Source organism: Triticum urartu, chromosome 7A, assembly GCF_056163025.1.
Source record: "Triticum urartu cultivar PI428250 chromosome 7A, HENAU_Tu73, whole genome shotgun sequence".
Lineage (NCBI taxonomy): Eukaryota > Viridiplantae > Streptophyta > Magnoliopsida > Poales > Poaceae > Triticum > Triticum urartu.
This window is the reverse complement of record NC_141879.1, coordinates 342,132,807-342,204,895: the sequence shown is the minus strand read 5'-3', so window position 1 is coordinate 342,204,895 and position 72,089 is coordinate 342,132,807. Positions and strand designations below refer to the sequence as shown.

At 42.8% G+C, this 72,089-nt stretch overlaps 2 protein-coding genes and 1 long non-coding RNA gene across 5 annotated transcripts; 1 reads left to right on the top strand and 2 right to left on the bottom strand.

Moving 5' to 3' along the window:
• Positions 1–23,973: 23,973 nt before the first annotated feature.
• LOC125524777 (uncharacterized) lies at positions 23,974–26,422 on the bottom strand. 3 transcript variants are annotated; one of them, XR_007290950.2, is made up of 3 exons: positions 26,029–26,384; positions 25,717–25,854; positions 23,974–24,495 (listed from the first exon to the last, which is right to left on the bottom strand). It is a non-coding gene; the product is annotated as an uncharacterized LOC125524777 (long non-coding RNA). The 3 variants fall into 3 exon arrangements; XR_007290951.2 differs by having other exon boundaries at positions 26,037–26,383; XR_007290949.2 differs by having other exon boundaries at positions 25,717–26,422.
• A 1,490-nt stretch (positions 26,423–27,912) lies between these two features.
• Positions 27,913–32,923, bottom strand: LOC125518896 (uncharacterized). The gene is made up of 6 exons (XM_048683789.2): positions 32,803–32,923; positions 32,080–32,171; positions 31,499–31,912; positions 30,032–30,249; positions 29,173–29,443; positions 27,913–28,301 (listed from the first exon to the last, which is right to left on the bottom strand). Exons 1-5 carry the CDS (start codon positions 32,921–32,923, stop codon positions 29,188–29,190), a joined length of 1,101 nt encoding a protein of 366 aa, XP_048539746.1. The 3' UTR covers positions 27,913–28,301; positions 29,173–29,187.
• Positions 32,924–41,485: 8,562 nt separating this feature from the next.
• On the top strand, positions 41,486–44,732 carry LOC147959547 (uncharacterized). The gene is made up of 4 exons (XM_087535771.1): positions 41,486–41,497; positions 43,884–44,039; positions 44,290–44,496; positions 44,622–44,732. Exons 1-4 carry the CDS (start codon positions 41,486–41,488, stop codon positions 44,730–44,732), a joined length of 486 nt encoding a protein of 161 aa, XP_087391897.1.
• The last annotated feature ends 27,357 nt before the right edge of the window (positions 44,733–72,089 follow it).

Genomic DNA, 72,089 nt, shown 5'->3' with positions numbered 1-72,089 from the left:
TCGTGGCCCCCCTGGTGGCCCTCCGGTGACCATTTCTGCTATATGGACTCTTTCGATGGGAAAATAATCATAAGCCATCTTCTCGGACGAAACTCCGCTGCCACGAGGCGGAACCTTGGCAGAGCCAATCTAGGGTTCTAGCGGGGCTGTTCTGCCGGGGAAACTTCCCTCCCGGAGGGGGAAATCACCGCCGTCGTCATCACCAACGCTCCTCTCATCGGGAGAGGGCAATCTTCATCAACATCTTCATCAGCACCATCTCATCTCAAAACCCTAGTTCATCTCTTGTATCCAATTCTTGTCTCCAAGTCCGGGATTGGTGCTAGTAGGTTGCTAGTAGTGTTAATTACTCCTTGTAGTTGATGCTAGTTGGTTTAATTGGTGGAAGATCATATGTTCAGATCCTATATGCACATTAATACCCCTCTGATTATGAACATGTTTATGCTTTGTGAGTAGTTACTTTTGTTCCTGAGGACATGGGAGAAGTCTTGCTATTAGTAGTCATGTGAATTTGGTATTCGTTCGATATTTTGATGAGATGTATGTTGTCTCTCCTCTAGTGGTGTTATGTGAACGTCGAATACATGACACTTCACCATTATTTGGGCCTAGAGGAAGGCATTGAGAAGTAATAAGTAGATGATGGGTTGCTAGAGTGACAGAAGCTTAAACCCTAGTTTATGCGTTGCTTCGTAAGGGGCTGATTTGGATCCATATGTTTCATGCTATGGTTAGGTTTACCTTAATACTTTTGTTGTATTTGCGGATTCTTGCAATAGAGGTTAATCATAAGTGGGATGCTTGTCCAAGTAAGGGCAGCACCCAAGCACCGGTCCACCCACATACCAAATTATCAAAGTACCAAACGCGAATCATATGAACGTGATGAAAACTAGCTTGACAATATTCCCATGTGTCCTCGGGAGCGCTTTACATCATATAAGAGTTTGTCCAGGCTTTTCCTTTGCTACAAAAAGGATTGGGCCACCTTGCTGCACCTTATTTACTTTTGTTACTTGTTGCTCGTTACAAATTATCCTATCACAAAACTATCTGTTACCACTTATTTCAGTACTTGCGGAGAATACCTTGCTGGAAACCGCTTATCATTTCCTTCTGCTCCTCGTTGGGTTCGACACTCTTACTTATCGAAAGGACTACCATAGATCCCCTATACTTGTGGGTCATCAAGACTCTTTTCTGGAGGTGTTGCCGGGGAGTGAAGCGCCTTTGGTAGGTGGAATTTGGTAAGGAAAAATTTATATAGTGTGCTGAAATTTACTATCACTTGTTACTATGGAAAGTAATCCTCTAAGGGGCTTGTTCGGGGTATCTTCACCCCGACCAGTAGAGCAAAGAGTTGCTCCTCAACCTACTGAACCTACTGAAAATGAAAATGCTTGCTTTGAAATTCCTTTGGGTATGGTAGAAAAACTGCTAGCTAATCCTTTTTTAGGAGATGGAACAAAACATCCTGATGAGCATCTAATATATGTAGATGAAGTTTGTGGATTATTTAAGCTTGCAGGTGTACCCAGAGATGTTGTTAAGAAGAAGGTCTTCCCTTTATCTTTGAGGGGAGATGCATCAACATGGTATAGGCTATGTGATGATATGGAATCTTGGAACTACGAACGATTGAAATTGGAATTTCATCAAAAGCATCGCTCAAGCTTGGGGGAGGCTTAAATAAATGTTATATTCATGCCCCAATCATGAGCTCTCAAGAGAAATGATTATTCAAAAAAATTATGCTCGGCTTTCTGGTAACAATCACACAATGCTTGATACTTCTTGTGCTGGCTCTTTTATGATGAAGACTATTGAATTGAAATGGGATTTATTGGAAAGAATTAAACGCAACTCCGAAGATTGGGACCTCAACAATGGTAAGGAGTCAGGTATGACACCTAGTTTTGATTGTGCTAAATCTTTTATGGATACCGATATTTTTCGTAAATTTAGCACTAAATATGGACTTGACTCTGAGATGGTAGCTTCTTTATGTGAATCTTTTGCTGCTTATGTTGATCTCCCCAAGGAGAAGTGGTTTAAATATCATCCTCCCATAGAAGTAAAAGTAGCTGCACCTATTAAAGTTGAAGAAAAGACTATCACTTATAATGATCCTATTGTTCCTACTTCTTATGTTGAGAAACCACCTTTCCCTGTTAGGATAAAGGATCATGCTAAAGCTTCAACTGTGGTTCGTAAAAGCAATATTAAAACATATACACCTCCTGAGCAAGTTAAAGTTGAACCTAATATTGCTATTGTCAAAGATCTCTTGTCTGATAATATAGATGGGCATGTTATTTATTTCTGTAATGAAACTACTAGAATTGCTAAACCCCGTGATACAGATAAACCTAGACCTGTGGTAGGCATGCCTGTTATTTCTGTTAAAATAGGAGATCATTGTTATCATGGCTTCTGTGATATGGGTGCCAGTGCTAGTGCAATACCTTATTCTTTATACCAAGAAGTTATGCATGATATTGCACCTGCTGAGATGGAAGATATTGATGTTACAATTAAACTTGCTAATAGAGATACTATTTCACCAATGGGAATTGTTAGAGATGTTGAAGTCTTGTGTGGGAAAACTAAATATCCTGCTGATTTTCTTGTCCTTGGTTCCCCACAAGATAGTTTTTGTCCCATTATATTTGGTAGACCCTTCTTAAATACTATTAATGCTACCATAGATTGCAAAAGGGATGTTGTTACTGTCAGTTTAGATGATATGACTCATGAATTTAATTTTTCTAAATTCAGTAGACAACACCGTGAAGAGGAATTATCTAGTAAGGATGAAATTATTGGTCTTGCTTCTATTGTCGTACCTCCTAGTGATCCTTTAGAACAATATTTGCTAGACCATGAAAATGATATGTTTATGAATGAAAGAAGGGAATTAGATGAAGTATTCTTTAAATAAGAACCTATGCTGAAAAACAATTTACCTATTGAAATCCTAGGGGATCCTCCTCCACCCAAGGATGATCCCATGTTTGAGCTTAAACCGTTACCTGATACTCTTAAATATGCTTATCTTGATGAGAAAAAGATATACCATGTTATTATTAGTGCTAACCTTTCAGAACACGAAGAAGAGAGATTATTAAAAACTCTGAAGAAGCACCGTGCTGCTATTGGGTATACTCTTGATGATCTTAAGGGCATTAGTCCCACTCTATGTCAACATAAAATTAATTTGGAAGAAGATGCTAAACCAGTTCGTGATCATCAACGCCGTCTAAATCCTAAAATGAAAGAAGTGGTAAGAAAGGAGATACTAAAGCTCCTTGAGGCAGGTATAATTTATCCCGTTGCTGATAGTAAGTGGGTAAGTCCTGTCCATTGTGTCCCTAAGAAGGGAGGTATTACTGTTGTTCCTAATGGTAAAGATGAATTGATTCCTCAAAGAATTATTACTGGTTATAGGATGGTAACTGATTTCCGCAAATTAAATAAGGCTACTAAAAAGGATCATTACCCCTTATCTTTTATCGATCAAATGCTAGAAAGATTATCCAAACATACACATTTTTGTTTTCTAGATGGTTATTCTGGTTTCTCTCAAATACCTGTGTCAGCTAAAGATCAACCAAAGACTACTTTTACATGCCCTTTTGGTCCTTTTGCTTATAGACGTATGACTTTTGGTTTATGTAATGCACCTGCTACCTTTCAAAGATGCATGATGGCTATATTCTCTGACTTTTATGAAAAGATTTGTGAGGTTTTCATGGATGACTTTTCCGTCTATGGATCTTCTATTGATGATTGCTTGAGCAACCTTGATCGAGTTTTGCAGAGATGTGAAGAAACTAATCTTGTCTTGAATTGGGAAAAGTGTCACTCTATGGTTAATGAAGGTATTGTCCTGGGCATAAAGTTTCTGAAAGAGGTATTGAAGTTGATAAAGCCAAGGTTGATGCTATTGAAAAGATGCCATGTCCCAAGGACATCAAAGGTATAAGAAGTTTCCTTGGTCATGCTGGTTTTTATAGGAGGTTCATCAAGGACTTCTCAAAAATCTCTCGGCCTCTGACTAATTTATTACAAAAAGATATACCATTTGTCTTTCATGATGATTGTGTAGAAGCATTTGAAATAATTAAGAAAGCATTGATCTCTGCACCTATTATTCAACCACCTGATTGGAATTTACCCTTCGAAATTATGTGTGATGCTAGTGATTATGATGTAGGTGTTGTTCTAGGACAAAGAGTTGATAAGAAACTAAATGTTATTCAGTATGCTAGTAAAACTCTAGACAATGCTCAAAGAAATTACGCTACTACTGAAAAAGAATTCTTAGCAATTGTGTTTGCTTGTGATAAGTTTAGACCTTATATTGTTGATTCTAAAGTAACTATTCACACCGATCATGCTGCTATTAAATATCTTATGGAAAAGAAAGATGTTAAACCTAGACTTATTAGATGGGTTCTCTTGCTACAAGAATTTGATTTACATATTGTTGATAGAAAAGGAGCTGAGAACCCCGTTGCACACAACTTGTCTAGGTTAGAAAATGTGCTTGATGACCCACTACCTATTGATGATAGCTTCCCTGATGAGCAATTAAATGTCATAAATACTTCTCATATTGTTCCATGGTATGTTGATTATGCTAATTACATTGTTGCTAAGTTTATACCACCTAGTTTCACATACTAGCAAAAGAAAAGGTTCTTTTATGATTTGAGGCATTACTTTTGGGATGACCCACATCTTTATAAAGAAGGAGTAGATGGTGTTATTAGACGTTGTGTACCTGAGCATGAACAGGAACAGATCCTACGTAAGTGTCACTCCGAAGCTTATGGGGGACACCATGCTGGAGATAGAACTGCACATAAGGTACTGCAATCTGGTTTTTATTGGCCTACTCTCTTCAAGGATGCCCGTAAGTTTGTCTTATCTTGTGATGAATTTCAAAGAATTGGTAATATTAGTAGATGTCAAGAAATGCCTATGAATTATTCACTTGTTATTGAACCATTTCATATTTGGGGCTTTGACTATGTGGGACCTTTTCCTTCCTTTAATGGTTATACACATATTTTAGTTGCTATTGATTACGTTACTAAGTGGGTAGAAGCTATTCCAACTAGTAGTGCTGATCATAACACTTCTATTAAAATGCTTAAAGAAGTTATCTTTCCAAGGTTTGGAGTCCCTAGATATTTAATGACTGATGGTGGCTCACATTTTATTCATGGTGCTTTCCGTAAAATGCTTGCTAAATATGATGTTAATCATAGAATTGCATCTCCTTAACACCCTCAGTCTAGTGGGCAAGTAGAATTGAGTAATAGAGAACTCAAATTAATTTTGCAAAAGACTGTTAATAGGTCTAGAAAGAATTGGTCCAAGAAACTAGATGATGCATTATGGGCCTATAGAACAGCATATAAAAATCCTATGGGTATGTCTCCGTATAAAATGGTCTATGGAAAAGCATGTCACTTACCTCTCGAACTAGAACACAAGGCTTATTGGGCTATTAAAGAACTTAATTATGATTTTAAACTTGCTGGTGAGAAGACGTTATTTGATATTAGCTCACTTTATGAATGGAGAACCCAAGCCTACGAAAATGCCAAGTTGTTTAAAGAAAAAATTAAAAGGTGGCATGATAAAAGAATACAAAAGCGTGAGTTTAATGTAGGTGATTATGTATTGCTATACAACTCTCTTTTAAGATTTTTTGCAGGAAAACTTCTCTCTAAATGGGAAGGCCCTGACGTTATCGAGGAGGTCTATCATTCCAGTGCCATAAAAATCAACAACTTCGAAGGCACAAATCCAAAGGTGGTGAACGGCCAAAGAATCAAACACTATATCTCAGGTAATCCCATAAATGTTGAAACCAATGTTATTGAAACCGTAACCCCGGAGGAGTACATAAAGGGAACTTTCCGAAACGTTTCAGACTTCGAAAAGGAATAGGTATGTGGTATGGTAAGTAAATTGACTCCAAAACAGTTTTTAAGGCAATATTTCTCCGTTTTGGAATATTTAGAAAAATAGAAAAATAAGCAGTAGTCCGGAAAGGACACGGGGGTGGAGGGCGCGCCCTACCCCCTGGGCGCGCCCCCTACCTAGTGGGCACCTCGTGTGCTCTTCGGACTCCATTTTCTTACAGGACACGCATTTTGGTCGGTAAAAATTCATTATATAATCTCCCAGGGGTTTTGACTCCCATATCACGCAAAAATCTCCTGTCTTTGTTTCGAGCTGCTTTCCTGACAGATCTAGATTATGACGTCTCCAAGTGCTCCCAAGGACAAGTTCTTCGAGAAGGTCATCAACCCTTACCTCGCGGAGGTGCGGCGGCACCCTCAAACCATTGAGATGTGTGATGGGTTGTTGCACATCCGTGATGCTGAGGGACCGAAGGGGAACGGAAGCGTGGAGACGAGGCTCGAAGCAATGGAGCAACAAGTTTTCAAGTGTCAGGGGATGGTGGAGCGTGGACTCAACTCCAACTACATGATGATCACAGAGTTCACCAAAAAACACAAGCTGGATGCCAACAACATCGGGGAGACCATCTTCAAGCTTCATGAGAAAATCGAGCACCTTCAAGCTCAGATCTATGACCTGCAAAACCAAAACTGTGAGTATGAATATAGATTCAAAAGGATGAGTTTGGCTGCAGATTTGAGAATCCCGGAGACTCGGTCATCCTTCTATGATGGTGAGCCTATGCCTTGGAAGAAGGACGACAAGCCTACGCCATCAACAAAATCACCACCGTCTCCTCCAACAAAGAAGAATTGAGTATCTGGTATGGGCACTCCACTTGGCAACTGCCAAGCTTGGGGGAGTGCCCCGGTATCGTATCACCATCACTTTTATCTTTACTGTTTTTCTTAGTTCGATCCTTTTGGTAATATCTTGATCTAGTAGAATAAAAGTACTTAGTATGATCTAGTTGTGAGTTTTGCTTTATTATCCTTCTATGTAATTGAGTCCGTGAGCTATATGATAAAGATTAGTGTTGAGTCAAGGGCTTGATTATCTTTGCCATGATCCAAAGTGAATAAAATAAAAGGGAAAGAAATAAAAAGAAACAAAGAGATCATGTGACTCTTATGGAGAGTAATGAGCTCACATAGAAAGAGTATGATGAATAAAAGTTATTGAGAGTTGACAAACATAGTTTTGGTCATCGTTGCAATTAATAGGAAGTAATAAAGAAAGAGAGGTCTTCACATATAAATATACTATCTTGGACATCTTTTATGATTGTGAGCACTCATTAAAATATGACATGCTAAAGAGTTGACATTGGACAAGGAAGACAATGTAATGGGTTATGTTTTCTTACATCTAAGATAAATTATATTGTCTTGGATCCTCCAACATGTTGAGCTTGCCTTTCTCCCTCATGCTAGCCAAATTCATTGCACCAAGTAGAGATACTACTTGTGCTTCCAAATACCCTTAAACCAGTTTTGCCATGAGAGTCCACCATACCTACCTATGGATTGAGTAAGATCCGTCAAGTAAGTTGTCATCGGTGCAAGCAATAAAAATTGCTCTCTAAATATGTATGATTGACTGGTGTGGAAGGAATAAGCTTTATACGATCGTGTGATATGGAAGTAATAAAAGCGACATACTGCATAATAAAGGTCCATATCACAAGTGGCAATATAAAGTGACGTTCTTTCGCATTAGGATTTTGTGCATCCAACCATAAAAGTGCATGACAACCTCTGCTTCCCTCTGCGAAGGGGCTATCTTTTACTTTTATCTCCTATACTGCAAAAGAGTCAAGGTGATCTTCACCCTTCCTTTTTACATTTTATCCTTTGGCAAGCACAATATGTTGGAAAGATCTTGGTATATATGGCTAATTGGATGTGGGTTTTCATGAACTATTACTGTTGACATTACCCTTGAGGTAAAACGTTGGGAGGCAAAACTATAAGCCCCTATCTTTCTCTCTGTCCGATTCAAACTCCATACCCATAAGTATTGCGTGAGTGTCAGCAATTGTGAAAGACTATATGATAGTTGAGTATGTGGACTTGCTGAAAAGCTCTTATACACTGACTCTTTCCTATGTTATGATAAATTGCAATTGCTTCAATGACTGAGATTATAGTTTGTTAGTTTTCAATGAAGTTTACGATTCATACTTGATATTGTGACTGAATTATTACTCTAGCATAAGATATCATATGACAAGAATTATATAAGTTGTTGCTCTAAGAATGATCATGATACCCTCATGTCCGTATTTTATTTTTTATCGACACCTTCATCTCTAATCATGTGGACATATTTTTCGATTTCGGCTTTTCGCTTGAGGACAAGCGAGGTCTAAGCTTGGGGGAGTTGATACGTCCATTTTGCATCATGCTTTTATATCAATATTTATTGCATTATGGGATGTTATTACACATTATGTCACAATACTTATGCATATTCTCTCTTATTTTACAAGGTTTACATAAAGAGGGAGAATGCCGGCAGTTGGGATTCCGGCTGGAAAAGGAGCAAATATTAGAGACCTATTCTGCACAGCTCCAAAAGTCCTGAAACTTCACGGATGATGTTTTCCAAATATATAAAAAACATTGAGCGCAAGAACTTCACCAGGGGGCCACACCCTGCCCACGAGGGTGGGGGGCACGCCCTACCCCCCTGGGCGCGCCCCCCTACCTCGTGGGCCCCTTGGTGGCCCTCTGGTGACCATCTTCTGCTATATGGACTCCTTCGATGGGAAAATAATCATAAGCCATCTTCTCGGACGAAACTCCGCTGCCACGAGGCGGAACCTTGGCGGAGCCAATCTAGGGTTCTGGCGGGGTTGTTCTGCCGGGGAAACTTCCCTCCCGGAGGGGGAAATCATCGCCATCGTCATCACCAACGCTCCTCTCATCGGGAGAGGGCAATCTCCATCAACATCTTCATCAGCACCATCTCATCTCAAAACCCTAGTTCATCTCTTGTATCCAATTCTTGTCTCCAAGTCCGGGATTGGTGCTAGTAGGTTGCTAGTAGTGTTAATTACTCCTTGTAGTTGATGCTAGTTGGTTTAATTGGTGGAAGATCATATGTTCAGATCCTATATGCACATTAATACCCCTCTGATTATGAACATGTTTATGCTTTGTGAGTAGTTACTTTTGTTCCTGAGGACATGGGAGAAGTCTTGCTATTAGTAGTCATGTGAATTTGGTATTCGTTCGATATTTTGATGAGATGTATGTTGTCTCTCCTCTAGTGGTGTTATGTGAACGTCGACTACATGACACTTCACCATTATTTGGGCCTAGAGGAAGGCATTGGGAAGTAATAAGTAGATGATGGGTTGCTAGAGTGACAGAAGCTTAAACCCTAGTTTATGCGTTGCTTCGTAAGGGGCTGATTTTGATCCATATGTTTCATGCTATGGTTAGGTTTACCTTAATACTTTTGTTGTATTTGCGGATGCTTGCAATAGAGGTTAATCATAAGTGGGATGCTTGTCCAAGTAAGGGCAGCACCCAAGCACTGGTCCACCCACATACCAAATTATAAAAGTACCGAACGCGAATCATATGAACGTGATGAAAACTAGCTTGACGATATTCCCATGTGTCCTCGGGAGCGCTTTACATCATATAAGAGTTTGTCCAGGCTTGTCCTTTGCTACAAAAAGGATTGGGCCACCTTGCTGCACCTTATTTACTTTTGTTACTTGTTGCTCGTTACAAATTATCATATCACAAAACTATCTGTTACCACTTATTTCAGTACTTGCGGAGAATACCTTGCTGGAAACCACTTATCATTTCCTTCTGCTCCTCGTTGGGTTCGACACTCTTACTTATCGAAAGGACTATGATAGATCCCCTATACTTGTGGGTCATCACTAAACTGGGCATCTCACAAAGCTTCGGCTAATACTACATCATCGAGGCCCATAACTATTCTCGCGTGGTGGTTAGTGCGTAAAGGCCAAAGGCCAACTCAGAACAAATACCCAAACCATAGTGTATTATTAGCTTGCGGAGACGAGCAGAGACTCACGATCGATATGACCCCGTCACCCCGTCTCGTGGACTTACGGCAAGGGCCCAGAATGCCAATCCTTGCCACGTAATTATCTTGCGGGTGCTCTCCAGGCCCGCCCGACTTTCACAAAGGTCTCAAGTAAAGTCAAGGTAACCGTGTGTCCAAACATCAAGGGGAAATCCCTAGGAATCACCCTCGGTGGATTCCACTCGATGTAATTGTCGGTGAGAGTGACACCTATGGGATCACTGGGATCCCTTCTATGGTCGGTGGGCGCGGGGTCATGAGAAGAGCAGGTTTAGGAGCAAGCACGCGGGTCGTTTACCCAGGTTCGGGCTGCGAGGATGCGTAAAACCCTAGTCCTGCTTTGGTGGATGTATTGAGTGTTCTTGAGCTTTTTGAACTAGCTACGGTGGATGTGTCGTCCCAAAAAGCCGAATCCCTCTCCTGGTCGCCTCGGGCCTCCTTTTATAGGAAAAAGGGGCTGCCACAGTGGCACACACGAGGTGGAAAGGCCTACAGTGCGCGAGCTTATCGCACGGCATTACGGGACAAAGCGCATTAAATGTGCTACCCAGGTTTCCATTAGCTTTATCGGGGACGGGAACGAGGCCCGTCCCGTCCGTCGCTGCTTCGCCTCGCTTTGACACGCGCCCAGACCAGCGATGCATGCAACACCATGTAGGTAGGCAGGCAGATGAGGTGGTGCGGTGGTAGGGCCTTCATGAAGATATGCATGCCGCCACGCAGGTGCTTACTGATTTGGCCAGGAAGCTGCATGTTGCCACGCAGGTGCCTGCCCAGCTGGTTGGGCTGGCAGCTGCATGCGAATGGCGGTAGAGTCTCGGCTGGTGCGGGCCTGGCAGTGGCCCTGCTGATGCCCTCGGCAAGGGTCTTGCCGGGGGCCCGGCAAGGGTCTTGCCATGGCGTTGCTGTCATCCCCGGCAAGGGTCTTGCCGGGGGTCTTATGGATTTCCTCGGCTAGGATCCTGCTGAGGGTCGCCGTCTTCTAATCCTCATATGATCTTGTGTTTATGATCTTGACGAAGATTGGCACGCCACCACAGAGGCGCCTCCCGAGCCTTGGTTCCAACGCAGTTGTTTGGGTCGGAGCCTGTGGGCTCAAGGGTGGCTCGTTGTGCTGGTGTTGGGCAAGTTGCCCCGACAAGGCTCTTGCCGGGGCTACGGGGGGGCGCCTCGGCAAGGATCTTGCCGAGGGATTCCACCTCGCCCTCTTGCCCTCCTGCGCTTCCGGTCTTGGCGTCGCCTTGGTTGTCTTGTGCTTTGGCTTCTCTCCGGCTTCCCTCCTCTGCCCTGCTAAGTGTGGCCGCGGCACGTGGCTCTGACTGCCCGTGCATAAGTAAAGGGGTCAAAAGGAAAGCCCCTACTTCTGTACACCGACAGGAGCCCCCGGGCCTGGGCCACACATAAGCATGGCGCGTTGTTGGGCTAGGCCCAGAACGGTGCGCGGGCAGGTGGGGCGGATTTTACCGTAGTAACTTCTCGTCCGCTGCGCTTCCCCACGACCCGCGTTGAACGCACGATGTGGAGGGTCGTGCGTGACGTGGGGGTCGTGCATGGGGCGGTTCTCGCACGCATGCGTCACATCGTGGTAAAGAGGCGGCCCGCGCCTTCCTCGTAAAAAAGGAAACGGCCGCGGGCACGCTGCTCATTTACCCGCTGCGTCTTCTCCAATCTCAGAGCCGTTGTTCCTCCCTTCTTCCTTAAAGCATTACTCTGTTCTTATGAACTTAATACTCTAGATGCATGCTGGATAGCGGTCGATGTATGGAGTAATAGTAGTAGATGCAGAATCATTTCGGTCTACTTGTCTTAAACATGATGCCTATATACATGATCATACCTAGATATTCTCATAACTATGCTCAATTCTATCAATTGCTCGACAGTAATCCGTTTACCCACCGTAATACTTATGCTCTTAAGAGAAGCCACTAGTGAAACCTATGCCCCCCGGGTCTATCTTCCATCATATTAATCTTCCAACACTTAGTTATTTCCTTTGCCGTTTATTTTACTTTGCATCTTTATTTCTCTTTATCATAAAAATACCAAAAATATTATCTTATCATATCTATCAGATCTCACTCTCGTAAGTGATCGTGAAGGGCTTGACAACCCATTTATCGCATTGGTTGTGAGGTTCTTATTTGTTTGTGTAGGTGTGTGGGACTTGAGCGCGATCTCCTACTGGATTGATACCTTGGTTCTCAAAAACTAAGGGAAATACTTATGCTACTTTGCTGCATCACCCTTTCCTCTTCAAGGGAAAACCAACGCAGTGCTCGAGAGGTAGCAGCTACCCCTAGCACGCCGCCTCCGTCAACCATGCCGCCCTGAGGGGCGTCCCCGACAAGGGCGCCAAGAGCCCATGCACACGGAGGAGGAGGAGGCAAGCTTGGGCACCGGCGGCCGCACCTCGGCGCCTAATGCTGGCGGAGAGGGGGCCTCTGCTTCCCAGCCCGGCACGCGTAAGCCACTCGCCTTCCATCCCTTTTCTTTTTCTTGAACCTTGGTCTTGGCTTCACTTCACCCCCCCCCCCTCCTAATATCCAGATCCTCTCCTAGCGGACCAGGAGGACCTGGACACCGTCATCGAGGATGTCGCCAAGAACGCCACAGCGGAGGCCAAGAAGATCGCCGCTGAGGAGGCCGCCAAGGGCATTGCTGAGGACGCTGCCAAGGGGCCTGCCGGGGAGCCCAGCAAGGCTACTGTCGAGGAGGCCGGCAAGGGACCTGCAGGGGAGGCCGGTGAGCCCGTTGCCGAGGAGGAGGGGGATGATGACCAGCCTTCCTCCTCTACTGCCTCTGGCTCCGGCAGGTATCTGAGGGTGAGCAACGAACTCTTCGTCCACCTCCCAGGGGCGTCGAGCTCCAGGGCGCCCATCGAGGGAGAGGTGTTCGACGAAGAGGTGCTTGCTGCCGCCGGGCTCGAGGTTGTCGACGAGCCGAGCGCCGGTGGTGATAGGTCTTGGGAGGAGAGGCTTCTCCAGGCCATGGGCGCCAACTTCTGGAAGCTCCAGGCGCTCCACCGCGCCCGCGTGGACAAGGCCAAGTCCAAGGCGGCAATGGTGGACAAGGCGGAGGCGGACCTCAAGGTACGCATTTGCCGAGACGCAGACTTGGTTCCGCCAAGCTTGTGAGGAGCTGAAGGCCGCCCAAGGCGAGCTGGCCAAGCGTGAGGTGGAGCTCACCATGAAGCAGGCCAACATTGAGAATGCCCAGGAGATGGTGGAGAGCTTGCCGCCGCAGCCGAGGCCGCTCGAGCCCAGCACTAGGCCGCGCTGAACTCCCAGGAGGAGGACCTTGGCACGCGTGAGGAGAAGCTTGCCGCAACGCTCCGCAGCAAGGATGAGGAGGTGGAGAAGCTCGTCGTGGACCGGACCCAGGGCTGGAGCAGAGGCACAGGGAGGCACTCAATGCCCAGGCTCAGGTTCACACCGACAAAATGAAGGAGCTGGAGGTGGAGCGGGATAGGCTGAAAAACCAGGTCCTGGCGCTGTCCAAGGAGAAGGACACGCTCAACTGCGCTCTGACGGAGGCGCAGGGCGCGGTCCTCAGCAGGGCTGGGGAGCTCTTTGAGGCCAACAACTCCATCAAAGACCTCAAGCTGAAGCTGGAGGGTCTCGAGGGGATGTTGTCGGAGAGCAAGGCCCGGGAGGAGGCCCTGACCAAGAGTCTGGAGATCGAGAAGTAGCTGCGGAAGGACGACGCCCTCGCCCACAAGGAGCACGTGGAGGGCGAGAACCGCTGGCTCAATCGCCTCGCCGTCGTTGCCGACAAGGCCACCACGCAGCTGGCTACCATGGGGATACCGGATGTGAGGTACACCCCGGAGCCGAAGTTGAGCGCCAACTGCAGCCTGACCCTGTTCTTTGAGAGAGTTGTCGGTGCCTTGGAGCGGCTTCGTGCCAACCGGGCGGCCTCGCTGGGCAATGAGGCCCGGAGGCTTTGCCAGGGTGCCATGACCAAGGTTCTCACCAAGATGGCATACTGGAACCCCAACCTCGACTTCGACACCGCGTTGGACAACTTGCCGGCGGGTGTGGACCTCGCGGCGCTCAAGGAGCGTATCAAGCCCATCATCAGCCGCATCGGTGAAATCGAGAGGGTGGAGAGCCAGCGCCGAGATTAGGCACCCCGTCTCCCACTGTCGCTGCAGGTTCATGACCAAGATAGTTTTTATCTTTAGTTAGAACCGCAGCAACAATTGATGTAATATAACTCTACAGCACTTTTGGTACAATGCATGTTATCTTCCTGTTCGATCTTCCCTTTGTATGTTTACCCTATGTTAAACGGGTAGGCTTGCCGGTGCGTAAATCCAGGGCGGCACCTTGAGGACGGATCCCCAATGGCCTGCCGGGTGTGCTTGCTGTCGAGCAAACCACCTTACCGCTCTCAACGCGGCCGCTCGAACTGTCGAGCTTGACTCGAGTCAGAATCGAGAGCGTTGCCAATTGCGAAAGGCTAACCTGCCACTCTTGACGCGGCCGCTTGAGCTGTTGAGCAGACTCGAAATAGAACACGGGGCGAGAAGGCGTGTGGCCGACGAGGGCGGTCGCCGACGATGGGCGCGGGGTGCGGGCGAGGGCGCAGACAGCCGGGCGGTGGCAGCGGTGGCCAGCGATGGTGCTCAGCAGGCGGTGCACGACGCAACAGCGGAGGTAGGCGCGGTGTGCGAGTGGCTGCAGTCGCAACCGCGGACCGGCCGTGGCAGGGTAGCAGGGTGGAGCCGGCGCGGCTAGTCAAGCAGGGCGCGCGGCCAGAACTGCCATGGTGCAGCCCGGGTAGCAGGGGATATGGGTAGGCCACAGTGGAGCGTAGCGGCAGCGAGCGTCGCGCGGACAAGGGCCGGTGAGCGGTGCAGAGGGAGGTGTGGGAAGAGGCGGGGCTCGAGGTGCAGCGGAAGGCGGGCACGACTAGCGCGTGGCCGGCGCGGACAGGAGGTACACGGGCATAGGGGTGCGGCCTCGTCAGCGGTGGCCAAGCGGGATGAGCGGGGAACAGTGGCCGACGTTAGGCAGCAGACAGCGCAAGCAGCAGAAGTAGTAGCAGCAACGAGCGGCAACGTGGGGCAAGCTTCAGGCGACGGCGGCACGGGTGCATGCGCGGATAGAAAGCGGGCACAAGGCAGCAGCAGTACGCACGAGCAACAGGCGCGTGCGGCTTTGGGAGGTCGCAGGCGTCGCCTACTGTGACTAAACGAGAGAAGGGAGAGAGGGGAATCGATGCGATGCTCGCGGCAAGATGGTAGGAGGATGGCAGCATGCTCGGGATGGGTCGACGGCACTGAAAACGATGGCGCATGGCATCGGGTCCAAAGGTTGGAGACGACCTCGAACGAGGCGTTGCGGCGGCGCTGAGCTCGAACAGGCAATGTAGTCGACGTAGGCGAGGAAGAGGTAACTACTGGATGCTCTGGTGCGGCCTGGGGTGGCGCCGGAGCATGCTGGCGGTGGTGGTGCGACGAGCTCCCGCTCTAGTGCGGCGGATCTGGAGGGAAGAGGAGCAAGAGGGAGAGGGAGTAGGGGAATAAGGGCTAGGGTTCAGGGGAGGGTGCCAAGGGACATCTTGTAGGCGGCCAGGGGGCACCGATGGCCGCCATGCACGCCATGGCCGTGGATGTGTGCCAAGATCCCCCTGAATCCTATACAGAGGAGGGGGTAAGGTGTAGGTGGGCTGGCTGGTTGGCCAACTTGACCAAGGCCCAACTGGGAGGGGGCTTTTGTTTTCTTCTGCCTTTTGTTTTCTATTTCCATTTTAACTATTTTTGGTTTCAATTTCAGCTATTATTTTTTTATTAAAATTTAAAACTAAATGGGTTTTATTAGATATGAGACTTGTCACATAAAACAAGCACATTATTTCTAGGAGTCACAAAAAGTTTGAGGCCAAAAGAAGTTGTCTAACCATTTTTAGAAATTGGAAAGGCCAATTTTAAATGATGTTGAACCACTAAATAAATTTCCAGGGCACCTAGGAATACAAAAGAGGTTGGTTCCAACATGACAAGTAACCGGAGATTATTTGCCACACTTTGAACATTTTCGGTTTTATGTTTGAAAACTTTTATTTTTGACTTCAATTTAAAATTTGAATTTGTACAAAATTCGAACCAACGCGAGTTTAACAACAGTAATCATGATGACATGGCATCATTAGCAGGGAATTACTATAGCTTAATTATCCGGGCGTCACACTATGTCACTAAGGAACGTACACGTGTCCAACCGTCGGATTTCAAACACGCGTGGCAGCTTTACTTGGGCTTCAAGCAAAGCTGACTCATCCAACTCTGGATGAGATTTTCTCTCGTTGTCTTCACTCGAAGACATAGGATTTGGGTTGAGCATCACGCTGGTTTTTTGACTTTGTTTACTTGGACCCCACTTGACAGTTCGGTAGTTCCTATGACTCAAGAAAGAAGAAAATGAAACTGAACAAACTATGTCTTCACACTCCATTGTCTTTGACGTGAATGTCTTCACGGACCACCATTGTCTTGAATGTCTTCAAACATTTTTAGGGGTCATCTCCAACGGGTAAACCGAATCAATAGGGACTTCTACATGTGTTCTCCTGTGAATCTTACAAACACATTAGTCCCTCAACCACGTTTGTCGTCAATAGTCCAAAACCAACTAGGGGTGGCACTGGATGCACTTACAATCTCCCCCTTTTTAGTGATTGATGAAAAATTGGTTGAAGTTTTCAATGAGGATAAAATCTGTGAAAATTAAAGTACGTGGTCATTGGCTTCATGAAGTTGAAAGGGATCCCCCTGAAGTTGTGCATATAAGTAGTTTGCCTTTGAATGCAAATGCACATTGCAGGTTTTGCTTTGTGGAGATCTCCTTCAGTTCATGAAGACAATTCATCGTGCATACAAAAATGTATCAAAGATAATGACATGCACAATGGAAAATGGGCGTCTGGAGAATGACTTCATGCGCATAAGATAAAATTTCAATCACGTAGATAAAAAGCAGCAGAAAATGTAGCAGACGTCCCATCTAGACTTAAGTGTTACAACTCAAAAAGCTACGGTTCACGAATGAGAGTTGCCAGACTTAACAAAATATAGCACCCGACCCATATAGACCCACTTTGAAGACTATCAACCCATATGCTTCTCCCGCTTTTGCCATGAATGGCCAAAATGGAATGAAGACATAGGGTGTCTAAGCATTCCTCAGAGGTGTTGGTGAAGATGTTGGGGCAGGCGGGTCGACGCTGGGGTTGGGCGGTGCAGTTGGGCCTGATGCAACATCTTGATGCAGTGAAGCCATAGCTGGTGAAGTGGCGTCGTCCTCCTCATCAATCACTCATGTAACGACAGTTGGAGCTGATGAAGAGTAGTTGGAATATTCAATTGATGGAGTAGGACGGCAACTTGCTGATTGCAGAGGCCTAGAGTCAAACTTGAATCTTTCAGTGAATCCATCTGCAGTGAGTTCATCTTCAGAATAGAGCAGAGTGAGGCTCTTCCAGGCTCGCTGACAGACTTCTTGGGCTACAAATGAATTCTTGGTGGAAAGGTTGTGAATGCGATTGACATCCATAAGAAGACTCTGCTTCTGATGCTTCATCCAGTCATGATGCCTATCCTGCTTCTGATGGAGAGAAGCTAGAAGTTCTTTGTCATTTAGGACACGAGCACGCTTCTGAGTCCTTTGAGGTACTGTGCTAGCAATTGCATCCGTGTTGGCACGATGTGGCAACCTGAGCTAACTGACAAGAGAACCAGCAGCAGCAATAGTGGGATTGGGCACATGAATGGCTTCAAGTGGTGCCGAGAAGCGCTAGAAGGCAGCATAGTCTTCACGAAGGGGTTCCTTGGCAGGTTCTGGATAGATGGCTTCATGAGACATATCGACTTCAGGCAAGAAGACAACATGATTGCACGTTGAAGCTTGATAGTTGATTGAAGAGCGAAGCTTAATTAGCCGCATTATCCATTGTGCATAGAATTTTTGGCCAAATAGATCAATGTCTGAAGCTGGTAACTGCCTGATGAAGAAGTCATGAGTGTTGAAGCGGATGCCATTGAGAATGTAGAAGACCAATGTCTTCATTGTGCTTTCAATCTTTGCATGAGGAGAGTGCCCTTTGATTGGCCACAGAGTATGCCGCACAATGTGGTAGATGGTCCGAGGCAAATACTCGATGTCATTGACGAAGAAGTGCGTTCTGTACTCAGCATCTGCAGGCAACGGCTTCATCATGCTCACCATTCATCTCATGTTTAGTTTTGGCTTCTGGAAGATGCTTTCAAGTTCCTTCTCATACAGCTGACAACCTGGCTCATAAAGATCACCAGGAGTGGGCAGGGAAGTAAGCTCAAAGAAATCCCGAGCTTTGGCTTCATGGTGAACATCTCCTGTCATCCACTCAAGGACCCATGTCTGCGGATCCCTGTTGTAGCCTGTTATGTGCAGAGTGGCATAAAATTGGAGCAAAAGCTCTTCATTCTAGTGCTCCTTGTCGATGACAAAAGGGAGCAAGCCAACATCTCTGAAGCAGGCATGGGCTTCTTCTAGGCATGGCAGTCCAGCCATGGCATCACAACAGAGGCGCTTGTGCAGGAAAATCTGGTCCTGGTTGTATAAGATGCATGAGTAATAGCTTCGCTGAAGACGACTCCAAAATCTGTCAGAAGAAATCTTGGGCTTCTTGTAGGGGTTTTTGGCCTTATCAAAAAAGGTGTTGTGCTCTCTGAAGCTCAAGACGCTGAATGAGCTCTGAGTGGTGATTGTGCTTGAAAGCCTTGGCATTCTTGGCATAGGCTTATCTGTCTGAGACCTTTGCGAAATGTCATAATCATATTGGGGTCCAGAGGCTTCAGGAGGAGTAAGTATTGGCCACCTGACGCTAATCAGCTCACATTCATGATTGAAGGCCCTTGCCATGGTGTGTGGAACTGGTGGAGCAGCAGCAACATCTGAGGTGGATGGTTGAACATCTTCGGTGGCGACATTGGCTTCAATCTGAAGAGTGGATTTAGGCTGCGCATTGGCTTCGGCCATGACAACGTCATTGGCTTCAGTATTTGTGGCAGCAGCAGTAGCAATAGAATCTTCAGTCACTGGGGGGTCAGGCACAATCACTTCCGGAATCACAACTGGTGCAGCAGGGGGAATAACTTCTTGTTCTTCTTCAACTTCATCGGCTGATGTACCCGAAATGTCTTCAACCTCTTTGGCTTCACACTCTTGAGCAGACTCTGAGGGGATGGCTTCAGGAAACACTTGACGTGCTACTGAGCTTGTGGTATGCACATCCTCTTCAGGAATGCTAGACATGGAGACCGATGGCCTTGGGCCTTTGCGAAGCCTTCGGAATGAGGGCGACACTTGCGGTGATGGAGTAGTCTTCTCCATGTCTTCTCGTGTTGCCTGGGGTATTTCAAGTACTAGGGTGGTGACATGAGCAGGGGGAGTGTGCGGTATGACTTCATGTAGTGGGGAGTTTGGGTGTTGCTCATCCCGGAAATCATCTTGTGTGATTGGTGTCGTGGGACCGCCAATACTGATTTGTTCACGACTCGTGGGAGCAGGCGATGATACCGGTTTCTGTGTCAGTAGGGGGACTTGAGGAAGGACTTCATCATCTTCTCTGTCAACATTGTCTTCACGACGAATGTCTTCAGTTGCGATGGTGTCAGCAGATGGGATATCTTCAGTGTCATGGGCCTCTAAGGGATTAGGCTTATGCACAACAAGTCTATGATCGCGGTTGAAGGAGGCAGGTAGAGCAACTGAGATGGGCTCGACAAGCAGCGGCTCCTGAGGAGCAGATGAAGCTGTTGGTGCTTGGGTCCTTCTTGTAGCCTTTGAAAACTTTGTCTTCTGCTTCTTCTGAGATGGAGCGGTATCAGAAGCTTCTTGATGCTTGCGCTTCTTGGCTTTAGCCTCTGCTAGCTTGGTCTTCTTCCTTTCGGAAGCCGCTGATATAACTTTTGGCTTCGAGCCAGTCATGTTAGCAGGTAAGATAATGCTTGGCCTTTCTTGCCTTAGAGCCTCGGCTTCGGCTTCAGTAGGTTTCTTCTTCTTGGCAGCCAACTTGGAGTCAATGCCTAGACGCCCAAGTACCTTTCTCTTCAAGGCTTCATTGTGAGCATGAACACATTTTTCAGCATAGTATTTGAGGCGCTCTCGGGAGCCTTTGGCTTCATCATGACGCTTGAGGAACTCAACCTTCAGGTCAGCCATCATCAACTTGAAGTTTTGAACATCACTAACACTGAGCTTGGCCTTGTGCTTCTTGAAGACAACCTTCTCATGGTCAATCTTATTTTTCTGCTCAATGACCTTTTGAGCAATGGTGAGCTCTTTGGCAATGCAGCCTTGGAACGTCACACTGATGCCAATGGGCAGCTGCAGATCATCGATGGTAAGAGAAGTGTCTTCAAACCATTCATCGATGAAGTTGTTCAAAATATCAGCATCAAACAGAGGCAAATCCTTGAAGATTTTGGCCTCCTGCTTGCTCTTGATCAGCAGCTCAAGGGCATCATCTGCAAGATCTTCATCACTTTATAGATCTATCGCATCCTCTTCATTGCACATGATGCTAGCAGGAGTAAGGCCTTGCCCTAAGATTTTCTTTTTCTTCGCAGATGTGAGGGATAAGTCTTCAGAATGCACACTAGATTCAAGAGGTGCAATTTTTAGTGGCTTCACCATTGAAGCTTTTGGTGCAGTAGCAGGCTTTGAAGCCTTTGCCTTCTTGGTGGGCTTCGAGGGCTCTGGGCTGTAGTCTGTTCCCCTTCCTCAGCAACATCTTCAATGTTGGCTCTCTACGCAGCACAGTGTGCCAGAAATGAGGCAAAGTCGTCAAATAGTCCAATGAGATTTGGTTCAGCCTCACGACTGCCATCATGCCTTGGCGCAGCTGGGCCTGGGTTGAAGTCAATCCCAAAGTCCTTTTTGTTCTGGATAGCTGAAGCTTTAGCAAACTGAGAGTTGGCTTCAAACACATCATCTTCACGACACCATAGAAGACTGGATGTGTCGACATTCTAAGGCATTGGCCCTCTGACCATGCAAGGAAAGAAGCCTCTCTGTATGGCTTCAGCTTTGGTCTTAGGGTGAAGCTTGCGATACAAAATGTCAGCCCAAGGTGGCCTCACGACATTCTTGTCAGCATATTCAGGAGTCACAAAATGGTACAGAAACCACTGCTCTGCCCAGTATCTGTGAATCCATTGAACGTGAGATTTTTGCTCCCCATAGCTTTCTTCAGGATCAAGCTTGTATAAATTGTAAAGATCTAGAGGTAGGTCCGGCGCTGTCTGCCACCTTCCTTTGCAGATTTGCCACTTGCCATTGGCTTCACAAAAGTGATAGCTTCGCTTTGCTGGTCAGACAAGAACTGGCTTTAGGAGATGCAATGTGATGTTGTAAGAATTCTGCAAATGAATGTAGACTATGAGAACCAAGAGACTCGCCTACGGACATGTACGTGTGACAGCATTAGAGATGTGAGTGAAGTAGGAGGGGTCATATGCATTCTCGGAGGATTTTGAAGATAAATTCAGTTTGAATACATTGACTTCATAGTGCAAAGACACTCACTTATAAAGATAAGTTGGTTCTAGATTTGTACGAATCCACAAATAGGTACAAGTGAGGAATCAAACTAGTTGTGAAGCATAAGCAAAAGTACTTGCAAATAATGAGATGCAGAGAAGGGAAGATCTAGATTTGGAAGTAGTAAAACAACTTTCTGAAGATTTCAAAAGTTCATCGGATCGAATAAACGGTAAAAAGTAAGCTTTATTTACTGCTCGAGAACAGATGACGAACTGCTAGACATGGTGAGACAGAGGCCGAGTAGTTCGATCTCTCGCGCCCTAACTTGGCGGCGGAAGACAGCTACGGCGGCGACGGGATGAAGAAGCCCGCGACTGGCGTGAAGATAACGTCGGAGAAGTCGCGACAGTGAAGCGCTTCGTCTCAGGCGACGACAAGAGCTGGCGACAGCGCTAGGGTTTTGTGTGAGACGGCGAGGAGAGTAAGGAAATAATGACTGCGGCGGCTGAGTATTTATAAGGAGGGAGTTGGTGCGGTGAAACTACTCAGCTACCCCTAGTGTTACACATCTGGGCGACGCATGGCACGCATGAAAACGGTTTAAAAATTGTGCCACGACCCCACATACACTTGGTATGACAGGTGGTCGTTCCGCCTTCTCCGAATTCCGGCATAAAGGATAGGATATTAGATGTGTTTAAAAGTTTGTCTCTTAATCTTCGACTGACAAGGACACAGTGAAGACAATCGACATGTGGCATCAGAATGAATATGAAGATTTGAAGAGAGTAGGAGAGATATGCGCAGATGGGGTTGGGGTCCAATCACATTCACTTAGTGCAGAAAATAGCAACTTGAAGACATAGCTATAAGTGAATGTTGTAGAGGACAGAACACACACACACATATATATATGGTCGCGCTATTCGTCACCCTGGGTGAGGAATTATTATTCCTCACCCTAGCCATGAACCAGCGTGCATCAAACCATAAGGAAAACTGCTTGTGTGGTAAGATTACGTTCTTGGTCCTGTGCCACCACGGGACAAGGTCACGAAGGGACCATGGGAGGTGAGGTAAGATTGTTTGCGTGCGAAGTAAGATTACTGCCTAGAGAATCCATCCGAAACGCTAAAAAAGCCCAGGAGGACAAGAGAGATTGCGCCATAAAGTTATTGCATGATTTCTTTGGATAAGGCTGCATGTTCACCGTGTTTAGATGAGGAAAAAAAAGAGAAGAAAATCAGCATTAGGAGGCAATCTGAATTTTTAATATGACAAGGCTGCATTAACAAATTGTAGGTATTTTTGAATGTGAAATATATGTTCTGCTATTCATTATGACTCTAGTAGTCCAAAAGATATTGGAACGTCATTACCTCTAAAATCATTGTTCTGACATTATTTCGTATTATACCTGTTTGCTGGCCAGAACGTTTATTAATTGTTGGAATCCTTTTTATTTCTTCAGCACATTTTTAATTTTGAACTCTCAATTTGAACATCCAGCTGAAACAAAACCTTATCTCAAAAACATATTGCCCAAATAATCACAAAATTTGCATGACCAGTACTAGACACGTTTGTGAATTACTGGAATTTTCACGGGTATTTGTAGTTAATTATAATTTTGAACTCAAAACATGAACATAAAGGTGAAAAAGCTATTATCTGTAAAGCCGTATAGGAATAATCCAAAATTTTCACTGATAACTAACAGGAACATTTATGGCTATGTGGAACGAATTTTTGGATGAGATTAAAGTCAATCCTGACAAGTTTTTGGTCTGAACTTCATATCACAAAATGGGGGAATGCATGATGTGCTGTTGTAAAGGTATAACACATAAGACTGACGCCGTTCTCATTGCTAATATACATCCATTTGATAGTAAAAATAAGCGTCCAAGCAGACATACACAAGTACTCCCTCTGTAAACTAATATAAGAGCATTTAGATTACTAAAGTAGTGATCTAAACGCTCTTATATTTGTTTACGGAGGGAGTACATTACAACGACCAGGCACAAGAGAGAGCATTTTGGGTTTTTAACATATGAGCAGCTATGTAATTTTAATGGCCTGAATTTCTCCAATGAATCAGGTAAAGGCTTGCATTAATTCAAATCATGGAACAAGATATAGGAGAGAACTTTATCACTGTACTGATTAGCCTTTGTCTGCAGAACATTAATTTGGATTAGAACATCACATTAAAAAGGGACTGAAAAATAAAGGTTCTACAGACTGTAATATGTGAATCTGAATGAAGTAGTGAACCAAAGTGAACAGAAACTAGTAGAATTATGTAATATGGTCAAAATGAGAAAATTGTCAAAGAACAAATGGAACCTTAAACTTGTGATATCTCCTCCTAAAGAGGTAAACATAAATCTCTAAGATTATGAGCTTCAAAGCTTGACAAGATAATTTACATCCATGATGAAATTTGTACTGAACATTTTTTTTGAAGGAACATAACAAATAATACCGTACATGCTAATTTTTAGATGGGAGTTTCAATCAGTTATCAAGGGGACACAAGGCGACAGTCCATATTAGAACATGCTAGTAATAACAAAAAATCAACCATAGCAAAGAAGCCACAAGTCAATAAAGATTCAGACTTATGGGCAGATAACTAAACTTCTTTAATAAATATAACCATATTGGGCAGATAAATAGACATATACTCCTACAAATTTATGGGGAGGGGGCGACACTGGAGAGCTCTATCGGCGAAGACCTGGTTACTGACCATCTTGCAGGGAGGAGATGCAAAGCACATGAATAAGCAAGCCAACGGTCAACGAAACCTGACACTGAGGACCACTAGCGATGTTGCACGACTAGTTGGCCTACTGCGAATCGATGACCACCCACCAATGGAAAAAATGGAGTGTTCCTAAGAAAATGCAGTTACAGAGTGTTAAATACAAGAATACAACCACAAGTAAGCATATAATGTAAAATGTAGATAACCTTTTTGGACAAAAGGTTCGATCCCTACTTTAACAAAAGCGATAGTTTGCTGGGTACCAGCTCTTACAGGAACTCCGGAACAGAACATAACAAGTGCAACCCAGGATGCAAAACTCCTCATGCAGCAAAACACATCTAATAACCAAGGAACGACGACACACGGCAAGTAACATCCATCAAATAGAAAAATAGTCACAGAATGAGCCCAAGGAAAAAAATAGGAAACATAGCATCATGAATCCCACTGATTGCAATGATCTTCGGTATGGTTCTGAGATTGAAGGAATGACTGGAATGTCTCCTGATAACTCGAGCAATTCTGTTGGGTAGAACCATTTATTTTCATATGACCATATGTAAAATCAGTAGTTGAGCAATTAGGTGCGTCTGTAAAAACTACTTGGCATAGTAAAAGAAGGCAACACAAATGAACTAAGGAGATTGTTCTTTAGTTGCAGCAGGAACTTCAGGAAAAAGATGTGCAAATTAGCACAATCGGATCAGAGATTGCATCTCAGAAAAGGGAAGCTGAATCTTATGCAAAACAATTTTCTGTTGAGCTGGAAGGTGCAAGAATGGAAGTACGCAATTTGGAGAAACATGTTGAGATATTGTTTAATCAGAGAAAGCTTGCAGAATAAAAATAAATAAGCTTACAGATTTGAAGACAGTGTCAAGCGAGCAACATGGAAGAATAAAGGAGTTGACTGATGAACTCAGCATAAAAGACCAAGGTGGACTGATGCATCTTTCTTTAAACTGAATTTTCTTTGGTAGCTTCTGTTTTATGTTTGTTAGCTTTTGTAGATTTAAAGAAATAAATGCCTGCATACTCTCGGCAACGACTCCCAACATCCATCATGGCTTTCCAAAAAAAATCACCTCCAAGGTTACTACAAGAAGCATTATCGTGAAATTAAGGATGTAAACTGAACATTGAGAAGGAGACTGATGCTAGATGGATCTTTTCATACGCAGACATGCTTAGCTTTGGCTGGACTAGTGAGGTAATAAGCATCCTAATGCAGAGCTAACCTTATTGGACATCATAAACTATATGGCAGATATATATGCAACATAAGATTCCAAAATCAGTAATTGTACAAAGATGAAACAAACAACAAGATAATCAATCATGGCATACCTATCAATATATCACTGTTAAGAGTCTTCTTTGAGCACATTGTCAGTAGCAGTTCCCATTCAGGCATTAAAACAAACACCTCGTGGGCAAGAAATGAGGCAGCACAGAATGAGATCCAAAGGGAATTACGGAGGACACCTAAGCAGTGAAATTTTTGGAGGCAATCATCAGATCAATAAAGATGCTATATAGCAGGAGGAAAGGGGCTAGCAGAAAAAGGTGACATGGTGTAAGAGGAAGAGCTAGCAGCCGCATGCAAGGACAAGAAGGGCAGCGTGCTCGCTGTGTCATGTGCAAGGGAGGAGCACGAACTTAAATACCGGTGGCGGCGCAGGATGCTCGTCCTTCTGCAGTCCGTGGCGACCGTGGTCGAACCAACGCCGCCGTGGCCACCACTAGCAGTGCGGTCGCGACCACCACTTGCAGCGCCGCCGCGACCACCACCTGTTGCGCTGCCCCGACATCGAGGCCACACGCCTGCTCAAAATGCTACGCGTCTGAATCCATTCTCGCCGATCTAACCCGCTGAGCATCATGCCGCCGACCACCAAGCCAGGTGTCGCCCGCCATTCACCGTCAAAACTGCCGCTCAACACTCACGAGCTGCTGAGGAACTGGGGAGTGGGGACACCGGGTCGTGGCCTCGTGGGCTACCATGAAACGGTTTGTAGCTTTCGGTGGGGTGGGTAGCGGACTGGCGGTGGTCTCTGGCCCGGGTGGGACCGAGGGAGTCTGGCTCGCTGGATGGATCGGGGTGAAGAATTATTTATTCTTCACCCTAGGTTCTTAATAGATTTTCTATATATATATAGACACACACATCTCGGCTATTCTGTTTCGTGAATATTATTTTGTTACCCTACTTGAACTGATGAATTCGAGCGGTTAAACTGATGCTTTCATTTTCTGTTGAAAATCGACTTCTTTAGTTCAATTTTTTTGCAATTTTTTTGTCGAAACGGGGCGTGTAATATATCGTTGGAAAGCTCTTGACATCTACATTACAATCATATAATTTTTTTGCAAAAAAATTATGGTTTAAGAACAGTTTTGAAAAAAAACCGTTTTTTCAAACTGAAAACGTGAATCATATTTTACACTTAATGTTCAAACAGTTTGTCGGAATTGAGCAAATAAGATGGCGTTGGAAAGCTGATGAAAAGCTTCTTCCATATATCTAATGTTTTCTCAAATTCTATATGATTTAAAAGTAATTTGGAAAACAGTCAAATTCTGGGTGAAACGTACTTTTGCAAAATAATTCAAACGTTTTTCCAGATTGACGCAAATGATACGGAGTTGGAAAGCTATGGAAAATGCGCAACTTTTTCATATAGAAATGTTTTTCTAATTCCTAACGGTTTAAACTCGAATTCAAATACGGTCAAATTTGATTTCGAAGGCGATTTTTCTAACAAGTTTATCGAAATGGGGCAAATAATATACCGTTGGATAGCTATCGAAAATGTGAAACTTAGTCATGTTGAACATTTTTCTACTTCGCAACCGTTTAAGAGTAATTTTGAATAAGGTGAAACCCATCATGTTGTTTTTTCCTGTCTAAAAAATAAAGTACGCGTACTGATCTATGTTTGTGTTTGTATTAAGGTATTTTTCATAGAGTAGTTTTCAATACGGTGTTACCGGTTGTGCTATTTTTTTCTATTTCTGAAACATAATACTCGAACTGATCTCCATACGGGTTTGTGCTGATCGTGTGCTTTCACAGACTCGACTTTACTATGTTTTTTTGTTAGAGTTTTGCTCGTAACTTTTCAACGGTTACTATATTATCTTCCCCTAACTTGCATGGCTTATATCGTTGAACTGAATGATATTTTTTCAACAGTTTACTGCCCATTTTTTTCATTACTTGAGAGAGTCATTAATAGTTTACTTACTGGCAGTAACACATGAACTCCTCACGCAATAATACATGAACTACTAGGAACATAAATTTTCAACAAGCACTTAAAAACATAAAATATTACACAAAGAGAAGCACTGAACAATGAATATAAAAGTAACTCCCACATCCATCATATATTGGGAGCTTCCACTTGAATAGGAAATCTGTTTAGCTCTCACAAATCAATAACACTTGGCCACCAAAAACGCTTGCTTTAAAAAGTACTAAAAATGATTGCTTTTACAAATGGACCACACTTGCTTTAAAAAGTATTAAAAAGATTCATGTAGAAACAATACTGCAAGATTTGTGAACAAAAGGTCGTACAGAAGTTGTCCTGATCCACGTACAGAAGTTGTCCTGATCCACGGAAATATTTGCTACTTGGAAGAAAATAAATATGTGTTACTACTTGGAAGATTTGACATATGTTCCATGAATTATACATTCAACTCATGTATGTACTGAAGAAACAAAATGCAAGTCCACCATTTAGTAGTTCATGGCTCAATAGCTCAACTTCACAAAATGACATTTTTCAAACTTATCCGAGGAATAACTTTTCTCAAATTCATGTTTGAAATTGTAGAAGCAACAACACACTTTGCCTGCCCCGTAGACTCCCATCCCAATCTTCCTCAGAAGAAGGATGAGAGAAATTCTTCTATTTTTTCAGCTGAAAAATTGAACACAACAAAAAAATCAGTTATTTGGGCTCACAACCTCCTTTCTATATTTTTCGAGCTGATGTTCTTTTCTCATTGAACTGATGTATCTTTTGTAGCTGAAACGTTGTAATATACGTAGTTACACTTTTCTCTGTAATTGAAGGGGAAAACCACATAAGGAAACACAAGACAAGAAAATGGACTGCACTAAAAATAAGAATTAAAATGAACTAAAATTCAAAACTCAATTGAACAAAAAATAGAAATTGAATTGAACGAAGAAACTGTACTGAGACCCCTGTGGACACATATATTTCTTTTGCATAGTGAACTATAGGTCAAGTCTAAGAGCGGTTTTTCTTTCCTGCCTTCCAACATCATGTAAGCAGTGATTACGACCACTTGGAAACTTTTAATTTGTTTATATGCAGCAGGAGAGGGAAGTTTACATAATAATATTTCATCACATCACTGACCCTGCTTGGACTGTTGGTGTTTTTGGCACTGCAATTTAATTTAGTTATTCGGTGTAATTTCACTATTACATTTTTAGTGAAATGTGATTCAGGATCACATCACTGACCCTGCTTGGACTGTTGGTGTTTTTGGCACTGCAATTTAATTTAGTTATTCGGTGTAATTTCACTATTACATTTTTAGTGAAATGTGATTCAGGATCCATGCAAAGTAAAGTAACATCCGTTTTTTAAATGGTTGGTCATAGTTTTAGACAGAAGTTAAGTTTCAGCAATGTCCTTGCAGCAAAGCAAACTAAAATGTATCATTTTGCCTTAGGATTCTGCACATTTTAAAGTATAATGCACTAAAAAGAACACACAAGTTTAACTGTAAATCAAAATAAAAGTTGGGGTAGCATGCCTGTGAGGAAGGAGGTCAAGGGCAGCAGGGCACACAATGGGCGAAGGACGCACAAGGAAGATGAGTTAGCTCGTCACTGGGCTGCAAGACGACCTCCATCATGGAGGTGCTCGGGTTGGAGTGCATCGGCAATGAGTGGTGGGGCTGCGACAGAGGACAGGTTGGAGGAGCGGTGGCCCTGTAGAGATGATGACGGCATGAGGTGTTGCAGCTTGGAGCAGCAACAAGACAAAACAAAGGAACCGCCAACATGCTACTGGCGAGGTTGCACCTGAGGTTGGAAAACATAGGTAATTAATTAAATCATCTAATGTAATCATCCAAGAGTTCTAGTCCTGGGTATGTATAACACTGATTTTTTCCTTTGAACATTTTAGCTCTCAGAGTCCAAACTGTTTTGTAAACCTTTTTTTGTTGAACTGCCACAACATCCCATGCATCAATTGTCACATAACATAAACCGATAAATCAAACGGTTTCAATAACACACATGGATCTTTTTCTGTGATTGTTTATGAACTGATCATAAAATTCATAGTAAACTTTTACACCTAGCGTATATTTTCTTTTGTACAAGGCATGATCAGAAGTAGTACTAAGTAAGCAGTGTGAGGATTAGAAGAGGAGGCGTACTTACATGAGGATGTCGACAGCAAACTATCTAATCAATTAGGGATAGGAGTTTGACTACGTCGGACTTTTTTCTGCACCACATATGTGTGTAGACATGCTGCCAAGGTCTCACATATGGTTTGCTAGAACAAGTTGAACTGGATATCTTTTTCGGTTTGAAAATTGAAAGAAGCTACAACTTTTGTTTCCCAAATGTGTACAGAATTTTAAGTTTCCAAGCACATACCTTCTGTTCTTGTTTGTTGACGGGCACGCCACCCCTACTCCTGTGGACTGACGGTGCCAGCAGGGATCACGAGCGGTGGCCGGGAGTGCCGGAATTTGGCTGTTGTAGGGAATCCCAGCTACTGCCAAGTCATCCCCGACGAGCTTGTAGAGGTGGGGCAGTTGGTCACCTGCCAGCCGGTGTATGTTTGAACTACCAGGTGTGCCGGGATTTGATCGCTATAGAGAAGCAAGTCAGAACAATCATGAATTATATAGGTTATGGATTCTGCCTTCTATAATGATGTGCTTCCTGGCCAGTCGAAAAACAGCAGCGGCACAAGTTCAGTACCCGCTCAATACGCACACCTACTCGACGGGAATTTACACAAACTTTTAAAACATGAACTCGGTGGTCCAAAACTTAGTGTTTGAACTATTTCGATATATTAAAATTTGCAACATAAAGAAACCTTTTTTGGCTTCTCTGAATCAAAACTGTCGCAGAACATCAACATAACTGATTTCCTATGTTGTTGTTTTTTTACTTTCCAAGTTTTAATTTTTGAACCACCTCGGTAGGTATACATGAACCTTTTTCATGTCACAACTATTGTAGTCGTTTTTTAGCTTAGGACATAAAATAGAACACACGCCCAACACACTGTACACACACCTAACACACAAAAATCAGAACTCGAGCATGGATGCTTCAGGATCAACAATTGGTGCAAAATTCAGAGATCTGCTACATAAAAAAATTCATGAGATGAAGAACAAATGTGCAAAAGTAGATCAAAATGAACCAGAGAGAGTTCTAGGGCGGCGACCACCGTCATAGGAGGATACCTTGTTGGCGACCACGCGGGAATGGGGGGATGAGGCACGGCCTGCAGCAGCAGGAGCGCGGTGACCTGCAGAAGGAAGAGACAGCGACCTGACAGCGGAAGAGGCTGTGACCTGATAGCGGAACTTGGGAGGCAGACACGGTGGTCGCTCGGACGGCGGAACAGGCCCAGCCGCGCATGGTGGAGCTCAGGAGGCGGACGCGCATGGAGGAGCTCAGGAGAAAGAGAGAGCATAGTCCTAGCAATCATATTGCTGCTTCGTTGCTAGAGTCACAGAACTGATGGCGATCGGTGTAAGTGGCAATCTGATCTCTTCATGCTGCTGCGTTGATCTAATCCAGCCACCATATGTTGTAACTCACGAGTACTAGTATTCAGTAACAACCTATGCAGGTCCTAGAACCCCACATCTAATTCAGTATCCAACGAATGTGCTCGCCTAATGACTTGTTTATCATCACTGACACTGAGCCGGACAAATCTCGCCGATCCATCTATGACGGCCTACGAGAGAGGTTATGCCTTTCTTCCCTGAATCAAGAGGACTCGTAGTTCAATTCAAAATAAAATGGCAGTTCAAACGGAGGCATGGAGAGCTTTACAGTCGAAGCTGGAGAGGAGAAATGTTGAGCAGGGTGTACCTCGTGATGGCTTGGAAAGGGGCACTGCACGGTGAACGGCCTCGGGTGGCGGGGTTGGACCGCTGGACGCAGCGTTGATGGACCTCCCACTATGGACGAAGCGGAGTGGCCACTAGGAGCGTCGTCGAGGGCAGCCAGAAGGAGGCAGAGGGACGATGCCAAACTGACTGGAAGCGGGAGGTGGCCGGTTGGCGGAAGGGAGGCAGCCGTCGAGTGGGGGGCGAGGTGCCGGCGGGAGCCGCCGAGGAGGTGGGGGCGAGGCGACGGCGGGAGCCGGGGAGGAAGTGGGGGTGAGGTGCTGGCGGGAGCCGAGGAGAAGGTGGGGGCGAGGTGCCGGTGGGAGCCGCGGAGAAGGTGGGGGCGAGGCACCGACGGGAGTCGCGGAGAAGGTGAGGGGCGAGGTTCCGGCGGGAGCTACGTAGAAGGCGGGGGCGGCGGCGATGGAAGGTAGTCGGGTAGGGGACGATGTGCTCGGGGAGTTGGGCTGGGCTGCGTCGTTCTTCTTTTCGATCGAGGGTAACAGAATATTATATATAAACACTATTCTGATCACGGGATTACAATAATATTCTGATCACAACCTGAACTGTCTGAATAACGCGCCTGAACTTTCCTTTGTACAAACCCGACCTTCGTGCTATCTTCGCAACTGTGCCTTCTACCGCGAGTTTTTCTGATCATTCGTGTTGTTTATAATGTAAGTGTAATGTGGACACGTTTTTTAGAATCTAAATGCTTGTTTTGATTCGGAATCTAGCACGTTGGCGGATTTGCTCTCAGGGTCGTGATGAACTTGTGTCTGTTACAAGTTTAATGCATGTTGTGGATGTGGTCGAAGCTCTGGCATGATGGGGATTAGATTTTGGTACAAGATTGGAGCACAAATTCTTGTTATTTCAAACAAATTTGAAATTGCCCGTGTTCTTCATCCACCCGAGATGCAGCCTGCGCTTCTGTTGATTTCTCGTTTTTCCTTAAAGTTTGCTGGCTGATTTGCATACTTTAGTGAAATTCAAGGCTTACTAAGCCATAAATTTTAATCGGGAGGGTCCTTACGGTTTGATTTCTAGAGATTTGATGTTGGCACTCCCGCGGGTCTTTGGATAGGTTATTTTTGCGGTTTTGAAATTTGCCCTCTAGTCATTTTAGTTGTCGAAAGGGAGTTGTCAGATCATTTCCAAAGGGGGGGGCGGGCGTGTTGTAATCTTGTGCAGATGATTTTATGCTTCGGATGAATTCGTTTGTTCATTATCTTTAGATCATCTAATGGTGGTTGTACAAGCTGGACTTTTGCTTTGTCATACCTGAACTTCTGCTTTTGCTTCGTTGGATCCTGTCGGGGCTGGGGCGGCTCGGGATCGGGGGAGGATCAGGTCGATCCTGTGGGTCTAGCCGGGTTTCTGTGCTGGACTTCTGCGTTGTCATACCTGAACTTCTTCTTTTCTTTCGTTGCAAGGTAATGCAGCAAGTCCTTTGTATTTCTTTCCTTTTTTCTGTCATTTTTCATTCTGGCATTGTTTTTATTAATGGTTGAACTTTTGGTTTTCCAGATTGCATTCCACATTTGCAAGGCGAAGGTGCATGGTGCTCTATATTTTCTTTGTTTGGTTTTCTTTGTGATTTTAATTCTTCAGATGTTCTTTTTATACATTTACCTCGTGAGCAATCATAGGATTAGCCCAAGTATACATGCACTTTTTTCCAGATCATCTAAGGGTCGTTGTAGAAGCTGGACTTCTATGTTGTTCATACGTGAACTCCAGCTTTTTCCTTCTTTGCAAAGTAATGCAGCAAGTCCTCTGTATTTCTTTCTTTTTTATGTTTTTTTTCATTCTTTGCATTGGTTTGGATTTTTTTTGACTTAGTCCCATGAGCAGCCATGGAATTGGCCGACGGATATGCGTATTTTTTTATTTTTTTCTAGTATGTTTTTGTACTTATAATAGTTGTTGGTCTTCACTGAATAACTATCCTGAACTTCTGTGTGACAATCATTTTTAACATGTTAATTTGAGGTTTTACAAAACGTCGAACTTCTATATCTTCACTACTTGTACTTCTTATTTATAATTTTGTTTGTTATTTTTTGATTTAAATATTTGTAGAGATTGAAATCGGCATTGCGCGTATTGACAAATGCGGTAGCGCGAGGCCGAGCAGGGGGGAGGGGGGTCGGGACCCCCCTCCCCTCCCCCTGCGAGGCCGAGACAGGAACGAGCCGGAGCAGGCGACGACACGGCGTGCCGCGTCGTCTCATGCGGAGGCGAGTCCGTCACGTCCGTGCCCCCACTATCTATCTTAGGGGTGTGGCTCTGGGGTGCGTGTGGTGAGGGTGGAAACAGAATAACCGCATTGCGTCCTATCAAAATCTAGCGTGCAGCAATGCGGTAGCACAAGGCCGAGCAAGGGGGAGGGGGGTCCCTCCCCCCTCCCCCCTGCGAGGCCGAGACAGGAACGAGTCGGAGCAGGCGACGACGTGACGTGCCGCGTCGTCGCATGCGGAGGTGAGCCCGTCACATCCATGACCCCACTATCTATCTTAGGGTTTTTAGGGTTTAGGGTGTGTGTTTTAGTTAGATATGAACTTCATCTGTTTTTGTACTTGAACTTCTTCTTTTTGTTTCTTATGGTTTATTTATTCATATGCCTTTACTTATTTTATTAGAGTACTTGAACTTATGTTCTTTATTTTTTGAACTTCTTTCTCTTGTTTTTTAGGTGCATATTTTGTGTATGTATTTTTCTTCCCTTGGTAGTGTATTTGCCATCAATTTTTGGTTTTTAAGGATATCAGTAGTGCTGTTGTGTGATCTTATCTCATTTATAATAGATGCATTCAAATGGTGCATTCATTTATCTATACGTGTATTTACTATTTTAGCTGTTGGGGGTAAAACTGTAAGTTCACCCGCGCTGCAATTCCCACGACAGAGAGGCATTAACTAAGCATCTCGCTCGCCACCACCTGTCAGAAAACCCCTCTCCCCCTGTCGCTCGCTCTCTCCCCCCTCTCCGTCGCTCCGCTGCCTTCATCGCCTCCAACCCCCCCTGATTTCTCTGCCCCTGTCCCCTGCCCTCGTGCTGGAGTAACCGGCGCATGCCCCCGCTCCTATTTCTCCCCCACACCCCACTCTCCCTCGCCCAGCCCGCTCTCTTCTTCTCTGAAGCAAGGGCGGTAGCTGCCTGCGCGGTTGCAAGGTGCGCGTGGCGTCGTGGGGAGTGGAAGAGCCACCGCGAATTCATGCGTGCAGGGGTTGTTTCGAGAGGTACAAATGCTCCCCCCTAATGCTTGCTTTTAGTTTCGCCAGATCTGCCGAGTCCGCCTCCTATGTGCTCTCGCGTCCGCGTCCTATCCCCTTCTTCTGATGGTTTGGTGGGAGATTAGGTAGGGTTCTTGTGCGTGTGGTGGGTGGATTCCATTCCCCCGTGGTCAGATTTGTCTATGAGATGCTTGTGCGTGCTATTTCTCCCTTCAGAGTTGAGTTGATTTCATTTCCCCTTTGGTGATTTCAGCATTCAGATGCATGTAAGATAGGGTGTGGTGTGATGGTTGATTCTGAATCTGATGTATCTAATTGTCTTAGTATTATTGATTTCGAAGTCTAGATTGTGTCTGTCACATGCTAGTTAGTTTTTGGATTCTTTTTTTGTTTGTGCTTGCCTATATGTGCTACTGTTCATGTTTTCATAGTTGTTGATATGTTCTAGTTGTTTCATCCTAGGGTTTCATTTAGTTGTTTTTTGTATTTGTTGTATGATTTTTCTATCTGCTAACTATATGCAATCTATCCCCTGTTTTTAGTAGGTTGTTCTAGGGTTTGGAGATCCATTCAACAAGGTGGTGTGTTGTCATGGCTTCAAAACCTTCTCCATGTATTTTATTGTGGTTGGATCTTGTATTTTAAAGAGCATTTTTTTCTTATATATGTCTGCCCATATCTTCACTTAGTTGTCTTGTTGGACTGCCCTTTCTTAAAAGTGCGAACTTCTAACAATGGTCATGTGTTTGCATTTTACCCTTAGTTTTAGTTAGTGAAGTGTTGCTTAATTTTTATTTGTTGAATTGCTGGTGAACTATGTCACCAAGTGTTGTTGGACCCAAATGTTTCATATTTATAGTGTATATCTTTGTTTTTTTGTTATCATTTCCATGGTATTGATATTTAAATTTGCCTGTGAAATACTATTTGTGGTCATGCTACATCTTTTTTATGTGCTACTTGCTTGGTTCACATAGTTGAACTTCTGGTTTTAATTATTGTTTGTTTATAATGAAATTTTGTTGAACTTCTGTTATGCACATTTTGTTTTACTGCTTTGTTATATATTATTGAACTTCTAGACATTCATGTTATATGTAGTAGCCCCTCTGGTGTAGATTATTTTTATATTTAGTATGTAAATTTTAGTTTGTTTGTTGTGTTTACGGCTTTGTTAGGTATTGTTGAACTTCTGGGTGTTGGACATTGTTGTAAGAGTAGAAGTCCCATTGGTGTAGGATTGCGTATTAGAACTCAGTTGCCTTTTTACTTGCATTTTTTTAGTTGGTGATGAGTTGAATAGTTCTGAAAAATGCATGTGATCAAGATGGAGCTTCAGAAGTTAATACTGATGCTCCAATATCTGATGCGGCTAAATCACCCATAATCCCTTTGACTGTGATTGCTGAGGTTGCTTCGAGCCTTGAGAATTTTTCAAGCCTCAAGGATCTTGCTTCTGCAGCTCTTGCTTCACCTAGTATGTGAAACCCCTTTTCTTTTCATTTTAAATTCTTGAGCCATGTTTTTTAGCTTGTTCATGTCAGTTGTTTTTGTTTTTGTTCCTGACTTTTTTTTTTATTTTTTGCTTTGATTTTTTGTGTTCTTTGCAGATGTGTCCACAGAGGAGGAAGCTGTGAACACCATCAATGATGTTTTATCTGAGTTGGGTTTATCAGAAACCCCTGCTGCTGTTGAGGAGGGGGCTCCGTCAGTCAAAGGTTATGATTCCGTTCCGGATCCTTTGTGCTCTCTTCAGATGTCAGAGACGCAGTCGCAGTCTGTTGATGGCACTGAACCTGTCACGCAACCTGAGGATGTGCCTCTTCAGCTTCTTGTGGAGGACCAACATAAGAGGAAGAAGCAAGAAGATTTTGACAAGAAGAGGGCGGCCCGCCTTGAGAAAGGTTCTGATGTTCCTGGATCTGTTTATGCGGCTCAGCTCATGGTTGGGGAAGACGTGCCGTGTGCCAGTGATGGCACGGTTGTTCGTGTTAAGAAGAAAATCAAGAATACCACTGCGAGGAAGAATGTAGTTGGTGGAGTTACTCCTCGGAGGAGCCCACGTGTTTCAAGGCCTGAAGAACTTGCTGAAGATGAAGGGCTAGGCCTCGGTGGTACGCCACGCCGTAGTCCTCGTGTGCTTGCCACTGCCGCGCCTACACCTTCTCCGCTTGGTGCTGGTGCATCTGGTAATGGGAAGAAATGCGGCGTCAAGCGCAAGGTTGCACCTGCAAAGGTCAACAAGGGTCAGAAGAAGCGTTCTCGTGTTAATCCAGAGGGCAAGGATGATGCTGATTTCAATGCTGATGACGAGGACGACGACGATGATGATGATGCGGCTAATCAGGTATGAATGTCTCATGTTTATTGTTTTTAGAGCATTTGTCGCTATTGTTGTAGTTTTTGTGTTTTTAGCACTGCCTTGGCGTACATAGCTGACCTTCTGCTCCATATAGACGAATAAATTAGCCGATCTGCTTTGCTTTTATGGTATTACTGCCTTTATGTACATAGTTGGACTTCTGGATATATACATGAAGAGATTAGCTTAACTTGTTGGTATACATGTTTGATTAGTACCTTGGTGTACATGGTTGAACTTCTGCTTTTTAAATTTCCAACATTTTTTGAAAGCATGTTAACTTGTGGTCATACATGGTTGTACTGCCTATGTAGACATAGTTGACTTCTGAAATACATGTTTGATTACCGCCTTGGTGTACATGGTAGAACTTCTGCTTTTGTAAATTTCCAACAGTTTGAAAGCATCTTTACTTTCTGGTCATACATGGTTGTACTGCCTATGTAGACATAGTTGGACTTTTGAAATGTACTGCGTATGTAGGCATTAGTGGAATTTTGGTGAAGCTCGTGTGTCTCATTGTTCTGCCTTTCTTCCTTGTCATTGCATTTTTTCAGTATCAGCTTGTGGAGCGGCCTGAGAGGAGGAAGAGAGGAGGCAAAGCTCCCGAAGAAGGTGGCCAAGGAGGAGGTGAGGCGAAACATTTTAACAAGACGGTTCGCTGCTCACTAGGAGAGGTCAAGGCGTGTGAGAAAATGCTATAGGCTAGGCACAAGACGAGGGTTATCAAGGCTGGTTTTGGTTGTGTGTTTGACTTGAAGGTTGATTCCAACATTTCTCGTCCTTTGATGGGCAACATCTACACAAGGATCGACCCTAAAACCATGATTCTAGACATGGATGAGGCGAACAAGGTTCTGCGTATTACAAGTGATGCTATTCACCATCTGTTTGGATTCCCTCAAGGTAGTCATACCCCTCTTCGGCCCTCGAATGATGGGTTTGATGATGCTGTTATGAGGTTGAAGCGCAAGCTTGGGTACGCTAGGAGTGACGACATCAAGACAAAGGATCTGCGGAATATCCTCGCGGAACTTGTGAAGGATGAGACGAAGGATGATCTTGCTCTGCAGGTGTTTTACCTGATTGTTTTCGTGAAGGTAGTTATCCCTGGAACGTCTACACGAGTGTCCAGGGAGGCAACAATGGCTGAGAATCTTGTGTTTGAGGATATGGCAGATATGGACTACTACCAGTTGGTTGTTGATGATATTCGGAGTGCTGTTGTTAGGCATCAGCAAGGTACTAGCAGAGGAAAAGCTGTCACAGGCTGTGCCGTCGCGCCGCTTCTTATGTATCTGGACTGCCTTATCATTGGCAAGACGCCTAATATTGACTTGAGGACCCCTCGCATCAATTTCATGGATCAGGTCAAGCTTCTTGAGCTTGCTGCGGCTGACTTGGTCAAGAAGGGTGATGATGACCCAGCCAACTGGGTGTTTGGGAGACTACCTGTGAGTGTTTATATGCATCATTCTTTCCTGTGTAGTTTAACTTGAACTTCTGGTAATGTCTTCTATATTTTTGTTTCCATGTTCCTTCATTTGTTTTCTGACACGTTGACTTTTGTTTTTGTATGCAGTGGAAGACACAAGCTGAGGTTGTGTTCTTTAGGGTTATTGAACGTCCTGTTCTAACTATGCCTCGTTCCGCCGGCCTAGGGAGTGGAACTTCCCCAAGATTTGAATTATCCCGGGATGTTAATACTGGTGCCCCCCTGTAGATCCAGGAGGTTCTTCTGCCCGTGTGAGTGCTGCAGGTGGCGTGTCTTCAGAGAATTTTTTGAAGGTGCCAATGTTTCGCTGGTTAAGATTAACGATCTTCTTGAAACTGTTTGTGGGGAGTTGGTTCGTGTTCCTTCAACTGTTGAGCGTCTTAGTCGCGTTGATGGGATTCTTCCTCCCGGACACGGATTTGATGCTGAGTCTTTGAAGGCGGTCTTATCTATTGAAGCTAGATTTCTTGAAGAGCTTCGTCAGAGTACTTCCCACCTCCGGACTGGTGTTGGGCTGTTCAAGGAAATGCAGGATGCTCGTTGCAAGCCTTTTGAAGATGAGGCAAGTGCTGTTGTGAGACAGATTCAGAGGCAGGATTCTGTTCGTTTGGGTCGTGAAGGAGGCCATGTGGAGCATACCAAAGAGGTTTGTTTATGTTGGCTTTTGATATTTCTTTGCACTAATGTTTAATGTTAGCTTTCAGTTATTACTGTTTGTAGTCATAGGCGACCGTTATTGGTTTCATGTGTCGTAAACTGTTTCTTTTTAGCACTAGTGTTCCTAGTTGACCTTCTCTGTTTATAGAACTTGAACTTCAAGTGCTACAACACCTGAACTTCCATGACTTCAATGACTGGCCCTTTTTGTTCCCTTTTGTATCTTAGAGTAGTTTGATATCTGACATGCTATGTTTACTGTATTTGGACCATTATGTGTCAGTTGTGATAGCTGGCCTTCTCTGATTATGCAATGTGAACTTCTGCTCATTAGGTATTTGTTTTCTACATGATTTTTTTGTAGGCTGTTGATGATGGTGCTAGGGTTGAGGAGGATGTTTTACCTACGCATGAAGCTACTCCTGTGCATGAAGATGCCCCTATGCATGAACCTGCTCCTGTTAGTGATGTATTAGTTGATGAGGTTCATGGCAGTGAAAATATGGTACCATTTTTCTTGTCAATTTGTCTCATTTTTTATTTTACTTGTTTGTGCATTTTATCGCTATGTGGCCCTTTGTAATGACTTTCTGTTCTTTGCTGTAGAATGATGATGTTAGTGTTCCTCTAGAGAAGGTTGCGGACAAGTCCGTCTCAAGCACCGGCTGCTCCGACGGGGTGGACCTGACTGAACCTCAGTCGTCCATTGGCGCTGAGCTTTCTGATGCTGAGCAGGGCAAGACAACTGGAGACATCATTTTGGAGAAAGATCCTGTTGAGCCTGCTGTTGAGACTGGTGGTAGTGCTGCAAGCCCGGAGAAGTCTCCTACAGCAAAGCCATCAGTTGTTGTTGATGATGTTCAAACACAACCAACTGTTTTTGTTGTTTCAGATTCTCCAGCTGCCCCAACTGCTGTTGCTGTCCTTCCCGACGACGCTGCTACGTCTACTAGAGATGACAACTAAGAGACTGAAAGTGATAGCTATGGAGAGGGGGTTGATCAATCCAGTGCTGCCACTGGTCTAGGCAAGGATCCATGAAGATAGGAGCATGCATCTCTCTTCTTTCCCCATCCCTCTCCCTTTTGTTGTTTGGTTTAGTCCATGATATCCCTTGTGAACTTCCTGTGTGGTCTAAGTTGAACTTCTAGTTTTGTTGTTTGTCGTGTGGTTGTAAAGAATGTTAAGTGAACCTGTATTCTATGTGGGTGAAGGTTTGTAATGCATGGGTTGTGATGTCTATGATCCTGTGGTTTTATCTTTTCTGATGTAGGAGCTGAGATGTGCTTGTGTTTTGAATGTTGTGCTTGAATGTTGCTCTTAATTGAAACTATCGTGAATCTATGTGCTTGAGTGTTGCTCTTAATTTCTATTTCTTTTGGTGAGCAGATAGCGACCTTCCTGTCATCCGAAAGAAGGTTGATGACTTTTATTATAGTGTAACTAGGCTTAAGAATAATCGTTCCAAGAGGTGAGTGCAGCTGGTCAATATTTACATCATCCATGTACCCCCTATGAACTGCATGTGGTTTCATACCTGAACTTCTTTACTATATGTACCTAAACTTCTTATTTTACTTCTCTGGTGCTGAACTTCTGGCCTCTTTTGTACTATACTGCCTGTTGTGATATAGCTGAACTTCTGTGCTAACATGTGTTATGAACTTCCTGAGTTCCTGATGCTGAACTTGTTTTACTTTCTATTGCTTTTGTTTTAGATCAATGATTATGTTCCAAAACAATGAGTGTGAAGATTCTGTTGAGGATGTCGCAATATCTTTTGCTCCTCGCGGAATGCTTTGATCTAATGTGGCTGAGGTTGCACTCTACTATCCACGTGCGAAGTACCAGGGATCAGATAAACTCATCCTGCCGTATTGGGTTTGTGTAACTCAACCATATAGTGATTTCTTTTCTGTTTTGTTCCTTACCATTTTAGTTAAAACTTGTTTGTCTCATTTATGTATTTTTCATATGTTGGTGTTGTCTGCATTATTTTAGGACAAGATTTTTATAGGTCAATTTGATTCCCGTGTGAGGAAGTACTTCTTGGCGAGTGGTCCAGATAGCATGGATGCACATGATTCGGTATGCAATATCTTGTTCTTTGCCTCTGTATTAGTTTTGCACTGTGATTCACTGTGTTAATATTTGTTTTATTTTTCTTTGTACCGTTTGATATTAATTCTCAGTTTTTAATGATTCGTGTGTTTATGTTGCTTCAGGTTGTTTTCCCCACTTTTGACACACCTGAGATTCCTGCTTCCATGGGTGGTGTTGGTCATTGGGTTTCGATATTTCTTGACATAAACAAATAAGGTTCCAGCTTCTCGACTCCTATTATGGACCAGACGATGAATGTGTGGTACGCCTGTTTCGGCGGATGACCGATAACATCAAGAAGCTTTGGAGCGATGCCAGCAACGACAGGGAGACACCCTTCAATCCTCTTACCATCGACCATTTCCCTCTGGATTGGATTGATGTGCCCCAGCAGCAAAACAAGTATGAGTTCCACTTCTCTCTTTATCACTTATGTTTATCTGTAGTTGTACTTAAGTTGCGACGTGTTTTATTCATTGGCTTTCTTTTTCTGTTCTAACACTATTCTTTTTACTGTGTTTGATGGCAGTATCGACTGCGGATGCTTCATGCTTACGAATGTTAATTCGTATCATGATGGGGTTCTTGCAAATTATTCCCATGAAAATATCGCGGATATCAGGAAGACGTGGTTGTACTCAATCGCTTCTTCTAACCTGTTTGAGACAGACTTCCAAGCTCTGTTTGGCTACTACACATGTAAGTATTGGAACTTGGACTGCTTACCTGCACTGCATCTTTTATTCTACCTGAACTTCATATTTTGTTTGAACTTGGGCTTCTGCTTGAGATCTGGCTGGGCTACTGGTTTCAGATGGAGAGGAGCATTTTCTTGTACATGAACTTCATTTCTATCTTTTTTATTTTGCTTGTGTGTTTCGTTTCAGTAATTTCGTTCCTTCCATTGCTTACTTGGACATGAGCATTTCTTTCTACTTGAACTTCAGAGATGATGCCTTTCTATGGTTTTGTTAGCTGTAGTTGAATGTTTTCCAGTTCATTGGTTTATCTTGAACTGTGCCTTTTGGTTGTGCCGAAACTTCATTTAGTTTTTTAATGCAAGTAATTTTTTTAGGTCAGCTTGAGTAGTAACCATGTCATCTTTATTAGTTGGACTGTACATTGCGCTGTTCCTGAACTTCAGTTATATTTAATGGTGATGTTTTCTCTTCCTTTTCTTTTGACAGTGGATCTGTTAGACTTGACCGATTACCACTACTCATTCCTTGGGTCACAGGAATACCAGCCTAGGGAGGAATCGATGAGTACAGCTCCGATAGAAGATGATAGACCTTGAACCCTTATTCCTTCCAAGTTGGGGAAGCAGGTTGGTGGTATTCGTGGTGGTCCAAAAACTCCTTGCTCCAGGAAGGTTGGTGCAGTCGAAGCAGCCGAAGCGGAAGTGATTTCGTCCGATGATGATTTTGAGAAGATTGCTTACCCGAAGAATGGTAAATCTGTTGCCGCTACTGTTGCTGGGAGAGGTGGGAAGAATGTTGTCATCACTAGGAGGAAACTGGCAGTTTAGTCTGGCAACATTACTTCCTCCAAGTGAGCATCAAGATTGCCTTTGAAGTGGCATTCTCCTGTCGCTCCCCTAAAAAAATACAGTTACCCTCATCTATCCGAGGCCCAGAAGTTGAAATTGGTATGTGCTTAGTGAAGAGGGTCTGGAAAAGTATTCAGAGTAAATTTTATTCTCCTTAACTTTGTTGCTGCCATCTGTGTCTGAACTTCTGTTGTTGTAGTATGTGGACTTCTGTTTATTTTCTCCCTTGCCTTGGAGTTATAGTGTCTGAACTTCTATTGTTATATTGTCGGAATTGCCGTAGTTTGTAGTATCTGAACTTCTGTTTTATGTCTCCTCTTGCCTTTTCGAGTTATAGTATCTGAACTTCTGTTTGTTGTTGTATCTGAACTTCTAATATATTTTTTACCATCCTTTTGTATTCTGCAAGACAAGCTACTGGATGTTTAGCATCCCTGCGAATGTGATTGACCTCACATGACGCGTCCTTTATACTCTTTTCGATGAAGGGCAATAGATGGAAGGAGACATAATGGATTATCTCATAAATTTGTGGGAGGATAAGCCGGAGACCTCTGAGATATTCACTAGTGCTGGCAGGGTTGTACTTAGTCCCTACTTCATACAGGTTTTAGTTCTTTGCACCCCTATCTCCCTTTTTTGCCTTAGTTTTGTTGTAGTGGCATTTGGGAGGTGTTTTAATTGTGTTTTTCTGAATGCACAGTAGTGCCTGGAGTATGATTTCTTTGCTGCAACAGTTCCAAAGTTTGATGCAAAAAAATATGCTGGTCTCCTCCCAATGTTTGTTTGCAAGGAAGAAGACCTTCTTAATGCAAAGCCGGCTAGGTTTTCATAACTCTTGCTTTTTTTAATTTCATGTGCATCCTTTTGCTGAGTTTGTCAAGAAGTTTTTGTTCATGTCGGTTCTTTAGTACATATGGTTTATAGTTTGTGTTCACCCGTCCTTTCATTCTTGGCAGGTTTTCTTGATACTATTCAAGCCAATTGGCACAATGGCGCACTACAGTGTGTATGTGGTGAATAGATATCATGGGAGCATTGACATCCTTGATTCACTTCCTTACGCTAATATGGAAACGTCGCGAACAAGTTTCCACGGGGACTATCAAAATATCGTGAGTGTTTCTTAGTCTGAACCTCCTTTCACATTCTCTTGTTTGACACGAAGTTTATTATGCCTTATGTTGACAAAATATGTTGCTGTCTCTGTTTTGGTAATACTTCTTGAACTGACTATCATTTGGAAGTTGAACTTCTGCTATTTGTTTAGCTGGATCTTATGCAAGTGTCGCTTTTTATGTACCTGAACTTAACTATTTTGGTTAACATGTTTTTGACTTCATCTTATTTTGTTATTTCTGGCAGATCAAGAGATTTGTTGGGTTGCTCGAGGAGGTGTACGGCAAGGCTGCGTACAAAGCGAGCAAGCAACCTAACTGGGTGACTATTGCAAAGAGGCCGACTTTTATCGATGTTCCAAAGCAGAAGAATAATGATTGTGGTTTCTTTGCCGTGAAGTTCTGCTCTTCATATGATGGCGATGAGATTGTTGAAGATTTTGGTGATGTGGAAGTATGTTTTGTCCTTGTTCTTGTCTCATCATCCTTTCACTTTTCTCGTGTGTTTTTGCTGAGACGCTCCTGCTGTGGTTTTAGTTATCCATTACTAAACCATCGTTTCATTTTCTTTGTTTGCAGGATGCTGCAGATGACTGGAAGGCTGAGTTCATGCACACTCTGATGTTTAGCGAGAAGAATGAAGTCATTCGTTCAGAGCTCCCTAAAGAGATCCAGTCCTTTGGCCCGTGAATTCGAAGCATTAATTTCATTGTAGATTTGATTTCGTGCAGATTTTTAGGTTTGATAATAATTGGAACAATTCCGTAAAGATTCTGTTGTAAGAATGTTTTAGTGACTTGTGTATCTATAGGTGCAGCACTATTTACTTATGATATTGTGGACAAATATATTTGATGTGAAGAATGATTTGGCTTTGTGAATTTCAATGTACTGCATCGTTTTCAGTATCCATGTGTTGCATGTTTTTGCCCCAACAGATGTACCTGAACTTCTCCCTCGGTTATGGTTGAACTGCTTGTTTTTTTGTGTTGTTTATTTTTAGGCCCCAACATATGATCGTAGACTTGAACTTCTGCTTTGAGAATGTGGTTGGGCTGCTGGTTTCATATGGAGAGGATATTCTGTGTTGTGTAATGTATTGGTATTTTTTAACCCAACCAATATGTAGCCTTTTGCATAGAATCTATATTTATTTTTTTGTGTTTTTTCAAGTGCGAATGGATTTCAATATAACTTTGCGCAAAAATATTCTCACACACTCCTTGACGTTTCTTTATCTTTTGTCGGCATTGTACATGAACTTCTGCACGTATCCAAACAGAACTTCACATCTAAGCGTTGTCTTAGGCTTGCTAACCTTAGTTCATACGGCAAAACTTTATTTTTTTTAAACATATTTTTTCCTACGTCGATTTTATATACCAGAACTTCTTCTATAAGCTGACCTGAACTTCAAAACTGTATGATTATTTGCTGGTTGTTCTTTTATGGAATACAACACCAGCACCTCCTGCTATAATATACCAGAACTTCCACTGTAATCTTAGTTGAACTTCATAGTCTGTATTTTTCATTTTTTGTTCTTGCTTGCACTTTGCATGTAATACATCACCAGCACAGCACTTCCTCTCATAATATACAAGGACTTCTGAAGTAATATTACTTGAACTTCACAGTGTATATTTTTCATTTTATTACTGCTTGCTCTTTCATGCAATACATCACAAGCACCTCCTCTCATACTATACCAGGACTTCTGCAGTAAGCTTACCTGAACTTCTAATGCAATTTCTGTGAAACTTCAACAATAGAAGTTCAAGTAAGCTTCTCCTAAAATACTGTTTCAAAAGTGGAATAACATTATGCACATTGACATGACATAAGTTTTCTATGTTTAATTGACCTAGTCTAACTGTTCATGAGCCTTGCGCTCCTCCTAGGCTTTGGTGGTAGTGGTTTTTTCTTGACATGTACATCTTCCTCTTCATCGTCCTCTTCCTCTTGCTCTTCATCGTCCTCTTCCTCTTCATCTTCTTCTTCCTTTTCGTCTTCCTCTTCTTCGATGGTGTCTTCATCTTCCTCTTCCTCTTCATCTTCCACCACTATCTTGTTGCTGGCTCTAGGTTTTGCTTTCTGTTTCTTCTCTGGCTTTTTGCTTGTCTTTTCAGCATCTCCGCGCTTTGGGCATGTTCTTGCATTATGTGGTTCATACTCCTTGCATATGCTACGAAGTCTGGTGCTTGCTTTCTGTGGGTGTGGTCTCTTCTTTTGTTCTATAACTTTGGGCTGCTGTTTTTGAAATTTGGGTTGCTTGACCTCCTCGGCATCGTTTCTTTCCAAGAGTGTTGGACAGGTCAGCTTGTTGTGTCCTGCAACCTGGTTGCACACACTACATTTCCTGTGTCTAAGTGGCACTCTGTTCTCATTGAGCACGACGACTCTTGCTGCAGGTGGTGCCTTTATTTGAGCTCTCTTGTCACTTTTCTTTGCTGCGGAAATTTTCTTCCTACCCTCTGTTTCAGAATACAGCGGCAGTTTCATCGTCTCTTGCTGTCGCTACTCCATTGATTGGCCATCACCCTGCTTACATTAGTTGGCTTCAGCGGCGGCATTGAGCATTTCAGCTACATAATAATGAAGGTCATCTTCAATTTCAGCGTCCTCTTCAGCCATCCTTTGGTCAGCATCTTCTTGATTTGCTGAATGTATTGCATCAAGCTCTTCCGCGAGCCTCTTGAGAACATAGTAGGCTCTCTCATATTGCTGGTCACATCTCATCGCTTTCTTCTTAACCATCAAATTTAGCTGTAACAAGATGTCTTGCTTCGATAGCCTTGAGCTGCCATCCGATGATGTTGTGTTGTAGTCCCTTGTATCAAAGGTTGGTTGTGATTTTGCAGTCTTTGTGTACCATTTGAGGATATACTTGTTTGGAAATTTGGCAGGCTTCAGGTAGTCCAGTATGTTCATGATGTGAAGGCAGAACAAGCCTGCATTTTTGTGTTGAATGCAGAATACATAGTTTGTGAGCCAGCAATGAGTTTCATATATTTTGATATGATACTACTAGTTTAGCTATTTAATGAGTTTGTTTTTCCGCTCACATGTGTGTGTCCATAGCTTGCATTCACACTCATATATTTCATTCTCTGGGTCAGCTACAACCTGAAATTCATGCTTTGACCAGGAAAATCTTTCTTCATCATCATGGCCAGGCTTGTTGTGGTAGTACACAAGGTACTTAGTGTGCTTTGCTGTACGCTTTGCACGAAATAGCGTGGCTTTTCTCATCCTATTCCTCATCTCGGTGTACACGACTCTCGTGTACTTGATAAACACGTCTTCCTTGTAGCCGTAAGTTGTTTTTGTCACAGGATTGGTCTGCACATGTCAAAAAGTAAGATATTAGTCGAAGTAGAGTCATGGGTTTCATTTTTTTAAATTCAAAGTGCACATGTTGAAGGAAAACAGAACATGATGGGGGTGTTTTTTCTTTGTCATCATACCATGTTGGTCATTGTTTGCTCGTTCTCCTTCTGCATCCGAGTTTGTATGCAAGCATTGACCCGCCTAGTAAACTTGTGTAGGTTCTGGGTCCCCTTGACAAACCCTTTCTTGAGCACGTGGTTCATGCTCTCGCTTCATTGTGTGGAAGTCATTCTAGCACATAAAATGTTCTTGTAATATGCTGAAATCCACATCTTCCTATCACTCCACAGCTGCATAATCATCTGGTCGTTCTCCAGGGTGTACTTGTGCACGAGTTCAGCCCAGGCATCTTCAAACTCCGTTGGCATCAGCGACCAGTTTAATATAGCTGTGAACTCCTCTTTGAATGTTTTATACTTTTTGTACAGCAACGCGAGGTATTCCTTGTACTTCTTCATGACGTGCCAACGGCATAGCTTGTGGATGGTGTTTGGAAATGATTGTGGTATAGCTTTCGCCATCGATGGGCACTGGTCTGCATGAATTAAAAAAATGAAACTTGATTCTTTTTTGCACTGATGGTGAACTTATGTTGTACAAGTACTTGAACTTCACATCTAGCAGTATGGCTATCTAAGAATATCACATGTATTTTTTCTTACAGCAGTGTTGCTGAACTTCTGTGGTACCAGTGCTTGAACTTCACAGGTAGCAGTAGGACTAACTAGTAGTGTCACACTCAAAAATTTTCTTAAAGCAGTGTTGTTGAACTTCTGTGGTACCAGTGCTTGAAATTCACATAAATAACTATATTTTTCTGAACATGTTACATATTTTTTTCTTACAGCTTTTGTCCTTGAACTTCTGTGATTCCTGTATTTGAACTTCACATTCATAACTATTTTTTTCTAAACATGTGACAGATAATTTTGCTTTCTTGTACTGTTAGTTGGACTTCTGTGCTAACGATGGTTGAACTGCTTGCTTTACATTATTTTTCAGCTAAAACCAATGTACCCAATACAGACCCATAGACTGAAAAAGATGATGAAACTTGAAGAGGTTTATTTTCAACTCACCTGTTAGAATGCAAGTTGGCTTCTTGTTGTTCATGCACCGTACAAATGTATCGAACAACCACTTGAATGAGTTTGCATCTTCGTCTCTGATAAGGGCAACAACAAATATCATTGACTGCAAGTGATGGTTTGTTCCAACAAACACTCCCAGAGGCATATGAAATCTATTGGTCTTGTATGTTGCGCCAAATGTTACGCAATCGCCAAAGTCTTGATAGGCTCCTCGACAGCTTGCATTGGACCAAAAAATGTTTTTAATTGACTTGTCCTTGTCTACTTGTATGTCATATAAAAATTCATCATTGATTGCCTTCATGTCTTTGAAGAATGAAACAAGTTTCAGCACATCATCCAAATCATCTTTCCTTGCATTCATGGCTTTCCTGCAAATCACATGCAAACATGCATTTGTTATTTTTGCTTTCAAAGGGTTGTGACCTAGGATGTTATTTACATTTGCAGTATGTGGATGTTTGAATACTTACTGGTTTAGTAGGTCTATGATACGTCTCCGTCGTATGTACTTTTCCAAACACTTTTGCCCTTGTTTTGGACTCTAACTTGTATGATTTGAATGGAACTAACCAGGACTGGCGCTGTTTTCAGCAGAACTGCCATGATATTGTTTTATGTCCAGAAAACAAAAGTTCTCGGAATGACCTGAAACTCCACGGAATATCCTACAATAAATAATAAAAAATCCTCGCCAAAGATGAAGACCAGGGGGCCCACACCCTGTCCACGAGGGTGGGGGCGCCCCCCCTAGGGTGCGCCCCCTACCTCGTGGGCCCCCTGCAGAGCTCCCGACTCCAACTCCAACTCTATATATTTGCTTTTGGGGAGAAAAAAATAGAAGAGAAGATTTCATCGTGTTTTACGATATGGGGCCGCCGCCAAGCCCTAAAACATCTCGGGAGGGCTGATCTGGAGTCCGTTCGGGGCTCCGAAGAGGGGGATTCGTCGCCGTCATCATCATCAACCATCCTCCATCACCAATTTCATGATGCTCACCGCCGTGCGTGAGTAATTCCATCGTAGGCTTGCTGGACGGTGATGGGTTGGATGAGATTTACCATGTAATCGAGTTAGTTTTGTTAGGGTTTGATCCCTAATATCCACTATGTTCTGAGATTGATGTTGCTATGACTTTGCTATGCTTAATTCTTGTCACTAGGGCCCGAGTGCCATGATTTCAGATCTGAACCTATTATGTTTTCATCAATATATGAGAGTTCTTGATCCTATCTTGCAAGTCTATAGTCACCTATTATGTGTTATGATCCGTTAACCCCGAAGTGACAATAATCGGGATACTTACCGGTGATGACCGTAGTTTGAGGAGTTCATGTATTCACTATGTGCTAATGCTTTGTTCCAGTTCTATTAAAAGGAGGCCTTAATATCCCTTAGTTTCCATTAGGACCCCGCTGCCACGGGAGGGTAGGACAAAAGATGTCATGCAAGTTCTTTTCCATAAGCACGTATGACTATATTCGGAATACATGCCTACATTACATTGATGAATTGGAGCTAGTTCTGTGTCACCCTATGTTATGACTGTTACATGATGAACCACATCCGGCATAATTATCCATCACTGATCCGATGCCTACGAGCTTTCCATATACTGGTTTACGCTTATTTACTTTCTCGTTGCTATTGTTACAATCACTACATAATACCAAAAATATTACTTTGCTTTCATTACTCTTTTGTTACCGTTACCACCACTATCATATTACTTTGCTGCTAAACACTTTGCTGCAGATACTAAGTTTCCAGGTGTGGTTGAATTGACAACTCAGTTGCTAATACTTGAGAATATTCTTTGGCTCCCCTTGTGTCGAATCAATAAATTTGGGTTGAATACTCTACCCTCGAAAGCTGTTGCGATTCCCTATACTTGTGGGTTATCAAGACTAATTTCTGGCGCTGTTGCCGGGGAGCATAGCTCTATTCTTTGAGTCACTTGGGATTTATATCTGCTGGACACTATGAAGAATTTGAAAGACGATAAGACAACAATTTATCCCTCAACTACGAGGGGAGGTAAGGAACTGCCATCTAGATCTGCACTTGATTCACCTTATATTATGAGTAAGCTTGCGACACCTAAACCTGCTTCTGCTATTCGTTCTGATATGTCGCATGTTATTGATGATGCTACTTCTGCTATACATGATACTTATGATGAAACTACTTCTATGCTTGATACTACTGTGCCACTTGGTGATTTTCTCGAGGAACGACTTGCTAGGGCTAGAGAGATTGAAAATATTGAATCTGATTATGATGATGAAGAATCACTTGTTATTCCCGAGGGTTATTTATTTGATCAAGAAGCTTCTTTAGCTATTTTAGCTTGCAAAGATAGATATGAACTCAAAATGTTATTAGATAAATGGAATAAGCAATCTCTAAATGCTAGGATGAAACCTGGCCCTGCTTTTGCTACTTCACCTATCTGTGTTACTGATAAGGATTATGAATTCTCTGTTGATCCTGATATAATTACTTTAGTTGAATCTGATCCTTTTCATGGATATGAATCTGAAACTGTTGTGGCACATCTTACTAAATTAAATGATATAGCCACCCTGTTCACTAATGATGAGAGATCTCGCTACTTTTATATCCTTGAAATATTTCCGTTCTCATTAAAGGGTGATGCTAAGATATGGTTTAATTCTCTTGATCCTGGTTGTGTGCGTAACCCCCAGGATATGATTTACTACTTCTCTGCTAAATATTTCCCTGCTCATAAGAAACAAGCTGCTTTAAAGGAAATATACAACTTTGTGCAAATTAAAGAAGAGAGTCTCCCACAAGCTTAAGAAAAATGAAATACTTGATATCTTTTATAATGGACTAACCGATGCTTCCAGAGATTACCTGGATAGTTGTGCTGGTTCTCTTTTCAGGGAAAGAACACCGGATGAAGCTGAAATCTTATTGAATAATATGTTGACAAATGAAAATAATTGGGCACCTCCCGAGCCAGCTCTTGCTCCAATTAATGATCCTATTCCTAAACCAACTCCGAAGAAGAGAGGTGTTCTATTTCTCAGTCCCGAAGATATGCAAGAGGCAAAGAAATCTATGAAAGAAAAAGGTATTAAAGCTGAAGATGTTAAGAATTAACCTCCAATTGAAGAAATACATGGTCTTAATTTACCGCCTGCCGAAGAAACATATGATCTTGATCCTTTACTTATTGAAGAACCTCCAGACCTCGATAAGCCAACACAGGTAGTAAAGGTAAATTCTCTCTATAGATATGATAGAGCTGAAATCCCTCCTACTAAAATTGCTAGTCAATGCTTGGATGAGTTTGATAATTTTATGTTTAAGCAAGAAGACTTCAATGCTTATTTTGGTAGAAAATTAAAACAAGATGCTGATATGATTAAATACTTGGGTGATTATATGGCTAATATTAGAGGTGAACTTAAACTTGTTAGCAAACATGCTTCTATGGTTACCACTCAAGTAGAACAAGTACTTAAAGCTCAAAAGGAACTGCTCAATGAGATGAATAGTAAGAAAAATGATTATGATGTTAAAGTGGCTACTAGAACTGGTAGAATGACTCAGGAACCTTTGTATCCTGAAGGCCACCCTAAGAGAATTGAGAAATCTCAGAGAAATAATATTGATGCACCTAGTTCTTCTAAAAAGAAGAAAAAGAAAAATGATAGAACTGTGCAAACTTCTAGTGAACCTATTGCTGAACCACCTGATAATCCAAATGATATCTCTATGTCTGATGCTGAAACACAATCTGGCAATGAACATGAACCTAATGAAAATGTTAATGATGATGTTCATAATGATGCTCAACCTAGTAATGATAATGATGTAGAAATTGAACCCGCTGTTGATCTTGATAACCCACAATCAAAGAATCAACGTTATGATAAGAAAGACTTTGTTGCTAGGAAACATGGTAAAGAAAGAGAGCCTTGGGTTCAGAAACCCATGCCTTTTCCTCCCAAACCATCCAAGAAAAAGGATGATGAGGATTTTGAGCGCTTTGCTGAAATGATTAGACCTATATTTTTGCGTATGCGATTGACTGATATGCTCAAAATGAATCCTTATGCTAAGTACATGAAAGATATTGTTACAAATAAAAGAAAGATACCGGTAGCTGAAATTTCCACCATGCTTGCTAATTATACTTTTAATGGTGGAATACCAAAGAAACTTGGAGATCCAGGAGTACCTACTATATCATGCTCCATTAAAAGAAACTATGTTAAAACTGCTTTATATGATCTTGGAGCCGGTGTTAGTGTTATGCCTCTCTCTTTATATCGTAGACTTGACTTGAATAAGTTGACACCTACTAAAATATCTTTGCAAATGGCTGATAAATCAACTGCTATACCTGTCGGTATTTGTGAGGACGTGCCTGTTGTGGTTGCAAACGTTACTATTTTAACGGACTTTGTTATTCTTGATATTCCCGAGGACGATAGTATGTCTATTATTCTTGGAAGACCTTTTCTTAATACTGCAGGGGCAGTTATTGATTGCAACAAAGGCAATGTCACTTTTCATGTTAATGGTGATGAGCATACGGTACACTTTCCGAGGAAACAACCTCAAGTTCATAGTATCAATTCTATCGGAAAAAATCCATCGATTATATTTGGAGGTTTTGAATTTCCTCTTCCTACTGTCAAAAAGAAATATGATATACTTGATATTGGGGATGTGCATATCCCCGTTGAGGTAACATAGTGTTATTCGAAATTTCTCCGGTTTCATGTTAATCGGAATGAGTTTGTTAACAAGACTTGATCAACCTTGTTAGTGGATTCCTTTTGACGAGCATGAGATGGATGAAACTAGAAGCACAACCTTCTGTACCCTCTCTATACTTTTTGTTATTTAGTTGAAATAAAGTAAAAATAGTATTTTTCTGTCTGTTTCCTGATTTATCCATGCAATATAAAAATGTCCCGAAAATAAAAGTCCTCAAAATGACATGCCAATTTAATATGATTTTTTCGGGAATATTTGAGGATTTATGGTGCAAAAATTACTGCGGGGGGGAGCTGCCACCTGGTCATGAGGGTGGAGGGCGTGCCCTACCCCCTGGGCACGCTCCCTGCCTCGTGGGCCCACGGTGGCCCTCCTCCACTTATTCCTGCACCCATCCTCTTCTTCTTCCTCCCACAAACACGAAAAACCAACTCAAGCACGAGTTCCAGCCCTCTTTGCTGCCATTTTCGATCTCCTTGCTCAAAGCACCTCTCACAAAACTGCTTGGGGAGATTGTTCCTTGGTATGTGACTCCTCCATTGATCCAATTAGTTTTTGTTCTAGTGCTTTATTCATTGCAAATTGTTGCTGCTTAGGTGACCCTGTTCTTGAGCTTTCATGTCAAATTTATATGGTCAAAAGTAGTTTTGATGCATGATATAAGCCCTAGGCACTTGTAGGAGTAGTTGCTATCAATATTATTGAGTTTGGTTTACTTTTATTTTGAAGTTACTAAAAATTTCAGAATTTTTCAGAAAATGATGAGGAGACTTTTGAGGGGCTCATCGAGCCAAAGCTCGAAGGAGGAGGCACCGAAGCCTAAGTATAATTTGCCTCGCACCGCGGAGGTTCGGCCGTGTGAATGGCCTTCCGAGGATTTCTTAAGAGCAGCCGGGATTTATGAAGATTTTCATGAGTTGGCCCAGACTGTAGGCCTTACCGCTTTCCTCCACGACCAATGCGATTAGTATCTCTTGCTCACAAATACCTTTGTGCAAAACTTTCATTTTCATTCTAGGAACTCACCACCTACGATGGAATTTCATTTATATGATGAGCATAAGGAGATGCCACTTTATGATTTCTGTCGGATTTGTTTAGTCCCTTTTGGGGGCAAGACAGAAGAACCACATTGTGATGATGTGGAGGGATTTATTGATACTATCACTGTAGGGGAAACAAGGAAGGTTTCCGATGCACGAATCACTAGCATACATTTTCCTGTTTTACGCTACTTTGCATTATTTGCTAGTCGTTGCTTAATTGGTCGCGGAAACTGTGGAAACCTGAGTATCCCTGATATTATCATTTTGCACCACGGCTTATACGGTGATAACTCTTTTAGTATGGGCAGCATTATTGCTAGACAGTTAATTATGAACTGTACTAAGGGTCCCATCTTTGGAGGCATTTATGCTTCATGCCTAGCTGCACATTTTAACATACCTATTAGGCATGCTGAGAAGGAAGAGAAAGTGCTGCCCCGTGTTTATTTAGATTATAAAAGTATGGTAGCACATGATTTTATTGTTAAGAATAGGGAAGGAGAGCTTAAATATCAATTGTTCTTTAATAAACATCATCCTGAGACTATTACCTTGCCTGCTCCTTCTTTGTTTGATTTGACTGTAGGCACGTACCTTGTTTCGTTGGCGGCTATTCACGCCTACCGGAACCCTGCACCAGCCCCGGAACCGGAACCACAAGAGGAGCTTCCACGACAGTCTCTTTATTCTTGGGATCCGGAGATGGCTATTAGCCAATGGCAGTCAGAGTCTTCTTCATCGCAGCACGACCCCAGCTACACCTACGGGTATCCGCCAGGGTATCCCTAGCAATAAACCAACTTAGACCAAAAGCCTAAGCTTGGGGGAGTACGTATTTCTCACCGACATTACATTTATGTTCACACACTCATTGCTAGATGTCGGTGTTCATACTTTTTCATTGTATCATCCATGCTAGTTTATTTCCTTTTATGCTTTATTCTTGTGTGTTTGATAAACCTTAAGAAAAACCAAAAAAATTAGTAGTAGTTTACTTGTCTTGCTGTAGTAATAATTAAAAATAAAACCCAAAAATATTTCTCGTTCTTCTTTTGCTTGTTGGGAGCTTTCCCATGTAAATAGTTTTATTTCTTTTCTTTTCTTTGGGGGTCAGTAGGAGAAGACTGTGATTAAATTGTTGAAGTGGCTCTTATATGCTTTATTGTTGATTTAACCAAGAGCCCATATTGCTTTGTCTTCTCCTGTTTATTGAATGCTCGCAGATTCCAGCTTAGTCCAATCCACGTGCACTCTTATTATTATTCACATCGTTCGGTCATGCAAGTGAAAGGCAATTATGATGATATATGATGGAATGACTGAGATGAGAAAAGCTGGTATGAACTCGACCTCTTTTGTTTTTGTAAATATGATGAGTTCATCGTTCTTGATTCAGCTTGTTATGAATAAACATGTTTGCGATGACAATTAGAGATCATAGTTGCTTGTGCCATGCTTGATTAGCTATGAGTTATAATGGTTTACCTTGCGTGCCAACATGCTATTGAGATGGTTATGATGTGGTATGATGGGGTGGTATCCTCCTTTGAATGATTTAAGTGACTTGACTTGGCACATGTTCCCGCATGTAGTTGAAACAAATCACCATAGCCTTCACGATATTTATGTTCATGGTGGATTATATCCTACTCATGCTTGCATCCAATGTTTACTAATTTTAATGCATGTACATGGTTGTTGTCGCTCTCTGGTTGGTCGCTTCCCAGTCTTTTGCTAGCCTTCACCTGTACTAAGCAGGAATACTGCTTGTGCATCCAATCCCTTAAACCCCAAAGTTATTCTAGATGAGTCCACTATACCTTCCTATATGCGGTATCTACCTGCCGTTCCAAGTAAATTTGTATGTGCCAAACTCTAAACCTTCAAATAATCATCATGTTTTGTATGCTCGAATAGCTCATGTATCAACTAGGGTTGTCTGTATCTTCCACTCTAGGCGGGTTATTCTCAAGAGGAGTGGACTCCGCTCCTCACTCACGAGAAAATGGCTGGTCACCGGGATGCCCAGTCCCATGCTTTATGCAAACTAAATCAAAATAATTGCAAAACAAAACTCCCCCTGGGACTGTTGTTAGTTGGAGGCACTCGTTGTTTCGAGCAAGCCATGGATTGATGTTTGTTGGTGGAGGGGGAGTATAAACTTTACCATTCTGTTTGGGAACCGCCTATAATGTGTGTAGCATGGAAGATATCGCCATCTCTTGGTTGTTATGTTGACAATGAAAGTATACCGCTCAAAATATTATTCACCTCTATTTCAAAACCGAGCTCTGGCACCTCTACAAATCCCTGCTTCCCTCTGCGAAGGGCCTATCTATTTACTTTTATGTTGAGTCATCACCCTCTTATTAAAAGCACTAGCTGGAGAGCGCAGCTGTCATTTGCATTCATCACTGTTAATTTATATTGGGTGTGACTATGATTGGATCTCTTTTACCATGAATTACAATGTCTAGTCAGTCCTTGATCTTTAAAGGTGCTCTGCATTTATGTTTTGCGGTCTCAGAAAGGGCTAGCGAGATACCATCTTGTTATATCATATTATGATTGTTTTGAGAAAGTGTTGTCATCCGAGATTTATTATTATGGCTTGCTAGTTGATTATGCTATTGATATGGGTAATCATGAGACCTGAGAATTATTGCAAATGTGGTTAGTTATAATCTTTGCTGAAAACTTGAATGCTAGCTTGACATATTTATAACAACAAGAGCAAACAGAGTTTGTAAAAGTTTTTCTTTATTTCTTTTAGTTTGTCAACTGAATTGCTTGAGGACAAGCAAAGGTTTAAGCTTGGGGGAGTTGATACGTCTCTGTCGTATCTACTTTTCCAAACACTTTTGCCCTTGTTTTGGACTCTAACTTGTATGATTTGAATGGAACTAACCAGGATTGACGCTGTTTTCAGCAGAACTGCCATGATGTTGTTTTATGTGTAGAAAACAAAAGTTCTCGGAATGACCTGAAACTCCACGGAATATCTTACAATAAATAATAAAAAAATCCTCGCCAAAGATGAAGACCAGGGGGCCCACACCCTGTCCACGAGGGTGGGGGCGCCCCCCTAGGGCGCCCCCTACCTCGTGGGCCCCCTGGAGACCTCCCGACTCCAACTCCAACTCTATATATTTGCTTTCGGGGAGAAAAAAATAGAAGAGAAGATTTCATCGCGTTTTATGATACGAAGCCACCGCCAAGTGATACGTCTCCAACGTATCTATAATTTTTGATTGCTCCATGCTATATTATCTACTGTTTTGGACTATATTGGGCTTTATTTTCCACTTTTATATTATTTTTGGGACTAACCTATTAACTGGAGGCCCAACCCAGAATTGTTGTTTTTTTGCCTATTTCAGTATTTCGAAGAAACGGAATATCAAACGGAGTCCAAACAGAATAAAACCTTCGGGAACGTGATTTTCTCACCGAACGTGATCCAGGAGACTTGGACCCTACTCCAAGGAGTCAAAGAGGCGGTCACGAGGGTGGGGGACGCCCCCCCTAGGACGCGCCCCCTGCCTCGTGGGCCCCTCGGTGCTCCACCGACGTACTCCTTCCTCCTATATATACCTACGTACCCCCAAACGATCAGAACGGGAGCCAAAAACCTAATTCCACCGCCGCAACTTTCTGTATTCACGAGATCCCATCTTGGGGCCTGTTCCCGAGCTTCGCCGGAGAGGGCCGTCATCATGGAGGGCTTCTACATCATCATAGCCTCTCCGATGAAGTGTGAGTAGTTTACCTCAGACCTTCGGGTCCATAGTTAGTAGCTAGATGGCTTCTTCTCTCTTTTTGGATCTCAATACAAAGTTCTCCCCCTCTCTTGTGGAGATCTATTCGATGTAATCTTCTTTTGCGGTGTGTTTGTTGAGATCGATGAATTGTGGGTTTATGATCAAGTCTATCTATGAATAATATTTGAATCTTCTCTGAATTCTTTTATGTATGATTGGTTATCTTTGCAAGTCTCTTTGAATTATCCGTTTGGTTTGGCCAACTAGATTGGTAGTTCTTGCCATGGGAGAAGTGCTTAGCTTTGGGTTTGATCTTGCGGTGTCCTTTCCCAGTGACAGAAGGGGCAGCAATGCACGTATTGTATCGTTGCCATCGAGGATAACAAGATGGGGTTTATTTCATATTGCATGAATTTATCTCTCTACATCATGTCATCTTGCTTAAGGCGTTACTCTGTTTTTAACTTAATACTCTAGATGCATGCTGGATAGCGGTCGATGAGTGGAGTAATAGTAGTAGATGCAGAATCGTTTCGGTCTACTTGTCACGGACGTGATGCCTATATACATGATCATGCCTAGATATTCTCATAACTATGCTCAATTTTGTTAATTGCTCAACAGTAATTTGTTCACCCACCGTAGAATACTTATGCTCTTGAGAGAAGCCACTAGTGAAACCTATGGCCCCCGGGTCTATTCTCATCATATCAATATCCATCACATTAATCTTGTTTGATTTTTACTTTACCTTTACTTTTTACTTTGCATCTTTATACCAAAAATACCAAAAATATTATATCTATCAGATCTCACTCTCATAAGTGACCGTGAAGGGATTGACAACCCCTAGTCACGTTGGTTGCGAGTAGCTATCGTTTTGTGCAGGTACGAGGGACTTGAGCGTGGCCTGCTACTGGATTGATACCTTGGTTCTCAAAAACTGAGGGAAATACTTACGCTACTCTGCTGCATCATCCCTTCCTCTTTGGAGAAAACCAACGCAAGCTCAAGACGTAGCAAGAAGGATTTCTGGCACCGTTGCCGGGGAGTCTACGCAAAAAGTCAACATACCAAGTACCCATCACAATCCCTATCTCTCGCATTACATTATTTTCCATTTGCCTCTCGTTTTCCTCTCCCCCACTTCACCCTTGCCGTTTTATTCGCCCTCTCTCTCTATCCTCCCTCTCTATTTGCCTCTTTTTGCCCGCTTGCTTTTTGTTTGCCCGTGTGTTGGATTGCTTGTTTGTCGCGATGGCTAAAGATACTACCAAATTGTGTGACTTCACCAATACCAATAATAATTATTTCCTTAGCACTCCGATTGCTCCTCTTGCCAATACTGAATCTTGTGAAATCAATACTGCTTTGTTGAATCTTGTTATGAAAGATCCATTCGCCGGCCTTCCTAGTGAAGATGCCGCTACTCATCTGAAAAGCTTCGTTAGTTTATGTGATATGCAAAAGAAAAAAGATGTCGATAATAATGTCGTTAAATTGAAGCTATTTCCTTTTTCTCTTAGAGATCGTGCTAAAGCTTGGTTTTCGTCTTTGCCTAAAAATAGTATTGATTCTTGGAACAAGTGCAAAGATGCTTTTATCTCTAAGTATTTCCCTCCAGCTAAGATCATCTCTCTTAGAAACGATATTATGAACTTTAAGCAACTTGATCATGAACATGTTGCACACGCTTGGGAGAGAATGAAATTAATGATACGTAATTGCCCTACTCATGGTTTGAATTTGTGGATGATTATACAAAAAATTTATGCCGGATTGAATTTTGCTTCTAGAAATCTTTTAGATTCGGCCACGGGCTTTAGGAGATGCTACTAAACTCCTAGATAATATTATGGTTAATTATTCTCAATGGCATACTGAAAGATTTTCTAATAAAAAGTGCATGCGATAGAAGAAATCAATGTTTTGAGTGGAAAGATGGATGAACTTATGAAATTATTTGCTACTAAGAGTGTTTCTTCCGATCCTAATGATATGCCTTTGTCTACTTTGATTGAGAATAACAATGAATCTATGGATGTGAATTTTGTTGGTAGGAATAATTTTGGTAACAACGCTTATAGAGGGAATTTTAATCCTAGGCCATATCCTAGTAATCCTTCTAATAATTATGGGAATTCCTACAACAACTCTTATGGAAATTATAATAAGATGCCCTCTGAATTTAAGAATAGTGTTAAAGAGTTTATGAATTCACAAAAGAATTTTAATGCTTTGCTTGAAGAGAAATTGCTTAAAGTTGATGATTTGGCTAGAAACGTTGATAGAATTTCTCTTGAGATTGATTCTTTAAAGATTAGATCTATTCCTCCTAAGCATGATATCAATGAGTCTCTCAAAGCCATGAGAATTTCCATTGATGAGTGCAAGGAAAGAACCGCTAGGATGCGTGCTTCTAAAGATGCCTTTATTAAAGCGTGTTCTTCCAATTCCTATGAAAATCAAGATGAAGATCTAAAAGTTATTGATGTGTCACCTATTAAATCTTTGTTTTGCAATATGAATCTTGATGAAACTTAATATGATCTTCCTTTACCTAGAAGGCGTTCTAAAAATTCGGAGTATTTAGATCTTTATGATGAAATTGATGAAAGTGGGATTGAAAGAAATAAAAATCTAGATGTTGTTAAACCCACTATATTGGATTTCAAGGAATTTAATTATGAAAATTGCTATTTAATTGATTGTATTTCCTTGTTGCAATCCGTGCTAAATTCTCCACATGCTTATAGTCAACATAAAGCCTTCACCGAACATATTGTTGATGCCTTGATGCAATCTTATGAAGAAAAACTTGAGTTGAAAGTTTCTATCCCTAGAAAACTCTATGATGAGTGGGAACCAACTATTAAAATTAAAATTAAAGATCATGAGTTTTATGCTTTGTGTGATTTGGGTGCTAGTGTCTCTACTATTCCCAAGACTTTGTGTGATTTGCTAGATTTCCGTAATTTTGATGATTGCTCTCTAAACTTGCATCTTGCGGATTCTACTATTAAGAAACCTATGGGAAGGATTAAAGATTTTCTTATTGTTGCAAATAGGAATTATGTGCCCGTAGATTTCATTGTTCTTGATATAGATTGCAATCCTTCTTGCCCTATTATTCTTGGTAGACCTTTCCTTAGAACGGTTGGTGCGACTATTGATATGAAGGAAGGGAATATTAGATTTCAATTTCCATTAAAAAGGGCATGGAACACTTTCCTAGAAAGAAAATAAATTGCCATATGAAACTATCATGAGATCCACTTATGGATTGCCTACCAAAGATGGCAATACCTAGATCTATCCTCGCTTCTATGCCTAGCTAGGGGCGTTAAACGATAGCGCTTGTTGGGAGGCAACCCAATTTTATTTTTATTCCTTGATTTTTGCTCCTGCTTAGTAATAAATAAATTATTTAGCCTCTTTTTTTGGTTGTGTTTTTTTGTGTTTAATTAGTTTTTGTGCCAAGTAGAACCGTTGGGAAGACTTGGGGAAAGTCTTGTTGAACTTGCTGTAAAAAACAGAAACTCTAGCGCTCACGAGAACTGCTGTCATTTTTATTTTAAGAGTGCTATTTAGTTAATTCTTTTCTCAGATGATTAATAGATAAATTCCTCACGTCCAGCAATTTATTTTAGAATTTTTGTTGTTCCAGATCTTGCGCTAGCTACAGATTACTACAGACTATTCTGTTTTTGACAGATTCTGTTTTTCGTGTGTTGTTTGCTTATTTTGATGAATCTATGGTTAGTAAAATAGTTTATAATCCATAGATAAGTTGGAATACAGTAGGTTTAACACCAATATAAATAAATAATGAGTTAATTACAGTACCTTGAAGTGGTCTTTTGTTTTCTTTCGCTAACGGAGCTCATGAGTTTTCTACTTTAAGTTTTGTGTTGTGAAGTTTTCAAGTTTTGGGTGAATTCTTTTGATAGATTATGGAACAAGGAGTAGCAAGAGCCTAAGATTGGGGATGCCCATGGCACCCCCAAGATAATCCAAGGACACCAAGAAGTCAAAGCTAGGGGATGCCCCGGAAGGCATCCCCTCTTTCGTCCACTTCCATCGGTAATTTACTTGGAGCTATATTTTTATTCACCAACATGATATGTGTTTTGCTTGGAGCGTCTTGTATTATTTGTGTCTTTGTGTCTTAGTATGCCACAATCATCCTTGCTGTACACACCTTTTGAGAGAGCCATACATGAATTAAAATTTGATAGAATACTCTATGCGCTTCACTTATATCTTTTTGAGCTAAGTAGTTTTACTCTATGCGCTTCACTTATATCTTTTTGAGCTAAGTAGTCTTGCTATATGTGCTTCACTTATATCTTTTGAGCTATGTAGTTTTGCTCTATGTGCTTCACTTATATCTTTTTGAGCTAAGTAGTTTTGCTTTATGTGCTTCACTTATATCTTTTGAGCGCTATAATTTTGCTCCATGTGCTTCACTTAGATCTTTTAGAGCACGGTGGTGGATTTGTTTTAAAGAAACTATTGATCCCTCATGCTTCACTTAAATTATTTTGAGAGTATTAACAGCATGGTAATTTGCTTAATAATAATATGCTTGGTATTCAAGATTTGTGAAACTTTCTTTTGAGTGTGTTGAATACTAAGAAAAGATTGAAGCATGATAATTGTTTTGAGAAATGGAGGTGATAATATTAAAGTCATGCTAGTTGAGTAGTTGTGAATTTAAAGAATACTTGTGTTAAAGTTTGTGATTCCCGTATCATGCACGTATGGTGAATCGTTATGTGATGAAGTCGGAGCATGATTTATTTATTGATTGTCTTCCTTATGAGTGGCGGTCGGGGACGAGCGATGGTCTTTTCCTACCAATCTATCCCCCTAGGAGCATGCGCGTAATACTTTGCTTTGATAACTTCTAGATTTTTACAATAAGTACATGAGTTCTTTATGACTAATGTCGAGTCCATGGATTATACGCACTCTCACCCTTCCACCTTTGCTAGCCTCTCTAATACCGTGCACCTTTCGCCGGTATCATACACCTACCATATACCTTCCTCAAAACAGCCACCATACCTACCTATTATGGCATTTCCATAGCCATTCCGAGATATATTGCCATGCAACTTTCCACCATCTAGTTCATCATGACACATTCATGATTGTCATATTGCCTAGCATGATCATGTAGTTGACATAGTATTTGTGGCAAAGCCACCGTTCATAATTTTTTCATACTTGTCACTCTTGATTCATTGCATATCCCGGTACACCACCGGAGGCATCCATATAGAGTCATACTTTGTTTTAGAATTGAGTTGTAGTCATTGAGTTGTAAATAAATAAAAGTGCGATGATCATCATTTAATAGAGCATTGTCCCAAAAAAAAGAGAAAGGCCAAAGAAAAAAATAAAGCCCAAAAAAGAGAAAATAAATAAAAAGGGGCAATGCTACTATCCTTTTACCACACTTGTGCTTCAAAGTAGCACCATGATCTTCATAGTAGAGATTCTCTCATGTTATCACTTTCATATACTAGTGGGAATTTTACATTATAGAACTTGGCTTGTATATTCCAATGATGGGCTTCCTCAAATTGCCCTAGGTCTTCATGAGCAAGCAAGTTGGATGCACATCCACTTAGTTTCTTTTTGAGCTTTCATATACTTATAGCTCTAGTGCATCCGTTGCATGGCAATCCCTACTCACTCACATTGATATCTATTGATGGGCATCTCCATAGCCCGTTGATACGCCTAGTAGATGTGAGACTATCTTCTCCTTTTTGTCTTCTCCACAACCACCATTCTATTCCACCTATAGTGCTATATCCATGGCTCACGCTCATGTATTGCGTGAAGATTGAAAAAGTTTTGAAAAAGTTAGAGTATGAAACAATTGCTTGGCTTGTCATCGGGGTTGTGCATGATTTAAATACTTCGTGTGGTGAACATAGAGCATAGCCAGACTATATGATTTTGTAGGGATAACTTTCTTGGGCCATGTTATTTTGAGAAGACATAATTGCTTTGTTAGTATGCTTGAAGTATTATTATTATTATGTCAATATAAACTTTTGTGAATCTGAATATTCGTATCACAATTAAGAATATTTGCATTGAAATTATGCCAAGTAGCACTCCGCATCAAAAATTCTCTTTTTATCATTTACCTACTCGAGGACGAGCAGGAATTAAGCTTGGGGATGCCTGATACGTCTCCAACGTATCTATAATTTTAGATTGCTCCATGCTATATTATCTACTGTTTTGGACTCTATTGGGCTTTATTTTCCACTTTTATATTATTTTTGGGACTAACCTATTAACCGGAGGCCCAGCCCAGAATCGCTGTTTTTGCCTATTTCAGTATTTCGAAGAAACGGAATATCAAACGGAGTCCAAACGGAATAAAACCTTCGGGAACGTGATTTTCTCACCGAACGTGATCCAGGAGACTTGGACCCTACTCCAAGGAGTCAAAGAGGCGGTCACAAGGGTGGGGGGCGCCCCCCCTAGGGCGCGTCCCCTGCCTCGTGGGCCCCTCGGTGCTCCACCGACGTACTCCTTCCTCCTATATATACCAACATACCCCCAAACGATCAGAACGGGAGCCAAAAACCTAATTCCACCGCCGCAACTTTCTGTATTCACGAGATCCCATCTTGGGGCCTGTTCCAGAGCTCCACCGGAGAGGGCCGTCATCACGGAGGGCTTCTACATCATCATAGCCTCTCCGATGAAGTGTGAGTAGTTTACCTCAGACCTTCGGGTCCATAGTTAGTAGCTAGATGGCTTATTCTCTCTTTTTGGATCTCAATACAAAGTTCTCCCCCTCTCTTGTGGAGATCTATTTGATGTAATCTTCTTTTTGCGGTGTGTTTGTTGAGATCGATGAATTGTGGGTTTATGATCAAGTCTATCTATGAATAATATTTGAATCTTCTCTGAATTCTTTTATGTATGATTGGTTATCTTTGCAAGTCTCTTCGAATTATCCATTTAGTTTGGCCAACTAGATTGGTAGTTCATGCCATGGGAGAAGTGCTTAGCTTTGGGTTCGATCTTGCGGTGTCCTTTCCAAGTGACAGAAGGGGCAGCAAGGCACGTATTGTATCATTGCCATCGAGGATAACAAGATGGGGTTTATTTCATATTGCATGAATTTATCTCTCTACATCATGTCATCTTGCTTAAGGCATTACTCTGTTTTTAACTTAATACTCTAGATGCATGCTGGATAGCGGTTGATGAGTGGACTAATAGTAGTAGATGCAGAATCGTTTCGGTCTACTTGTCACGGACGTGATGCCTATATACATGATCATGCCTAGATATTCTCATAACTATGCTCAATTCTGTCAATTGCTCAACAGTAATTTGTTCACCCACCGTAGAACACTTATGCTCTTGAGAGAAGCCACTATTGAAACCTATGGCCCCCGGGTCTATTCTCATCATATCAATCTCCGTCACTTTAATCTTGTTTTGCTTTTTTACTTTGCCTTTACTTTTTACTTTGCATCTTTATACCAAAAATACCAAAAATATTATATCTATCAGATCTCACTCTCGTAAGTGACCGTGAAGGGATTGACAACCCCTAATCGTGTTGGTTGCGAGTAGCTATCGTTTTGTGCAGGTACGAGGGACTTGAGCGTGGCCTCCTACTGGATTGATACCTTGGTTCTCGAAAACTGAGGGAAATACTTACGCTACTCTGCTGCATCATCCCTTCCTCTTCGGGGAAAACCAACGCAAGCTCAAGACGTAGCACCAAGCCCTAAAACCTCTCGGGAGGGCTGATCTGGAGTCCGTTCGGGGCTCCGGAGAGGGGGATTCGTCGCCGTCGTCATCATCAACCATCCTCCATCACCAATTTCATGATGCTCACCGCCGTGCGTGAGTAATTCCATCGTAGGCTTGCTGGACGGTGATGGGTTGGATGAGATTTACCATGTAATCGAGTTAGTTTTGTTAGGGTTTGATCCCTAGTATCCACTATGTTATGAGATTGATGTTGCTATGACTTTGCTATGCTTAATGCTTGTCACTAGGGCCTGAGTGCCATGATTTCCGATCTTAACCTATTATGTTTTCATCAATATATGAGATTTCTTGATCCTATCTTGCAAGTCTATATTCACCTATTATGTGTTATGATCCGTTAACCCCGAAGTGACAATAATCGGGATACTTACCGGTGATGACCTTAGTTTGAGGAGTTCATGTATTCACTATGTGCTAATGCTTTGTCCCGGTTCTCTATTAAAAGGAGGCCTTAATATCCCTTAGTTTCCATTAGGACCCTGCTGCCACGGGAGGGTAGGACAAAAGATGTCATGCAAGTTCTTTTCCATAAGCACGTATGACTATATTCGGAATACATGCCTACATTACATTGATGAATTGGAGCTAGTTCTGTGTCACCCTATGTTATGACTGTTACATGATGAACCACATCCGGCATAATTATCCATCACTGATCCGATGCCTACGAGCTTTCCATATACTGTTTTACGCTTATTTACTTTCCCGTTGCTATTGTTACAATCACTACATAATACCAAAAATATTACTTTGCTTTCATTACTCTTTTGTTACCGTTACCACCACTATCATATTACTTTGCTGCTAAACACTTTGCTGCAGATACTAAGTTTCCAAGTGTGGTTGAATTGACAACTCAGCTGCTAATACTTGAGAATATTCTTTGGCTCCCCTTGTGTCGAATCAATAAATTTGGGTTGAATACTCTACCCTCGAAAGCTGTTGCGATCCCCTATACTTGTGGGTTATCAAGACTAATTTCTGGCGCCGTTGCCGGGGAGCATAGCTCTATTCTTTGAGTCACTTGGGATTTATATCTGCTGGACACTATGAAGAATTTGAAAGACGATAAGACAACAATTTATCTGCTAGTGAACCTCTGGGATGGGGCACGGCGGAGTAATCATAGCAGGATGCATGAGTGGATCACGAGGAGGAAGGAGAGCTGAAGATGGCCTCTCTCTTGTTTGCGTCCTTTTTGCTTGAGGTGGTTGCGGAGGCATTACGACCCTGGTCTTGGTTTGCTCTCTGGTTTTGTGAAGCAATCCATGTACCTTATGTCCCGTACAATTCTGACTTGTAGCAGCAGCAGCAGGATCCATCGGTGGTAGTGTGCAGAGCACTCTCCTGCGTGTGTGTAATCCTGTTGGATTTGTCTTGGGATCCGGTTTAGTTGCTTCGCTTTGGCATTGATGAGGCACACCAGGATAACCTCCAGAGTTACACATAGGACTTGAGCTAACCCCCTCCTCCATCGGCGTGCTTGGGAGTCTGCTAGTGGATACAAAGAATCCGTGTGGGATTTCCGGCGTCACCCAATTAGGTGGAGGCGCAAAGTTATGCGGATAGGGCTATGACCCAGCATCTTGGAAGTCTCCATGTGTTTCGGGTGTCATCCATTTTTGGTCTGGAGCTGGTTGGTAATGCTGTTGGTGCATTTGAGGTGTGACCCATTGAGGGGGTGGTGCAGTGCGTACAGGCTTAGGATTGTGTACTTGCTGCTGGGAACTTCTAAGCTTCTTCATGCGTCTCTCGTCTTGCTAACATAAATGAAAAAATTGTCTATTAGCACACAAGTTAAATCTGCCTATCCCTTTATAAGTGAACTGGGCATTATTCACAGCCTAAACTTCGATTATAGAAGTGGTGTTCATGTACATATTTTTCCCCTTGGACAGGCATCACACTCTTAACTGAGCTGAGGATCTGCCAATACTTTTGTACCTGAACTGAGCACCCTTCATAGAATGAACCTCACATTCTGTTAATTCTATGCTATTTTGATTACTTATATGTACCTGAACTGAGCACTCTCCACAACCTGAACTTCTTGTTTTGCATAGGGGAAATACTGTCTACAGTTAAAAAACATGAACCTTCATGAGTTTGAATGGTTGAACCACTAGTGCATAACAACCTGACCTTCATGTGATCACATGCATGTTCTATTTTCCTTTTATTGTTTGCACACAACAAGTTACATACCAACCTGAACTCTAGCACACTAAATAGTTGAACTTCACTTGGCTTTTCGCATGTGAATGCAGGCATATTTTCTACTGTTTGTAGCCTGGACTGAGGCTCACAAACTACCTGAACTTCACATGGCTGTAAGCAGACAGATTTTAAAAAAGCTTTTTGTATCCTGGACTGATGCTCACACACCACCTGAACTTCACGTGGTTGTAATAAAATAACAAACAGAAGGAAGAAGTTCAACCATATGCTGGCTAGAAGTTCGGCCAACCTTTTTCCAGCAGATGATAGGCCACCTGTGAGCAATTTGTCGGAGAGGTAGTAGAGGAACCGCACGGCAATCCATGTCTTGCATAGGGCGCGAAGTTCATCTACACGAAGCAAGAAGGTCAGGCAAGGGAAGATTGAAGAAGAAGGTGGCAAGTGGGAGGAAGTTCATGTACCGTTGATAGATTTGGAGGCGCCGCCGATGCCGCCTCCGCCGCAGAGTTGCTCTGTTGGCCGCGCCGTTCGCCGTAGCTTCCATTGGGGCCGTCATCTACTCTGCCAAGGCGTCGGGCGGAGAGGATGGAAGGAGGATGCTGCTTCCGGAAGTCCATGGCGGCTTCGCCACGTCCAGGCGACGCGGGCTCCCTCGCGCCGGCGTCCGCTGTCGCTCGTCGCCCACGTCGGTGGTCGGCCAGGAGGTGGGACGGAGGGGTGGCGGCGGATCCGGTCGACCAGGCTCTGGAGATGGAGGGGAGGCGGCGGATCCGACCGGCCAGGAACTGGAGACGGGGGTGGGGGGAGGTGGCGGATCCGGCGAAGATCGGCGGCGACCACGGGGTGATGTTGGGGGATCGAGGGGAGGAGCGGCGATGAGGGGGGCTGGGGCGGCTCGGGATCGGGATCGGGATCAGCTGGCCTCGGGATCTAGTGGATCTTGTCGGGGCCGGCGGCAGTTCAGAAGTTCGGGAGGGCCCTTTCGGGCCCTATATAGGGGCTATTGTGATCCAAATAACTATTCTAATCCTGGGATTAGAATAGTGATGTCCTATATATATATTATATTATATATATATGGTGGGTCTATTCTAATAACACCTTTTAAGACCTTATTCTGCTAACAAAACCTCCTTATTCTGCTAACACTTCTGCACTGCTTGATCCAACTGACCTGGGCCGCACGACAAATCTAGAAAACTGCACTAGCCCCGACCCCGCACCCAACTTTCTTCCCCGCAGCAACCCACCCCTTGTTGCCCACCTTCTTCCCAACCACCACCGTCCCCCCAGTGCCCCCATCCCCCACCCCTCTAGCGCCCCACTGCCCCTGGCCCCCACGGTGCCCCACCATCCCCTTCCCTCCGGCGCGCCACCACGCCCCACCCTCGTGGCGCCCCACCAGCCCAACTCCTCCGGCGTACCAGTACCCCCCCCCCCCGGCGCCTCGGGTTCGTACCCGGAGGCTCAGACCCGACGCAGCACCTCCATCCCCCTGTCCTGCCCGGATTCGGCGAGGTTGCTCTGGATCTGAGATTCTAGCGTGCCAGGAGCTCCCGTGCCGCCCGGTGATGTCTACTACACAACCTTCTTCTTGTAGACGTTGTTGGGCCTCCAAGTGTAGAGGTTTGTAGGACAGTAGCAAATTTCCCTCAAGTGGAAGACCTAAGGTTTATCAATCTGTGGGAGGCGTAGGATGAAGATGGTCTCTCTCAAACAACCCTACAACCAAATAACAAAGAGTCTCTTGTGTCCCAAACACGCCCAATACAATGGTAAATTGTATAGGTGCACTAGTTCGGCGAAGAGATGGTGATACAAGTGCAATATGGATGGTAGATATAGGTTTTTGTAATCTGAAAATATAAAAACAGCAAGGTAACTAATGATAAAAGTGAGCGTAAACGGTATTGAAATGGTAGGAACCAAGGCCAAGGGTTCATACTTTCACTAGTGCAAGTTCTCTCAACAATAATAAAATAATTGAATCATATAACTATCCCTCAACATGCAACAAAGAGTCACTCCAAAGTCACTAATAGCGGAGAATAAATGAAGAGATTATCGTAGGGTATGAAACCACCTCAAAGTTATCCTTTCTGATCGATCTATTCAAGAGTCCGTAGTAAAATAACACGAAGATATTCTTTCCGTTCAATCTATCCTAGAGTTCGTACTAGAATAACACCTCACAAATCAACCAAAACCCTAATGTCACCTAGATACTCCAATGTCACCTCAAGTATCCGTGGGTATGATTATACGATATGCATCACACAATCTCAGATTCATCTATTCAACCAACACAAAGAACTTCAAAGAGTGCCCCAAAGTTTCTACCGGAGAGTCAAGACGAAAACGTGTGCCAACCCCTATGCATAAGTTCACGAGGTCACGGAACTCGCAAGTTGATCACCAAAACATACATCAAGTGGATCACGTGATATCCCATTATCACCACAGATAAGCAAGTGCAAGACATACATCAAGTGTTCTCAAATCCTTAAAGACTCAATCCGATAAGATAACTTCAAAGGGAAAACTCAATACATTATAAGAGAGTAGAGGGGGAGAAACATCATAAGATCCAACTATAATAGCAAAGCTCGTGATACATCACGATCATGTCGAATCAAGAACACGAGAGAGAGAGAGACAGAGAGAGAGAGAGATCAAACACATAGCTACTGGTACATACCCTCAGCCCCAAGGGTGAATTACTCCCTCCTCATCATGGAGAGCGCCGGGATGATGAAGATAGCCACCGGAGAGGGATTTCCACCTCCACGGTGCCGGAACAGGTCTAGATTGGTTTTCAGTGGCTACAGAGGCTTGCGGCAGCGGAACTCCCGATCTAGGTTTCTTTCTGGGAGTTTTGGGTATATATAAGAGGTGTTGAAGTCGGGAACAAGTCAGGGGGGTTCCCGAGGCGGCCACGAGGTAGGGGGCATGCCCAGGGGGGTAGGGCACGCCCCCACCCTCGTGGGTGCCTCGGGACTCTTCTGGCCCATCTCTGGTACTCCGTGGGCTTCTTTTGGTCCAAAAATAATCTCCGTGAAATTTCAGGTCAATTTGACTCCGTTTGATTTTCCTTTTCTACGATATTCAAAACAAGGAAAAAACAGAAACTGGCACTGGGCTCTAGGTTAATAGGTTAGTCCCAAAAATCATATAAAATAGCATATAAAACATCCTAGATGGATAATATAACAGCATGGAACAATAAAAAATTATAGATACATTGGAGACGTATCAAGCATCGCCAAGCTTAATTCCTGCTCGTCCTCGAGTAGGTAAATGATAAAAACAGAATATTTGATGTGTAATGCTACCTAACATATTTATCCATGTAATTCTCTTTATTGTGGCAAGAATATTCAGATCCGAAAGATTCAAGACAAAAGTTTAATATTGACATAAAATAATAATACTTCAAGCATACTAACAAAGTAATCATGTCTTCTCAAAATAACATGGCCAAAGAAAGCTATCCCTACAAAATCATATAGTCTGGCTATGCTCTATCTTCATCACACAAAATATTTAAATCATGCACAACCCCGATGACAAAACCAATTGTTTCATACTTTTGATGTTCTCGAACTTTTTCAATCTTCACGCAATACATGAGTGTGAGCCATGGACATAGCACTATAGGTGGAATAGAAAGGTGGTTGTGGAGAAGACAAAAAGGAGAAGGTAGTCTCACATCAACTAGGCGTATCAACGGGCTATGGAGATGCCCATCAATAGATATCAATGTGAGTGAGTAGGGATTGCCATGCAACGGATGCACTAGAGCTATAAGTGTATGAAAGCTCAAAAAGAAACTAAGTGGGTGTGCATCCAACTCGCTTGCTCACGAAGACCTAGGGCATTTTTAGGAAGCCCATCATTGGAATATACAAGCCAAGTTCTATAATGAAAGATTCCCACTAGTATATGAAAGTGACAACATAGGAGACTCTCTACCATGAAGATCATGGTGCTACTTTGAAG

What these genes read in the sequence shown, in the direction of transcription:
- LOC125518896 (XM_048683789.2), bottom strand. Translation starts at nt 32,923, where the DNA reads ATGACAACGCAGAAGTCCAGCACAGAAACCCGGCTAGACCCACAGGAT. An exon ending in CCTTTCCAAGCCATCACGAG is followed by an intron (nt 30,250 to 31,498) that starts GTACACCCTGCT and finishes GCTTCTCTATAG; the next exon opens with CGATCAAATCCCGGCACACC. An exon ending in TCAACAAACAAGAACAGAAG is followed by an intron (nt 29,444 to 30,031) that starts GTATGTGCTTGG and finishes TTCCAACCTCAG; the next exon opens with GTGCAACCTCGCCAGTAGCA.
- LOC147959547 (XM_087535771.1), top strand. An exon ending in ACGGGGACTATCAAAATATC is followed by an intron (nt 44,040 to 44,289) that starts GTGAGTGTTTCT and finishes TATTTCTGGCAG; the next exon opens with ATCAAGAGATTTGTTGGGTT. An exon ending in AAGATTTTGGTGATGTGGAA is followed by an intron (nt 44,497 to 44,621) that starts GTATGTTTTGTC and finishes CTTTGTTTGCAG; the next exon opens with GATGCTGCAGATGACTGGAA.